The sequence below is a fragment of the Lemur catta genome, chromosome 1 (genome assembly GCF_020740605.2).
Source record: "Lemur catta isolate mLemCat1 chromosome 1, mLemCat1.pri, whole genome shotgun sequence".
NCBI lineage: Eukaryota > Metazoa > Chordata > Mammalia > Primates > Lemuridae > Lemur > Lemur catta.
This window is the reverse complement of record NC_059128.1, coordinates 111,746,037-111,816,749: the sequence shown is the minus strand read 5'-3', so window position 1 is coordinate 111,816,749 and position 70,713 is coordinate 111,746,037. Positions and strand designations below refer to the sequence as shown.

The following is a 70,713-nucleotide window of genomic DNA, read 5'->3' as shown; positions in this document are numbered from 1 at the left end:
ACCTCTAACCTCTAGTCCTGGCCCAGGACAGGGAGGGGAGACCCGTTTCTGAGGGCCTCAGCACAGTGGGGAACGTGTAACCAGGGTATGTGAAGAGAATGTGTTCAGTCTGGGAAGTTTGGGGACTCTAAGAACCACTGGAGACACCTAACTGACTCTGGAGGATGTGGGAGGGCTTCCTGGAGGAGGTGATGCCTGGAGAAGGAGTGAGAATTATTCTGGAGGACACAGAAACATGACACAATGTTCCGGACACAGTATCAGCACATGCAGAGATTGGGAGGGTGAAGAATGGGACGACTCATTGGAGAAGCTGAGAGTGATTCAGGAGCCACAGTCTGGGGCTGGAGTGTCAGCTGGGACCGGAACACACATGGACCTGAATGGTGGGGACAAGGGGATTGGATGAATGTGGGAAGAAGGTGAAAGTCCCAGGATTCAGCCCCAAGGCCAGGACTGCTCTCTGGCTTCCATTCTCTGCAGAGACAAGAGTTCAAGGTAACCTTGCCCACAGCTTGAGCCCTAGGGCGTGTTACCCTTTCTTTGTTGCTGTTAATTCGGGCTTTGCTTTTTTATTATTAAGCATGCAAAGAGGTAGGCAGAAAACAAGGAAACCCCACATGCCTTGTGCTCAGCTTTATCAAGGTTTGACGTCTTCACCCATTTCAGATCCTCTTAAAAGTAAATAAGTCATAACAAATAGAGTGGCGGTCCCATGTTCCCCTCCCTGCTCTCACTCCCCTCTTTCCTTCCCCAAGGTAACTGCCCTCCCAAACTTGGTGTTTGTCATATTTAAAAATATTTTAATCGTGCTCATCATACCCATAGATAATATATTGGGTTGTTTTGCGCATCTGGGAGCTTTGTAAAAATGTCACCACATGGTCTATATCCTTCTGCAACTTGTTTCTGTCCCCTCCACATTGCAATCACAAGATGTATCTATTCAACACTCATTCTTCATTTAAAGATAAAGATACACACAGGAAAGCAAATGCTTAACAAACAAAGAATAGAATAAAGTTTCCTCAATTCGAGATGGGGCAATTTCCAGGATCCTATAGAGATGTCTTAATTATTTGTAAAATATGAGAACTATTTTTGGCAAAATCAAGAACAATATGGCCGGGCGCGGTGGCTCATGCCTGTAATCCTAGCACTCTGGGAGGCCGAGGCGGGTGGATCGCTCGAGGTCAGGAGTTCGAGACCAGCCTGAGCAAGAGCGAGACCCCATCTCTACTAAAAATAGAAAGAAATTATCTGGCCAACTAAAAATATATATAGAAAAAACAAATAGCTGGGCATGGTGGCACATGCCTGTAGTCCCAGCTACTCGGGAGGCTGAGGCAGAAAGATTGCTTGAGCCCAGGAGTCTGAGGTTGCTGTGAGCTAGGCTGACGCCACGGCACTCACTCTAGCCTGGGCAACAAAGGAAGACTCTGTCTCAAAAAAAAAAAAAAAATCAAGAACAATATAAAAACACTGTGTAGAAGGTTGAATCATGTCCTCCCAAGAGACGCTGAAACCCTAACGTCTGGTACCTGTGACTGTGACTTTATTGGGAAGTGGGGTCTTTACAGACGTAACTAACTTATGACAAGGTCGTAAGAGTGGGCCCTACCAGGTGTTCCAGACCAGCCTGGGCAACAGGGCGAGAACTTGTCACAAAAAAAATAAAATAAAATAAAAGTAGAAGAATCATAGCAAGAGTATAGATGAAGCTCTTAAACTTAACTAGGATTTGAATAAAGACACAACATGGGCCAGGCGCGGTGGCTCACAGCTGTAATCCTAGCATTCTGGGAGGCCGAGGAGGGAGGATTGCTCAAGGTCAGGATTTCGAGACCAGCCTGAGCAAGAGCGAGACCCCGTCTCTACTAAAAAGAGAAAGAAGTTAGCTGGACAACTAAAAATATATAGAAAAAAAATTAGCCGGGCATGGTGGCGCATGCCTGTATTTCCAGCCACTCGGGAGGCTGAGGCAGGAGGATCGCTTGAGCCTAGGAGTTTGAGGTTGCTGTGAGCTAGGCTGACGCCACGGCACTCTAGCCCAGGCAACAGACTGAGACTCTGTCTCAAAAAAAAAAAAAAAAAAAAAAAAAAAGGTAAGAAACAACATGAGCTCACAAAAAGGGACACTCGGTATTTTAAAGAGGTCAACTCTTCCCAAGTTCATTTATAAACTCAATGCAGTAGCGCATTTCCATCATTATGTGGCGCCTCCCTCCCCATCCAGTCCGAATACAAGCTGTACCTTCTCCTGCCAGAAGCAGGGCTTGCTCACTGTCTACATGGTTTCTAGTTCTCCACCTCCTCTCAGTTCTTCAATGGGGTCGACCCAGATATCTGCTTAATACAACTTCCTCCTGGGGACCCCTCCCTGGAAGCAGCTGGACACGGCCTCCTCCACTGGCCTGCTGTCCCCTGCCGTGCTGTTCGGACAGAGAAGATCAATGAGGTGTTGTGCCGAATGGTCCTTGATTTCAGTTTTTCTTGTGTTTTCTCATGATTAGAGTGAATTTATCAGTTTGGGGAGAAGAATAGCACAAGGGCCGGGTGCCCTTCTAATCACATGCTATTGAGCGGGGTACACGACAGCCACATGACTGTCACTGGCAATGCTAACTGTGGCTAAGGTGGTCCCTGCCTAGATTCTCCACTACAGAGTTGCTATCCTTGCCTTTCCGTACTCTCTTCCATGCATCGTCAGCCCAGTTGATATTGCTCCCAAGGAGAAGAAAACGGATTCTTTGGGAAGAGGGGTGAAAAGTTATCTTTTGTTTCTTGAAACAGGGTCTCACTCTGTCGCCCAGGCTGGAGTGCAGTGGAGTGATCATAGCTCACTGCAGCCTCGAACTGCTGCCCTCAAGCGATCCTCCCGCCTTAGCCTCCTGAGTAGCTGGGCAGATGGGGCATGTCACCACACCATGGTGACTTGCTTTTTAGTGTTTAGAGATGGGGGGCCTCACTTTGTTGCCCAGGCTGGTCTCCAACTCCTGCCATCAAGTGATCCTCCTTCCTCAGCCTCCCAAGGTGCTGGGATTACAAGCGTGAGACATCACGCCCAGCCGCAAAGAAATCTTGGATATCACCATGCCTCACTGCCATCCAAGCTCGTGCCATTCCACAAGCTCAGCCCTGGCCAACAACATCATTTTTCATAAGATTTAATTTGGGGAGATGATTTGGAATCCTTCACTTATTGATTTCCTTCTATATTTATTAGTTTGAGTTATTATTCAGGAAGGACAGATTGATTTTTAAAACAGGCTTCAGTTTCTAGAGCAGTTCTAGGTTGACAGCAAAACAGAGTGGAGGGTACAGACCCATATACCTCCTGTGGCCACATACACACAGCCTCCCCCACTACCGACATCCCCCACCAGAGTGGCGCATATGTTACAGCTGATGAACTGCCACTGACACATCATTACCACCCAGTCTGTAGTCTACACCGCGGTTGACTCTGGGTGCTGTGCATTCTGTGGGTTTGGGCCCATGTACAATGACGTACATCTACCACTGTAGCAGCACACAAACAAGTTTCCTAACAATCCCCTGTGCTCTGCCTAGTCAATAGATTTTTAAAATTCTACTGAAGGGTTGCCAAATAGGTTTTAAAACAAACATGAAAAGTGGATTATTGGGAGTCTCATAAAGAGGTTACTACCACGGAGAGGGACCACTTGAGATCAGAGGTGTGGAGGGAGACAGCTTTAGTTTTCACTGCAGAGATTGGTATGTGTTGGTTCCATGTGTACAGATGACTTCTTCAAAAGGTAATTAAAACCTTTAGAGCTCGAGTCATTTCAAAGCAGCCTGTAAAAAAGAAATTGCACAAGAACAGGTGAGACCATTTTGGTAGAGATGAACCATGCCTGGCAGATGTGGAAATGTATGATGAGCTTAGCTGGGGTCTTCCCAGATGCAGAGCCTGAGGAAAGGGTTTGGATACAAGTAGTTCATCTGGGAGGAGACTCCAGGATGCACTAGCAGAGGAGGGGAGAGGGAAGAAGACCAGGGAGGGAAAGGAAGGAAGCCGGTACAGAGGTCTTGACAAGCATCTGACCCACGTGGGCAAGAGGGCTCGGTGCCGCTGGGAGCCTCTGGGAGACAATGTAGAACAAGCCTCCCAGTGACGCTGCCTATGAAGGTTGACCCTAAGTGAGATGGAATTTAGCACGCAAGCTGTTTATGAAGTGGCATCCTTGGGGTCAATGCTGGCAGAAGAGAGGTGAAGTCCATGGCGTCTTTTTTTACACCAAGCAATTCTCCAATTTTGACACTATTTTTTGGGAAAATCCTAGGACTATATGTACAACGTCCTCCCCCGCAAACTGAGAAGGTTCTGAAGGCTTGAGCAGTTACATGAATTAATTAGAGGTTACTTACAAGAATGCTTGCTCCTGGATGGCTCAGAAATTTCTTCCCCAAGAGCTTTGCTGCTTGCAAAATCCACATCTACCCACACTGTGGTGTTGCTTTAAATCCCTTCCTAGCTGAGTAATGCAAAATTTTTGCATGGTATCTTTGCCTGTTCACAGTGAAAGAAATCACGTGGGCACAGTGTCATCATCATACTGATGTCATGTTAATGACACTGCAATCTGTAAGCCAGCCACTTTAACGCAAGAAAGTGCTGATGTTCCCAAGAATGTGCTGGGCACCTTTCTGGGGTGCAGTAGTTATCTTGTCACATGCTTAATCTACTTTGCAACATTTTGCTGAGCGCTCCATGCTAGTCAGGCACAGCGTTGGCCTTTGCCTGCTGGGGAACTTGCATGTCCCCCTCACACTGGCTGTTTGGAGTTCGTACCAGAATCCCACAGGTTAAAGGGCTCCATCCCACAAGATGGAACCCGCTGAAGATGCCAGCTGCAAAGGGGTGCCCGGGCCACTTGCATTTCTACCTGGCTGATGAGAAATTGAGGGTTCCCAGAACCCCCACTCAGGTTCAGGAACTTGCTGGAATGACCCACGGAACTCAGGACAACACTTTGCTTGTATGTATCAATTTATTATGAAGGATACAACTCAGGAAGAGTCAAACAGAAGAGATGCAAGAACAGCAAAAAATAGATGTGTGGGGGGCTACTGAGAGGGCTCCATGCCATCTACAGGTGCCACTGGGTAACTGGGGCATTTAATAACCTGGCGCTTCCAGCCTGCAAGATGACTTCTTGCAACCAGCAAGTGCTCAGGCAAAGGCGTGCAGGGGTGGGAGGTGGAAGGTGAGCACAAGGAAGGTGTGCTCAGAGGGCGTGAAGCCCCGGGCACGTGGCAGCTACACATGGCCATTCAAATATTCTGATGTTGGGGAGAAGAGAGAGTAGATTGACGGAGCACACCACGCCCTGAATGCGCCCACACCAGGTCACTGCGAAAGCTCCCAGGAGGGGCAGGAACCACAACCTCGGAGGCAGGAGAACCGCCAGGCATCAGAGGAAGGACGGAAGGGGACCCAGGCCCACAGGGGATGAGGATTTTTTCAGGGCTTTGTTAAGGTCCGGGGTAGGGGAGGAGGAACCCTGCCTTACAAGTGGGGAACATTCTACTCTTCAGCAGACTGGGTTGGGGCAGCAGGGGCTGAGGAAGGAACCCGCCCTTCCTCCCTGGAGCAAGAGGCGGCAGACTTTTTGCAGATCCAGAATTTGGCAGTATCGCATCTGTGGTCGTTCCAGCCCTGGCTGAATATTTCCACACAGTCTTCCTCCCCGATGTTGTTGGGCTCCCCGCTGTTCCAATGCTTGGTGAAGCTGCAAAGCCCCTGCAGGACGTGAGTCTCTGCCCTCGCCCCACTACAGGAACCATGTTTCCACCTCCTGTGAACTTGATGCTTTAACACCTGCTTGCCCTACATCCGTATGCCTGACAGGCATTGCCCTGGACTACCCATAATATGCCTGAGACATTGTGCCTTGGCCTCCTGCCCCCCCTGTCGTACCCCTCTTTGGGAGGAGTCCTTGTCTAGGAGTTGGGGAGATTTGCAAACACACACCAACCGATCCAGAGCCCACAGCCCACCATCTCCCTTCCTGGGCTCTCCAATCCTGGCCCCTGTCCCCCTGTCCTTATCACCCCAGGGCCAGGTGCCAGACAGTTGGGGACACCCACTATGCCAGAGCCCAGGGAAACAACTCCAGCTAGCCAATCCTAAGGCTGCTCACCCTGCCTCACCCGTTCCTTCCCACAGACCCAGAACTCCTGGTCTGTCCCTCTGCCTCAGAAGTGACCTCAGGTGACCCAGCTGGTGTGATGTGAGCCCCACCTTTGGGACCTGTGAGTATGACAAGGTATCTTTACAATGGCAATTGTCTCCTGAGCCGTTGGCCTTACCATACCTCCAACTGCTATTCATACACTATATTTTAAAACACCTGCCCCGGCGACAAGCTCCTCCTTCAGCTCTGATGGTGGAACTTTAGGCACCGACATGAACGCTGCTATCTGAGCGTGAGTATGAGACCACCTTCCTCAGATCGGTCAGGATTGAGAAAATCCCACCCTCTAAGCCCCAGGGGGTCAGGGAGTGAGGCAGGATCCCCAGGGACAGCTCCCAGAGCCCCCACCCCACGGCATAGGTGTCCCCTTCTCCCGGGATCTACCTGGGCGGCAGAGGCGAACCATCCACCCACTGCCACGTCCCTTCATGAGTCAGGTCTGACATCCCAATCCAGGAGAAGCGGTTCCTCCCGGAACTCTGCAGCTGTAGGAAGTTCTGGGTTGGGGGGTACAGGAGGAGTCAGAGGGGAGCTCTGCTTCCCATTGCCAGGCTTAATGTCTTCCCATCTCTTGGCAGGAAGTTCTGCGTTCAGTCTGACCTTCAGCCTCTAGTATACTGGGTCATGAGCCCCCACATGTCTGAGTCCCTCTCACATGTGTGTCCCATGTACATGGGTTCTGACTTACAGACCTACATGCACTGCTGGTCTCTCCTCACAAACACGTGGAAATACTGTATTTTTTTGACTTTTGTGTGAATTCACTTATGCCTGGGTTTAATGTCCTAGAGACAGATCGTATCAGATCGGGACTGTTGGTCATGCAACAATTGTCTCTTTTCAGCTCCCAAGTGAGTGAAATCACATCAATAACTTGAAATCAGCCACAGTGGGAATATTTACACCAGGGAAACTGGCAAACCCTACACCTGACGACTTATTCCCCCAGAGAGCTGCTTGTCAGGCGTTTGCCAGCACACCACTGGGGCTTACGTACCTTCGCTGTGCTCCCCAAAGCGTTCACAGGTGTTCAGAAACCGTCTCTCCTTGCAAGGTGCTTGGGACCCCCTGTGTGTACCCTTCTCCTTCTGCGTTTCCAAGTGAACAAGCAGCCCCACTGCCAGACAGTCCCCTCTGAGCACCTGCAGCCAAGCTGGCCAGTGGCCACCTGCATGTCCCAGACCAGGACGAGGCCCCCATCAGGTGTACCTGCTCCTCCTCGCCTTTGATGACAACCAGCTGGGCCCCCACCTCCTGGCAGGCGGTGATGGAGTCGTGCCAGCTCCGTTGGGAGTTGGAGAAGAAGTAACAGTTTCCTTGGAAGAATGTCCAGTCCCAGGGACAGGGGCGACACAGGTGGTCTGTTGGGGCAGGTGGGCCAGGACTGGGACCCAGCTGTGCATGCCCAAAGTCCTGCACCTGCCCGCCCTTCAAGCCCTTGGGGGTGGGGGCCCTTCCCTGACTGTCCATGCTGGGTGGGACACTCCCCTCTCCACATCCTGAGACGCTCCCCATCCCCAGGAGAACCCAGGACTCCTGGCCCCATCTCCTCCAGACTGGGAGAACTGGGGGATTTATAGCTCAAGCCAGCAGCCAGGAGACTGGTTTAACTGAGTGCCTACTGTATATGTGTTCTCCTGTGAATAACAACAGCAATGATGCCCATTACCCTGTGTTCCCATTTCACAGATGTGGAAACTGAGGCTCAGAGAGGGTTGGTGACCCTAACAAAGTCAAAGCACGTGGAGGCCCGCTCAGGTCTAGGACCCCTGGTGACTTGTCACTCACCGACTGCATCCTTCAGCTGGGTCAGTTCCTGGTGGATCTTCTCCTGCCTGGACCTTTCTGGAAACTCACAGGGTCCAGCCTTCAGCCGGGTCAGTTCCTGGTAGATCGCCTCCTGCCTGGATTGCTCTTGCCCCAGGGAGCTGGGAAGCTTGGAGACTGTGCCAGGAAAAACGGAACTGCAATTATTAAACACCTACTGTGTGCCATGTCCTGCACTGGGCCTCCAGGGTCATGGATTCTGAGAGCCAAGGTCTTGGTTAATCCCCTTTGAAGATGAGGAAGACTGACACCCTGAGAGGGCAGCACAGAAGGGCAAGGGGAGCCAGGTCCTTCCTCCTTCTCCTCATTCTTCTCCTTCCTCTCTACCCCTCCCCTGCCCAGAGTAGCAGGGGCCGTGGGAGAGGCTCCTGGAAACGCCAAGAAACCCAATGGCTTCCAGCCCCACCTCCATCCTGGAACTGACCACACCTGCCTCTTTCCACAGCCAAAGAGCCAAGCCGGAGCCCCGGACCAAAGAGCATTCCTGACCTTGGATGACAATGGTCACCAGAAGCACAGCAAGGAGCATGAAGGCCAGAAACAGCAGCACCAGGGGGCCACGGCCCAGACACCCTGCGGGGGTGGGGGTAGGAGGCTTGGCCTAGCACACCAGTGTCCCCAACTCAGCCTGGCACAGAGACAGCCTGGCCCCAGCACCCACCTCCCCAGGGCCCAGGAATCCAGACCCCCATCCCCTGCTCCCTCAAGACCCTAGAGTCCCCGAGGCTCTCTCCATCTTCCCTGCCCCCTAACCCTTCTCTACCTGCAGAGCTTCTGCATCCAGGAGTCTGGTGTGATCCTAAGTCTCCTGCAAAAAATGCACTGCTGCTGCCTGTCAGCCGTTCCTCCTCTGAGTGGACAGACATCAACTCAGAGCCTGGGCAAGCTGAGGCCAGAGCTGGTCATCCCCTGGGCCCCCTCCCCTGCATCCCAGAGTCCCACCCCAGCCTCACCCAGGAGCCCCAGCTCTTTAGAGTCACTCATGTCAACTCACTGTCCTGCAACGTCCAGGTCTCCTGGGAACTACAGTTTTCATTCCCCACCCCAAGATCCTCACTCCTTAAATCTACTGTCACACAGGAAGAGGAACAGGAAAGTGGGTAGGGACATATCACCGGAAAGCCCAGTGGGAGTGGTCAGAGAATGGATGGGCCAGACCTCCCAGGAATTTCAGGGAGGTCGTGAGGGGTGGTCTGAGATTCACAGGGAAAAGGACTTGTCACCTCGTGACACGCCCGAGCTGTGTGACGCTGTCAGTGAAAAACAGTATCTTGTAATGGAAAGCTACATTGTTATGCCCTCCACCTGGGGCTGGGGAGGGCAGGCAGGGCCCCCCGTTTTTCTGGAAATATCAGCCCTCTGACCTCTAGTCTTTGCTTCCTTGTTCTGCCGATGTCTTCATTTATGGTGATTTCTGCTGACTTTCAGAGTTGAGGTGAATGATAGTTACTTGTTTATTTAATGCCCATTACAGTTGAGTACTTCCCTAACTGCTTCATACAGTCACTCATTTAATCTTCCTAACGTGTGGCAGGTCATACATCCTGCATTTTAAAGAAGCAGGAAACTGAGGCACTTTGAGTTTAGGTGACTGACTCAAGGTCACACAGCTAGTAATTGGTGGAGCTGGAATTTGAACCCAGACAGTGTGTCTCCACAGTCCACATGGTTAACCAAAGACAGTCAAATAATATCACAGAGGAAACAAAAAAAGATTCATAGCACGTTTATTCACAATCGTCCCAAACTGAAACAACTCATTTGGCCAATAGCAGTTGAATGAAAAAAAAAAATTGTGGCATATTGACAGTGGAATAGTATACAGCAATGAAAAAGCAAAGTACTGATACATGCAACAACATAGATGAATCTCACAAAAGAGTGAAAGGGCCCAGAGAGAATGAGTACATTCCAAAACATTTGATTTCATTTGAAATTCAAGAAAGGGCAGAAGTAATCTTGATGGGAACTGAAAATGGGGTTACCTGGAAGGAGCCGGTGGAGATTGACCAGGAGCAGGTAGAATGGATTCTTCTGTGTGATGAAAGGGTCCACATTTTGATCAGAGGGGTGCTTGCAGGCATGAATCTGTATGTCAAAATGTCTTGAGCTGCATATTGCAGACTGGTACATGGTATTGTGTGTTCTATCTCAATTTAAAAATGGACAATGCAGAGGCAGTATGTGATGGTTGAGTCGAGGCACACGGGACTTGTCTCCTCCTCAAAGGAAGTAGAGAGTAGAGGATCACACTTCATTTTGAGCATCTGAGAGAGAAAACTGGAATTCAGCAGAGAGGTGACAGGAAACACTTGAGGCATGGAAGGACATGGGCATGTCCCCCGTCCAGCAGTCGGGCCACAGTTCCCTTGCACCCATTGTGACCACCACCACTTGCTGCTGCCACCTGAGAATGCCACCCACAGACCTGGATATTGTCCTGCCCTATCCTCACCCTACCTCATCAGACGATCTGACAATGGACCCAGGACAACTGCCACCGGCACCCAAGCACACTGTCCAGAGACCTGGGTTCACCTCACCCACTGGCATCTGCACCCTCCTCCCAGAGGCTCAAGGACAGGTACACCTGGTCTGATATTGGTCCCACTGAGATCCAAGGACTGGCCCACCTGGTGCTCCTCTCCCCAGCAAAGCCTCACCACAGCCTCCACTAACAGCCCCAGCCTGAGGCACTGAGGAAATTACAGACACCACTGATGCGATTCACATCCAAAGAAATCATACAGACATTACACTACTGCACGCACCCAGAAGCAAAGCTAAAGTGCCCTTACCCGACCAACACCACAGATATGTCAACAGGGAAATCTCTTCCCCTATGAAAGCCATTGCCAAGTATAGGAAGAAGTGACAGTTACACCAGATGCACAGATATCAATATAGGGACACAAGAAACAGGAAAAAGCAAGGAAATATGAGATCTTCAAAAGAACAGAATCACTCTCTAGTAACAGAATCCAATAAAGTAGAAATGTATGAAATGCCTGAAAAGGTATTCAAAATAATGCTATTAAAGAAGTTCAGAGAGATACAAGAGAGCACAGATTGGCCAGCTGTGGTGGCTCACATCTGTAATCCCAGTACTCTGGGAACTTGAGGCGGGATGATTGCTTGAGGTCAGGAGTTAAAGTTAAGCCTGAGCAAGAGCAAAACCCTGTCTCTGCTAAAAATAGAAAGATTAGCCAGGTGAGGTGGCACATGCCTGTAGTCGCAGCTACTTGGGATGATGAGGCAGGAGTATCAGTTGAGTCCTGGAGTTTGAGGTTGCTGTGAATCATCATGATGCCACTGCACTCTACCTGGGGTGATGGAGCAAAACTCTGTCTCCAAAGAAACAGACAAACAAACAAAACAGAGTGAGCACAGATAAACAATACAAAAACCAGCTGCATGTGGTGACATGTGCCTGTAATCCTAGCTACATGGGAGGCTGAGATAGGAGGATCATCTGAGTCCAGGAGTTGCAGACTGGCCCAGGCACCATAAAGAGATTCTGTCTCTAAAACAAAACCAAAAACGCAAAGAAATCACAACAACAATTCATGATATGAATGAGAAACTCACTAAAGGGATAGATACCATAAAAAAGAACCAAACAGAAATCCTGGAACTGAAATATTCAATGAATGAATTAAAAAATACAATTGAGGGCTTCAATAACAGACTAGATGAAGCAGAAGAAAGAATTTCAGAACTTGAACATACGTTTTTTTGAAATAACTCAGTCTGACAGAAAAGAAAGAAAAAGCATTTGAAAAAAGCATGAAGGAAGCCCACTTGACATATGGGACACCATAACATGACCAAATATTTAAGCTGGGCAAACCCGTAGAGAAGGGAGGTATAATGGCATAGGAAACCTATTTAACAAGAGAATAACTGAAAGCTTCCCAAGCCTAGAAAGTGATTTAGACATCCAAACACCAGAAGCTGAGAGAATGCCAAATACATACAATCCAAGGTCTTACTCAACACACATTATAGTGAAACTGTCAAAAGTCAAAGACAAAGAATTCTAAAAACAGCAAGAGAGAAACATCTGGTCACATATAAGGGAACCCCCATCAGATTATGTTTCAAGTTCCTAGGCCAGTAAGATTTGCTGACCAGAACTTTGCAACTTTCTATTTCACTGAATCATCCATCCCTTTGGAGTTTTTTTAGAAACAGGAGAACCTCCTTGCAGCCACGAGGTAACTACAATGCCATACACCACCTGTTTGTTCAGAGAAGTCAAGATACATGGCACCCCGACACAGATTTGCCTGAGGATCCACTGAGCAATCTACTCCCCACATCTCGCCTGTGCACAAGACCAAACGAATGACCAATACTAACCCCTAGCTCATACTACTAAAATCTCCACCCTGGGAGAGCCTTATCCTCCATTTTCTGATCATGTCACGTATGTGGCAGTATGATTTCTCACTGCACTTGTGTGCTCTGCACTCTGCCGCAAACATGTAATGGTGCTCACTCACTGCACGCATTACTCATTTCACCTCTAGAAAATCCCCTGACCCTGTCAGTTGGGGAGGCAGATTTCAGGCAGTTCTTCCACATCCTGGTTGATGTCCTCTGCAGTAAGTCTCCTTTCTTCCTTGACAATCCTCATTGTGTCAGTAATGGGCTTTCTGTGCAGGGAGCCACTGAGCCTAGGGAAATGTCCTTTGTGGCTTTGTAAACAGTTCCTCCATGTCTTTGCATGGCTTGAGAGCTCATTTCTTTTCTTTTTCTTTTTCCTTTTCTTTTTCTTTTTCTGTCTCTCTCTCTCTCTTTCTCTCTTTCTTTTCTTTTTTCTCTTTGAGAGCTCATTTCTTGTAGTGTTGAATCATGTTCCACTGTCTGGATGTGCCACAGTTTATTTATCCACTGACCTACAGAAGGAAATGTTGGTTGCTTCCAAGTTTGGGCAGTTATGAATGAACCATGATGAGCATCCCCGGGCAGGTTTCTGTGTGGACGTACCTTTTCAGTTTTTTGGAGAATTTTAAACAGGGAGTTGAGAGGTGTCATGGAGGGTGGGGGCAGATATGCAATCTTTGTAATTTACACTGCATCTCTGAGATAACTTTGTCCTTTTCTTCCATTTCTTCCTGAGTTGTTTAAACTCTCTATTTTCCCCTATTTTCTATTCTGCTCCCTTCAGCACTTGGCTTTTTCAGTGTGTGGATTTTTGATTGAAGGTCATTTTTCATGTCCTCGAATGCTTGTTTGACTGTGTTTAATTTTTATGGGGGTGTTGACCTAACAATGTTCCTGGGCTTTACCAGCCTTTTGTGGCAGGCGGGGCAGGGGTGTGAGGGTCAGTACTTTTCCTCAGTTGATTTGCATGGATTTTCATTTACTGATTTTTTGCAACTACTCACTATGGATTCAGCACTTTTCTTTTGCTCATTTTTAGTTACTGGGTTGTTTGTACAAAAGACCCAGATTAACTGCACCCACTTCTGTCAATATAGCAACATCAACTTATTTTAGTGGAACCTTCTGTTTGTCTTGTTGACCATGGGAATGGATGGTGTGACCTCCAGTTTTGTGGCTCTCTTTTGTCTTGAAGGGCACTAAATATTCTGTATTTATTTCCAGTTCTGCTCTCTTTATTTTCACCTTTTTCCCCCCAGGAGCTATGCTTCTTTTTTTTTTCTTCATTTTTTTAGAGACAGGAGTTACTGTGTTGCCCAGGCTTGAGTGCGGTGGCATGATCATAGCTCACTGCAGCCTTGAACTCTTGGGCTCAAGCGATCCTCCTGCCTCATCCTCCTGCATACCTGGGACGACAGGTGCACACCACCACACCTGGGGAATTTTGTTATTTTTATTTTTGTAGATATGGGGTCTCACTCTCTTGCCCAGGCTGGTCTCAAACTCCTGGCCTCAAGCGATCCTCCTGCCTCAGTCTCCCAAGGGATTACAGGTCTGATGTCTGAGCCTGTCCCCCAGAAGCATTTTGAAGACTAACTCTTAGTTCTTGTAAGTTTCAGCATTGTCTGTCTTCGAGTTAAGCATGCATCTGCGTGGCTGTGCTTTCTCCTCTTGTTGTTTCGCGTTCCTTTAGGAGGAAATATCTGGAAGACAGACAGCTAAGTGGCTGAGTGAGCACCAATATCGTCACCATCATGGGACACTTTGACATTTTTCATGGATGTTATGATACAGATGGACAATTTGACTAGCATCAGACGACATGAGGAGTACTTTTAGCATTTTCTAGGCTTACAGGGAACTTGAGTTGACCTTATTTGCCAACCTGAGTACTGACCACAGGCAAACAAGTGAGGGGTCTTTGGTGGAGGGTGAGGTACAGGGCACCAGGGATTATGACATCAATAAACCCACTGGTGTCACAGAGTGCTAAGGAGACCAGGCACAGTGGCGCATGCCTGTAGTCCCAGCACTCTGGGAGGCCGAGGCAGGAGGATCGCTTGAGCCCAGGAGTTTGAGGTTGCTGTGAGCTAGGCTGATGCCACCACACTCTAGCCCAGGCGACAGACCAAGACTCTCTCTCAAAGAAAAAAAAAAGAGTGCTAAGGAAAAACAAAGTAATAGTTAATATTTTAGCTTTATTCACAGCAGCCGAAGGGAGGAAACCACCCAAGTGCCCATCAGCTGATGGATGGAAACATGAAACGCGGTGCCTCCATACAATGAGATGTTTATTATTCAGCCTCAGAAAGCACAGAAATCGGACACATGCTAGAGCATAGATGGACCTTGAAGACATCATGCTCAGTGAAACATGCCAGACAGAAGAAGTCACATATTCTGTGTATGTGAAATATCCAAAATGGACTATATGTGGAGACAAGCAGCAGAAGAGTGGTTGCCATGGATTGGGGGGACGGGAAGGAGCAGTGACTGCTGATGGGGGTGGGGTTTCTTTTTACCAGTGCTGGAATGTTCTGGAACTAGATAGTGGTGGTTGTTGCACAACCTTATGAATGTCCTGAATGCTACTGAATTATACACTTAAAATCGTGCAAATGGTAAATTTCATGTGTATTTTACCATAATTAGAAAGAAGTTAAGGCTGAGCACGGTGGCTCAGACCTGTAATCCCAGCACTCTGGCAGGCCAAGGCAGGAGGATCACTTGAATTCAAGAGTTCAAGACCAGCCTGAGCAAGGGTGAGACTCGGTCTCTACAAAAAATAGAAAAAAAAATCTGGGTGTGGTGGTGCACACCTGTAGTCCCTGCTACTCGGGAGGCTGAGGCAGGAGGATCACTTGAGCCCAAGAGTTTCAGGTTGCTGTGAGCTATTATGATGCCACTGCACTCTACTCAGGGTGACAGAGTGAGACTCTGTCTATAAATTAATAAATAAAGTGAGGCATAGCTCATTGAAAAAATTTTTTCATTTAATTTCCTTCTCGAGACTATAGGGGCCAAGTGTTCAAATGTATGGGCCACCCAGGTATTACTATAACTTGATCCCCAAGATTGACGAAGTCTGAATTTTTCTCAATTTGTGCATTTTAGCAAATTATAAAGTTAAATTAAAACCTATGTTGCAGAGGCACAAATGCTAATCCATGCACCTCTTTTAAAAATCTTTTTTTGCCTAAGTTGTTTAGTATAGAAATGTGAATATTGAATTTCCAATTGAATCAAATGATGGAACTTTGATTTGATTTGGTCATGTATGTTATATACATAATGTGTCTATCATATACTTATATTAAAATATTATGTATGGAAATATAATTTGTTTAATTGACAATTATCCCCTCCTGTCTAGGAGCTTATTCATAAATCAATAAATAGTCCAGGGCTAATAGTATGTTTGCTAAACCTTGGCGTTTGCTCAGTACTGGCCTCAAGCGATCCCTTAAGTTTCCCCTTCTCTTTTCTTTGGGTCTTGTAGCTGCCGAAGGCGAAAGTCTCTTGTTTTTCCCTTTTTTTCTCTTTCTTTCGCATTTTTTTTTTTTTTTTTTTTTAGGCTTTTAGCCACCAGAAGCTGAGGTTCTTAGTTTCGGTGCCTCCAAGCAGGAGCTTCTCTTTAGGACACTCCCCACCAAAGAAAATCAGTCCCTTCCCCTCCCTCCCTTTTGTTCCCTTTTAGGTAAAAATCTTTATTTGTATTTTATGTCTTTAGACACAGGGTCTCGCTCTGCCACCCGGCTGGAGTGCAGTGGTGTCACCTGAACTCCTGAGCTCAAGCTGATGCTCCCGACTCAGCCTCCTTTTAAGTACCTTTTAAGTAAAGTCTTGAGAATGGCTTGTATTTCTAGGTGGCTAAAAGCATAGACATTTTCCTTTCCCCTCTGTCTCTGGGTGTTCACCCGACAAGCTCCTGGTGGTATCGAAACCCCCCATCCCACAATTGCTTTCACTTTGTAAATGGTCACAGGGAAAAATTGGGAGGTGACCTCACCACATACCAGCCTCTCAGGCAGGGGCTTCCCTTTCCAGAGGGTCCCGATTGACCCCTGAGGGGCCACAGGGATGAGCAGTGACAGCAGCAAGGAATGCAGCAACAGAGAAGCCACCACACCTGCCTGGGGCCATGGAAGTCCCAGCAGGGACCACCCCATGGGGGGATCAGAGGACATGCCTGGCCTAGTGGCTCCCTCCTGTAATCCCGGCACTTTGGGAGGCCAGGACGGGAGGATCACTTGAGGCCAGACATTGGAAACAAGCCTGGGAAACATAGCAAGACCCATTTCTACCAAAAAAAAAAAAAAAATCAAAAATTAGCTGTGTGTCCTGGCGTGTTCCTGTAGTCCCAGCTACTCAGGAGGCTGGGGTGGGAGGATCGCTTGCACCCTGAAGCTGGAGGTTGCAGTGGGCTACGATGAAGCCACTGCACTCTGGCCTGGGTGACAGAGTGAGACTCTGCCTAAACACAAAACAAAAGAAAAAAAAGAAAGAAAGAAAGAAAAGAAAAGAAAAGAAAAATGACACAATTGGTAGAAGAAGAAGCCCAAAGATTGAGCATGTTTTTGAGATAGGCTGAATTTCTATTTAATTGTAGAAAAATAATGAGACATAGCCTTATGCCAATCCCAATGGTAGACATTACAAAGGTGGGTGGTATCAGGAGTTGGTGAGGATGTGGAGGGATGGGAATTCTTGTTCACCGCGGCTGGGAGTGTAAGTCAGTTCAGTCACGTTGGAAAGCAATCTGGAAGTACGTAGTGACCTTAAGATGGCATGTGCTGTCTGATATGTTGAGGACAGATACATTTTCCAGAAGGGTTTCCCCACGGGGCGTGTACAGAGATGTTGACCACAGTGCTCTTGATAGAAGCAGAGGTGGGGTAACCTGCATGCCCCTGAGTACGCATGACTTGGTGGGTGCGCACTATGGAATCAGTAGGAAGTTCACTGCACAGGTGGCAGCCTCTCCAGATCTTAGTAATCCGCAGTTGGGAGAAGTAGAAATGACTTGAGATTCAATTAAACACACACACACTCAACCGCACCAAGTCTGTCTAAACACAGGCCATGTATCAAACAGCACAGCGGGTGTCTGTGGTACAGGGGAAGAGATAGCGTTACCCATGGCAGGTTGGCCATGCTTAGAGGTCACTTTCCAGGAAACCAGGAGGGCCTGCTCCTCTTCCTGTAAGTCTCTTTGTGCTGAGACGTAAGACTCGTGCTGTCTTCATCATCAGAAAGTGAATTCGAGAAAACAGGAGCTGGAAGCTGACTTAGCAGCAGAACTTTACCACGGGGCAGAACTTTGTGGTGGGCACACCCTCCTTCTGGGCTTCCCAAGAGCAGCTCAGAGAGAGGAAATCCAAAATCCACAAGGGTTGCACAATCTCTGTCCATGGCCGCCATCGGAATGTGTTCTCAGGAAAGGATTTAGAAGGAGGAGAAAGAATGAATTCATTTGGGGGTCAGAGGAGGTTTTCTGGAGGAGGTAGCAGTGGAACTGTGCCTCCGAGGACACGTGCAGTGTTGACGGGAACAGGAAGGCACAGCAGACACAGGGCACAGCCAGGGCAAAGGCACAGTGGGCGGGAGAGTGGGTCTCCCCTGCGTAGAGCTGTGGCTGAAGCTGCCTTGGGGAGCCGGGCGGAGCTGTGCAGCTCAGCGACGAAGCCAGAGGCCGCCCATGCCCTGTGCTGTGCCCACAACTCGCTGCAGGGGAAGTGAAAGGAGAAGAGAGGTGCCAGGGTGGAGGGGGCAGCTGACCTCTAACTTCTAGTCCTGGCCCAGGACAGGGTGAGGAGACCCATTTCTGAGGGTCTCAGCACAGTGAGGAACGTGTAACCAGGGTATGTGAAGAGAATGTGTTCAGTCTGGGAAGTTTTGGGGACTCTAGGAACCACTGGGACACCTGACTTTCCCTGGAGGATCACGGAGGACTTCCTGGAGGAGGCGATGCCTACAGAAGGAGTCAGAATTATTCTGGAGGAGATGGAAACATGAAATAGTGTTCCCGACACGGTATCAGCACATGCAGGGATTGGGAGAACAGGACTTGTTGGAGAAGCTGAAAGTGATTCAGGGGCCACAGTGCAGGGCTCGGGTGTTGGCTGGGACTGGATCACACAAGGACCTGAATGGTGGGGACAAGGGGATTGGATGAATGTGGGAAGAAGGTGAAAGTCCCAGGATTCAGCCCCAAGGCTGGGACTGCTCTCTGGCTTCCATTCTCTGCAGAGACAAGAGTTCAAGGTAACCTTGCCCACAGCTTGAGCCCTAGGGCGTGTTACCCTTTCTTTGTTGCTGTTAATTCGGGCTTTGCTTTTTTATTATTAAGCATGCAAAGAGGTAGGCAGAAAACAAGGAAACCCCACATGCCTTGTGCTCAGCTTTATCAAGGTTTGACGTCTTCACCCATTTCAGATCCTCTTAAAAGTAAATAAGTCATAACAAATAGAGTGGCGGTCCCATGTTCCCCTCCCTGCTCTCACTCCCCTCTTTCCTTCCCCAAGGTAACTGCCCTCCCAAACTTGGTGTTTGTCATATTTAAAAATATTTTAATCGTGCTCATCATACCCATAGATAATATATTGGGTTGTTTTGCGCATCTGGGAGCTTTGTAAAAATGTCACCACGTGGTCTATATCCTTCCGCAACTTGTTTCTGTCCCCTCCACATTGCAATCACAAGATGTATCTATTCAACACTCATTCTTCATTTAAAAATAAAGATACACACAGGAAAGCAAATGCTTAACAAACAAAGAATAGAACAAAGTTTCCTAAATTCGAGACGGGGCAATTTCCAGGATCCTATAGAGATGTCTTAATTATTTGTAAAATATGAGAACCATTTTTGGCAAAATCAAGAACAATATAAAAACACTGTGTAGAAGGTTGAATCATGTCCTCCCAAGAGATGCTGAAACCCTAACGTCTGGTACCTGTGACTGTGACTTTATTGGGAAGTGGGGTCTTTACAGATGTAACTAACTTATGACAAGGTCGTAAGACTGGGCCCTTCCAGGTGTTCCAGACCAGCCTGGGGAATAGGGCCGGAACTTGTCTCAAAAAACAAAAAAAAAAGTACAAGAAGAATCATAGAAAGAGTATGGATAAAGCTCTTAAACTTAACTAAGATTAGAATAAGTAAAGACACAAAATGAGTTCACAAAAAGGACACTCCATATTTTAAAGAGGTTAACTCTTCCCAAGTTCATTTATAAACCCAATGCGGTAACGCATACCCATAATTTTATGGCACCTCAGCATCTAGTCCGAATACAAGTTGTAGGCTGGGCACGGTGGCTCATGCTTGTAATCCTAGCACTCTGGGAGGCCGAGGTGGGAGGCTCGCTTGAGGTCAGGAGTTTGAGACCAGCCTGAGCAAGAGCGAGACCCCGTCTCTAGTAAAAAAACAGAAACAAATTATCTGGACCACTAAAAATATATAGAAAAATAAGCTGGGCAGGGTGGTGCACACCTGTAGTCCCAGCTACTTGGGAGGCTGAAGCAGGAGGATCACTTGAGCCCCAGAGTTTGAGGTTGCTGTGAGCTAGGCTGATGCCATGGCACTCTAGCCCAGGCAACAGAGTGAGACTGTCTCAAAAAAAAACAAAAAAAAAAACTAAAAAAAACCCAAGCTGTACCTTCTCCTGCCAGAAGCAGGGCTTCCTCACTGTCTACACGGTTTCCAGTTCTCCACCTCCTCTCAGTTCCTCAATGGGGTCGACTCATATCTGCTTAATACAACTTCCTCCTGGGGACCCCTCCCTGGAAGCAGCTGGACACGGCCTCCTCCACTGGCCTGCTGTCCCCTGCCGTGCTGTTCGGACAGAGAAGATCAATGAGGTGTTGTGCCGAATGGTCCTTGATTTCAGTTTTTCTTGTGTTTTCTCATGATTAGAGTGAATTTATCAGTTTGGGGAGAAGAATAGCACAAGGGCCGGGTGCCCTTCTAATCACATGCTATTGAGCGGGGTACACGACAGCCACATGACTGTCACTGGCAATGCTAACTGTGGCTAAGGTGGTCCCTGCCTGGCTTCTCCACTACAGAGTTGCTATCCTTGCCTTTCCGTACTCTCTTCCATGCATCGTCAGCCCAGTTGATATTGCTCCCAAGGAGAAGAAAACGGATTCTTTGGGAAGAGGGGTGAAAAGTTATCTTTTGTTTCTTGAAACAGGGTCTCACTCTGTCGCCCAGGCTGGAGTGCAGTGGAGTGATCATAGCTCACTGCAGCCTCGAACTGCTGCCCTCAAGCGATCCTCCTACCTTAGCCTCCTGAGTAGCTGGGCAGATGGGGCATGTCACCACACCATGGTGACTTGCTTTTTAGTGTTTAGAGATGGGGGGCCTCACTTTGTTGTCCAGGCTGGTCTCCAACTCCTGCCATCAAGTGATCCTCCTTCCTCAGCCTCCCAAGGTGCTGGGATTACAAGCGTGAGACACCACGCCCAGCCTCAAAGAAATCTTGGATATCACCATGCCTCGCTGCCATCCAAGCTCGTGCCATTCCACAAGCTCAGCCCTAGCCAACAACATCATTTTTCATAAGATTTAATTTGGGGAGATGATTTGGAATTCTTCACTTATTGATTTCCTTCTATATTTATTAGTTTGAGTTATTATTCAGGAAGGACAGATTGATTTTTAAAACAGGCTTCAGTTTCTAGAGCAGTTCTAGGTTGACAGCAAAACAGAGTGGAGGGTACAGACCCATATACCTCCTGTGGCCACATACACACAGCCTCCCCCACTACCGACATCCCCCACCAGAGTGGCGCATATGTTACAGCTGATGAACTGCCACTGACACATCATTACCACCCAGTCTGTAGTCTACACCGCGGTTGACTCTGGGTGCTGTGCATTCTGTGGGTTTGGGCCCATGTACAATGACGTACATCCACCACTGTAGCAGCACACAGACAAGTTTCCTAACAATCCCCTGTGCTCTGCCTAGTCAATAGATTTTTAAAATTCTACTGAAGGGTTGCCAAATAGGTTTTAAAACAAACATGAAAAGTGGATTATTGGGAGTCTCATAAAGAGGTTACTACCACGGAGAGGGACCACTTGAGATCAGAGGTGTGGAGGGAGACAGCTTTAGTTTTCACTGCAGAGATTGCTATGTGTTGGTTCCATATGCACAGATGACTTCTTCAAAAGGTAATTAAAACCTTTAGAGCTTGAGTCATTTCAAAGCAACCTGTAAAAAAGAAATTGCACAAGAACAGGTGAGACCATTTTGGTAGAGATGAACCATGCATGGCACACATGAAAATGTATGATGAGCTTAGCTGGGGTCTTCCCAGATGCAGAGCCTGAGGAAAGGGTTTGGATACAAGTAGTTCATCTGGGAGGAGACTCCAGGATGCACTAGCAGAGGAGGGGAGAGGGAAGAGAGCCAGGAAGGGAAAGGAAGGAAGCCGGTACACAGGTCTTGACAAGCATCTGACTGAGGTGGGCAAGGGGGCTTGGTGCCGCTGGGAGCCTCTGGGAGACAATGTAGAACAAGCCTCCCAGTGACGCTGCCTATGAAGGTTGACTCTAAGTGAGATGGAATTTAGCACGCAAGCTGTTTATGAAACGGCATCCTTGGGGTCAACGCTGGTAGAAGAGAGGTGAAATCTGTGGGATCTTTTTTATTTTACACCAAACAATTCTCCAATTTTGACACCATTTTTTGGGAAAATCCCAGGACTATATGGACAAACTGCTCCCCCTCTAAACTGAGAGGGTTCTGAAAGCATGACCAGTTACATGAATTAATTAGAGGTTACTTACAAGGATGCTTGCTCCTGGATGGCTCAGAAATTTCTTCCCCAAGAGCTTTGCTGCTTGCAAAACCCACATCTACCCACACTGTGGTGTTGCTTTAAGTCCCTTCGCAGCTGAGTAATGCAGAGTTTTTACAAGGTATCTTTGCCTGTTCACGGTGAAAGAAATAATCTGGGCACAGTGTCATCATCATACTCACGTCATGTTAATGACAGTGCCATCTTCAAGCCAGTCACTTTAATGCAAGAAAGTGCTGATGTTCCCAAGAAAGCGCTGGGCACCTTTCTGGGGCCCAGTAGTTATCTTGTCACATGCTTAATCTACTTTGTAACATTTCGCTGAGCGCTCCATGCTACCCCAGCACAGGGTTGGTCTTTGCCTGCCGGGGAACTTGCATGTCCCCCTCACACTGGCTGTTTGGAGTTCGCACCCGAATCCCACAGGTTAAAGGGCTCCATCCCACAAGATGGAACCCGCTGCAGATGCCAGCTGCAAAGGGGTGCCCGGGCCACTTGCATTTCTACCTGGCTGATGAGAAATTGAGGATTCCCATAACTGCCTCTCAGGTTCAGGAACTTGCTAGAATGACCCACACAACTCAGGACAACACTTCGCTTGTACGTATCAATTATTATGAAAGACACAACGCAGGAAGAGTCAAACAGAAGAGATGCAAGAACAACAAAAAATAGATGTACGGGGGGGGGGGGGGCTACAGAGGCGGCTCCATGCCATCTACAGGTGCCACTGGGTAACTGGGGGATTTAATAACCTGGCGCTTCCAGCCTGCAAGATGACTTCTTGCAACCAGCAAGTGCTCAGACAAAGGCATGCAGGGATGGGAGGTGGAAGGTGAGCACAAGGAAGGTGTGCACGGAGGGCGTGAAGCCCCGGGCACGTGGCAGCTACACATGGCCATTCAAATATTCTGATGTTGGGGAGAAGAGAGAGTAGATTGACGGAGCACACCACGCCCTGAATGCGCCCACACCAGGTCACTGCGAAAGCTCCCAGGAGGGGCAGGAACCACAACCTCTGAGCCAGGAGAACCGCCAGGCATCAGAGGAAGGACGGAAGGGGACCCAGGCCCACGGGGGGGTGAGGAATCTCCCAGGGCGTTGTAAGGTCTGGAGACGGGGAGAAGGAACCCTGCCTTACAAGTGGGTAATGTTCTGCCATTCAGCAGACTGGGTTGGGGCAGCAGGGGCTGAGGAAGGAACCCGACCTTCCTCGCTGGAGCAGGAGGCTGCGGACGGTTTGCAGACCCATAGTCTGGCAACATCGCATTTCTGGTCATTCCAGCCACTGTCCATAGATTCCACACAGTCTTCGTTCTCGAAGTTGTCTGGCTGATTTTGGTGCCAATATTTGTTGAATCTGCAAAGCCCATGCAGCCCGTGAGTCTCTGCCCTCGCCCCACTACAGGAACCATGTTTCCACCTCCTGTGAACTTGATGCTTTAGCACCTGCCCTACATCCGTATGCCTGACAGGCATTGCCCTCGACAACCCATAATATGCCTGAGACAGGGTGCCCTGGCCTCCTGCCCCCTCCCCCTGTCATACCCCTCCTTGGGAGGAGTCCTTGTCCAGGAGTTGGGGGAGATTTGCAAACACACACCAACCAATCCAGAGCCCAAACCCCACCACCTCCCTTCCTGGGCTCTCCAATCCTGGCCCCTGGCCCCCTGTCCTTATCACTCCAGGGCCAGGTGCCAGACAGCTGGGGACACCCACTATGCCAGAGTCCGAGGAAACCACTCCAACTAGCCAATCCTAAGGCTGCTCACCCTACCTCACCCATTCCTTCCCACAGACCCCGCACTCCCCGCCTGTCCCTCTGCCTCAGAATCGACCCCTGGGCTTCCTCTGGTGACCAACCCTAGTGTGATGCAAGCTCTGCCTTTGGGACCTGTGAGTATGACAAGGTATTTTTACAATGGCAATCGTCTCCTGAGCCGTTGGCCTTACCATACCTCCAACTGCTATTCATACACTATATTTTAAAACACCTGCCCTGGCGACAAGCTCCTCCTTCAGCTCTGATGGTGGAACTTTAGGCACCGACATGAACGCTGCTATCTGAGCGTGAGTATGAGACCACCTTCCTCAGATCAGTCAGGATTGAGAAAATCCCACCCTCTAAGCCCCAGGGGGTCAGGGAGTGAGGCAGGATCCCCAGGGACAGCTCCCAGAGCCCCCACCCCACGGCATAGGTGTCCCCTTCTCCCGGGATCTACCTGGGCGGCAGAGGCGAACCATCCACCCACTGCCATGTGCCTTCATGAGTCAGGTCTGACATCCCAATCCAGGCTGCACGCTCACCTCCCCAACTCTGCAGCTGTAGGAAGTTCTGGGTTGGGGGGTACAAGAGGAGTCAGAGGGGAGCTCTGCTTCCCATTGGCCAGGCTCAGTGTCTTCCCATCTCTTGGCAGGAAGTTCTGCTTTCAGTCTAACCTTCAGCCTCTAGTATACCGGGTCGTGAGCCCCCAGATATCTGAGTCCCTCACATCTGTTTCCCATGCACATGGGTTCTGACTTACATACCTTCGTGCACCGCTGGCTTCTCGTCACAGACACACGGATATACTGTATTTTTTTGTCTTTTACACGAATTCACTTATGCCTAGGTTTTATGTCCTGGAGCCATTTCGTTCCAGTTGGGGATTGTGGGCCAAGCTCGTCTCTTCAGCTCCGCAGCGACTGAAATCACATCAATAACGGGAAATCAGCCACAGTGGGAATATTTACACCAGGGAAACTGGCAAACCCTACACCTAACGACTTATTCCCCCAGACAGCTGCTTGTCAGGCATTTGCCAGGACACCACTGGGGCTTACGTACGTTTGCTGTGCTCCCCAAAGCGTTCACAGGTGTTCAGAAACCGTCTCTCCGTGCAAGGTGCTTGGGACCCCCTATGTGTCCCCTTCTCCTTCTGCGTTTCCAAGTGAACAGGCAGCGCCACTGCCAGACAGTCCCCTCTGAGCACCTGCAGCCAAGCTGGCCAGTGGCCACCTGCATGTCCCAGACCAGGTCAGGCTCCCATCAGATGTACCTGCTCCTCCTCGCCTTTGATGACAACCAGCTGGGCCCCCATATCCTGGCAGGTGGTGATGGAGTCGTGCCAGCTCCGTTGGGAGTAGGAGAAGAAGTAACAGTTTCCTTGGAAGAATGTCCAGTCCCAGGGACAGGGGTGACACAGGCGGTCTGTTGGGGCAGGTGGGCCAGGGCTGGGACCCAGGTGTGCATGCCCAAAGTCCTGCACCTGCCCGCCCTTCAAGCCCTTGGGGGTCGGGGCCCTTCCCTGACTGTCCATGCTGGGTGGGACACTCCCCTCTCCACATCCTGAGACGCTCCCCATCCCCAGGAGAACCCAGGACTCCTGGCCCCATCTCCTCCCGACTGGGAGTAGTAGGGGCTTTACAGCTCAAGCCAGCAGCCAGGAGACTGGTTTAACTGAGAGCCCACTGTATACCTGCTCTCCTGCAAATACCAATTGCAATCATGCCCATTACCCTGTGTTCCCATTTCACAGATGTGGAAACTGAGGCTCAGAGATGGTTGATGATCCTAGCAAAGTCACAGTACATGGAGGCCCTGTCAGGCCCTAGGACCCCTGGTGACTTGTCACTCACCGACTGCAGCCTTCAGCTGGGTCATTTCCTGGTAGATCTTCTACTACCTGGACCTCTCTGCACACTCACCCACTGCAGCCCTCAGCTGGGTCAGTTCCTGGTAGATCACCTCCTGCCTGGTTTGCCCCTTCCCCAGGGAGCTGGGGAGCCTGGAGACTGTGCCAGGAAAAAAGGAACTGCAATTATTTAACACCTACTGTGTGCCATGCCCTATTCTGGGCCTCCAAGTCATCGATTCTGGGATCCAAGGTCTTGGTTAATCCCCTTTGAAGATGAGGAAGACTGACACCCTGAGAGGGCAGCACAGAAGGGCAAGGGGAGCCAGGTCCTTCCTCCTCCTCCTCTTTCTCCTTCCTCCTCCCCTCCCCTGCCCAGAGTGGGAGGGGCCATGGGAGAGACTCCTGGAATGCTCAGGGACCCAATGGCTTTCAGCCCCATTGCCCTTGTGAACTTGCCACCTCCCAAGGGCCAGGTCTACAAGTCCAAGACCCACAGAAGCTGCCCCTGACCTTGGACGAAGATGGTCACCAGGAGTCCAGTGAGGAGCACGAAGTAGAGGAGCAGCAGCACCAGGGGCTGCGGCTCAGACAACCTGCAGGGAGAAAAGGAGGCTTGGCCAAGCATGGCAGTGTCTCCATCTCAGCCTGGCCCTGAGACAGCCTGGCCCTATCCCCCACTCCCTCAGAACCCAGGACCCCAGACCCCATCCCCCACCTCCCCAGGACCCAGGACTCCATCCCCCACCTGCCAGGACCCTCGAGTCTGTGAGGCTCTGTCCATCCTCCCTGCTTCCCAAACATTCTCTACCTGCAGAGCTCTTCAGGCCACAGATGTGTCGGAATCCTAAGTCTCTTGCAAAAAGTCTGATGGAGCTGGTTCTCCGCTCTTTCTCCTCTGTATGAACAGACATCAACTCAGAGCCTGGGCAAGCTGAGGCCAGAGCTGGCCATCCCTTGGGCCCCCTCCCCTGCATCCCAGAGTCCTACCCCAGCCTCACCCAGGAGACCCAGCTCATAGGAGTCACTCATGTCCCACACTGCCCCTCAATGTTCAAGATTCCTGGGGACCATGGCTTTCATTCCCCACCACACAATCCATACACCTTAAATCTACTCTCATTGAGGAAGAGAAACAGGGAAGTGGTAAGTACATATCCCTGGCCCTGAGACAGCCTGGCCCCATCCCCCACTCCCCAGGACCCAAGACTGCAGCCCCCACATCCAAGGACCACAGACTCCAGCACCCACCCCCAGGACCCAGGACTCCAGACCCCATTCCCACCCCCCGGGACCCAGAATTTCCAGTCCCTGAAAAGTGGAAGGGATTGGAGAATGAGATGGGCCAGACCTCCCAGGAATTTCAGGGAGGCGGTGAGGGGTAGCCTGGGGTTGACAGGGAGAAGACTTGTCCACTCATGGCATGGTCGAGCTGTGGGATGCTGTCAGGGAAATCCAATAACCTGTAAAGAAAAGCTGCTTTGTTATGCCCCCTCCCCTTGGGGCTGGGGTGGCAGGCTCCTGTGCTAGGATTACAGGCGTGAGCCACTGCACCCTCCTTCTCCTGGAACCACCACCCCTCTGACCTTCGGGTTTTGCTTCCTTGGTCTGCTGAACCATTATTGCTTCTGCCTATTCTAGTGGGCACTTTTCTAACTGCTTTATAAACTCATTCACTTAATCTTCCTAACGTGCAGTAGGTCACACATACTGCATTTTAAAGAAGGGGGAAACTGAGGCACTTTGAGGTTAGGTCACTGGCCCAAGGTCACACAAATGGCAAGTGGTGGAGCTGGGATTTGAACCCTGGCAGTCCTCCTCCACAGTCTATGCTGTTAACCAAAGAGAGTCACATAGTATCAAGCAGGAAACAAAAAGATTAATAGCAACTTTATTTAGAACAGTCCCAAATTAGAATAACCCAGCAGGTGAATGAATAGGCATGCTGAGAGAGTGGAATACTATACAGCAAGGAGAAAGCAAAGTACTGATATGTGCAACAACATGGATGAACTTCGCAAGAGAGTGCAATAAGCGAGACACAATGAGTACATTCTGTAAGATTCAATTTTACATGAATTTCAAGAACTGACAAAACTAACCTTTGGAGCAGCCTCAGAATAGCAGTTATCTGGAAGGGGTGGTTGTTGATTGACAAGGGGTTTTCTGTGTGTTGGAAATATTCTACGTTTTGATCTGAGAGGTCTGCATTATACTGTATATATGTTATATCTCAATTTTTTTTTTGAGACAAGGTCTCACTGTGTTGCCCAGGCTAGAGTGCTGTTGCATCATTATAGTTCATGGCAACCTCTAACTCCTGGGCTCAAGCAATCCTCCTGCCTCAGCCTTCTAAGTAGGTGGGACTACAGGTGTGTGCCACCATACTTAGCTAATTTTTCTATGTTTTATCAAGATTGGGGGGAGGTCTCACTATGTTGCCCAAACTGATCTTGAATGCCTGGCCTGAAGTGATTCTCTAGCCTTGGCCTCCCAAAGTGCTGAGATTACAGCTGTGAGACATGGTACCTGGCCCCAAACCTGGTATTAAAATGCACAAAAGTACAACAACAATAGAAAAACAAATAACCTGATTTGGCCAGGCAGGGTGGCTCACACCTGTAACCCCAACACTTTGGGAGGCCAAGGCAGGAGCTCACTTGAGGCCAGGAGTTCAAGACTAGCCTGGGCAACATAGCAAGACCCCATCTCTAAAAAAAATAATAAACAAATAAAAAATTGTTAAAAACCCCTATTTAAAAATGGACAAGGCTGGGCGTGGTGGCTCACGCCTGTAATCCCAGCACTCTGGGAGGCCAAGGCGGGTGGATTGCTTGAGGTCAGGAGTTCGAGACCATCCTGAGCAAGAGCAAGACCCCGTCTCTACTAAAAAAATAGAAAGAAATGATCTGGCCAACTAAAAATATACATAGAAAAAATTAGCCGGGCATGGTGGCGCATGCCTGTAGTCCCAGCTACCCGGGAGGCTGAGGCAGTAGGATCCCTTAAGCCCAGGAGTTTGAGGTTGCTGTGAGCTAGGCTGACGCCACGGCACTCACTCTAGCCCGAGCAACAAAGCGAGACTCTGTCTCAAAAAAAAATAAATAAATAAAAATGGACAAAGGAGTGGAACAGACATTTCTTCAAAGAAGATATACAAGTGGCCAACAAGCACATGAAAAGATGCTCAATATCACCAGTCATTAAGGAAATGCAAATCAAAACCACAATAAGATGCCACCTCACACCCATTAAGATGACTACTATAAAAAATAATAAGATAACAAGTGATGGCAACGATGTGGAGAAATTGGAATGCTTATGCACTGTTGGTGAGAATGTAAAATGGTGCAGTTGCTATGGAAAACATCATGGCAGTTTTTTTTTAATTAAAAATAAAACTACCATATGGTCTAACAATTGCACTTCTGGTTATACCCAAAAGAAATGAAAGCAAGAACTCAAAGAGATATTTGCACACTCATATTCATAGCAGCATGATTGCAAAAGGTTGATGCAACCCAAGTGTCCACTGACAGAAGAATGGATCAACGAAACATGGTCTATCCACACAGTGGAATATTATTTAGCCTTTAAGAAGGAAGGAAATTCTGACACATGCCACAGCACACAGATGAACCTTGAGGGTATTATACTAAGTGAAATAAACCAGTCACAAAAAGACATGAACTGTGTGATTCCACTCATATGAGGTGTTCGTAGAGTAATCAAATTCATATATAGAGAAAATAAAGCAGACATATTTCACATATCAAGGCCCACATACAACAGGATCTAATTCACACACACACACACTCTCATACGTATACACACACATTCCTCACAATAGAATACACAATTTTTTCAAGTGCCCCTGGAACATTCAGCAAGGTAGATCATTCCTGGGCCATGAGACAACCTCAACAAACTTAAATGAATTGAAATCATATACAGCATGTTCTCTGATCATAATGGAATCAGACCAGAACTTGATAACAGAGACACAACAGAAAAATCTCTAACACTTGGATATTAGACAACATACTTCTAATTAATCCATGGGTCAAAGAAGAAGTCCAAAAGAAAATTTTTAAAAATATTGAATTGAATGAAAATAAAGAAATAAACATGTCAAAATAGGGAGGATACAGCTAAAGTGGTTGTAAGAGGCAAATTCATAGTGCTAAATGCTTGCGTTAGAAAACAGGAAAGATCTCAAATCAATAATCTAAGTTTCTTCCTCAAGAAACTAGAAAAAGAAGAGTAAAATAAACCCAAAGCAAGCATAAGGAAGGAAATAATAAAGATAAGAGCAAAGAGCCATCAATGAAGTTGAAAGCAGGAAAGCAATAGAAAAAATCAATGGCACTAAAAGCTGACACTTTACAAAATCAATAAAACTGATAAAACTTTTGTGACACTAACAAAAACAATAAGAAAGAAGACAAAATCACCAATCTCAGGAATGAAACAGGATGCTATTACAGAGCCAGTAGGCATGAAAAAGATAATAATGGAATACTATGAACAACTCTATAGTGGTTGTTCATTTGTAAATTAACAGTTATCATATTGTCAATTTGACAATTTAGAAGGAATAAGCCAATTCCTTGAAAAGCACAAACTGGGGCCAGGCGTGGTGGCTCACACCTGTAGTCCTAGCACTCTGTGAGGCTAAGGTGGGAGGATCACTTGAGGTCAGGGGTTCGTTCGAGACCAGCCTGAACAAGAGCGAGACCCCATCTTTACTAAAAATAGAAAGAAATTATCTGGACAACTAAAAATATATAGAAAAAATTAGCCGGGCATGGTGGTACATGCCTGTAGTTCCAGCTACTCGGGTGGCTGAGGCAGGAGGATCGCTTAAGCTCAGGAGTTTGAGGTTGCTGTGAGCTGAGCTGATGCCACGGCACTCTACTACCCCGGGGAAAAAGAGTGAGACTCTGTCTCCAAAAAAAAAAAAGAAAAGAAAAGAAAGAAAGAAAGAAAGAAAGAAAGAAAGAAGAGAAAAGCCAATGAAATAGATGCTCCTATAACCATTATACATAGTCCGATCACCATCAAAGAAATTTGAATTTGTTATTTAAAAGCTCCTGTAAAAGAAATCTCCAAGTCCAAACGGTTTCACTGGAGAATTCTACCCAACACTCAAAGAAGGATTCACACCGTGTTTATGCAATCTCTTCCAGGAAATAGAACAGGAGGGAATATTTCCCAAGGTATGAGGCCAGTATTATCCTGGAACAAAAACTAAGCAAGAACAGGACAAAAGAGAAAACCACAGAGCAATATCTCTCCTGAACCTAGATGCAAAAATCCTTAACAGAATATTAGCAGAATCCAGCAATGTAGGAAATCTTATAATTCTATGTTGCCTCATCATCCATTATGAATATAAGTTTGACTCATACCGAGAGCAGGACTGGGTCACCCTTGAAACAGTTCCCAGTTCTGCACTTCCTTCCACTTCCTCATCCAGGCATCTGCCTTGTACAACCACCTCCTAGCGACCACCTCCCTGTGGGACAGCTAGATGCAGCCCTGCTGTCCCCACACCCAGCATGAACTGTGCAGATGTGCCAGAGCCACCAACTCTCAGTCACAGCCTGGCCCCATGGAACTCATGCCTGCTTTCTCTAAACCCACCAATTAGAACTCCCCAGGAAAAATCTGTTTGGGTAACCCTTGGATCCCAACGGATCCCTCTCTCCCTGCCTTGGGCTCTGTGGCCTGTGTGTGTGTGTGTGTGTGTGTGTGTGAGTGTGTGTGTGTGTTTTTCCTCTGGGCCTGCCGTGTACCACCCAGGACCTGTAAGTAATAAGATCTTTATTTCCATCTTATGTCTCCCCTAACATCGAAGGGGTGCCCTCTATCTTAAAGACACTAAATTAAAAGAATTGGTGTACTCGGCAGGATGGAGAGTGCCTCCCAGGATTAGCACAAGATGTTGTCAAGCCTTATTAATATCGTGAGCGCTGTGGGCAACTGCACTGGTGAAGCTGTGCTGTGTGCCGCAGGTCAACTGCACTTAATGTGCCCCCTAAGCGGTCTACCCCACCCACAGGGGAATTCTGGGTCCGGGTGGAGGGTTAGTGTGTCTCCAGAACCCTGACTGGGAAGGCGGGCTCCGGCCCTCCTAAGAGCGAGGTGTGACATTCTCGACCCCTCTTTCCTCTTCTCCTTGGAGCACTGTGTATGGACTTTTTCTTTTGCCTACCAGGCCTTGAACCAAGGTGAGCTTCCCAGGGCACAGAACAATGCTCCCATTAGCAAAGCAAGTGGGTGACAGTGTGTCAGAGAAGCTGCCATTGTCCTGACCGGGTGTCACCTATTGTCACATTGCAAAGTCTCCTGGGCAGGCTGCTCGCACTTATTATTATTATTATTGGACACAAGGTCTCACTCTGTTGCCCAGGCTGGACTGCAGTGGCACAACCATAGCTCATTACAGCCTCCAACTCCTGAGCTCAAGCGATCCTCCACCGCAGCCTCCTGAGTACCTGGGACTACAGGAACACGCCAGGATGCCTGGCTAATTTTTAAAAAAATTTTTGTAGAAATGGGGTCTTGTTATGTTGCCCAGTCTGGACCCCAATGTCTGGTCTCAAGTGATCCTCCAGTCTTGGCCTCCCAAAGTGCTGGGATTACAGGTAGGAGCCACCAGGCCAGGCATCTCCCCTGTGCACCCCATGGGGTGGTCCCTGCCTGGACTTCCATGGCCCCAGGCAGGTCTGGTGGCTTCTCTGTTGCTGCATTCCTTGCTGCTGTCACTGCTCATCCCTGTGGCCCCTCAGAGGTCAATTGGGACCCTCTGGAAAGGGAAGCCCCTGCCTCAGAGGTCGGTACACGGTGAGGTCACCTCCCAATGTTTTCCCTGTGACCATTTGCAAAGTGAAAGCAACAGGGGTCAGGGGGTGGAGCTTGTCGGGTGAACACCCAGAGACAGAGGGGAAAGGAAAAAAATGTATACATTTTTAGCCACCTAGAGATACAAGCCATTCTCAAGACTTTACTTAAAAGGTACTTAAAAGGAGGCTGAGTCGGGAGCATCAGCTTGAGCTCAGGAGTTTCAGGTGACACTGAGCTGTGCCTGCACCACTCTGCACTCCAGCCGGGTGGCAGAGCGAGACCCTGTGTCTAAAGACATAAAATAAAAATAAAGGTTTTTACTTAAAAGGGAACAAAAGGGAGGGAGGGGAAGGGGCGCATTTTCTTGTGGTGGGGACTGTCCTAAAGAGAAGCTCCTGCTTCCAGGCACCGAAACTAAGAACCTCAGCTTCTGGTGGCTAAAAGCCTAAAAATAGAAAAAAAAGAAAGATAAAAATTTAAAAAAAGAAAAAAACAAGAGCCCTCTGCCTTAGGCAGCTACAAGACCCCAAGAAAAGAAAAGGGGAAACTTAAGGGATCGCTTGAGGCCAGTACTGAGCAAACGCCAAGGTTTAGCAAACATACTATCAGCCCTGGACTATTTATTGATTTATGAATAAGCTCCTAGACAGGAGGGGATAATTGTCAATTAAATAAATTATATTTACATACATAATATTTTAGTACAAATATATGATAGACACATTATGTATGTAATATACATGACCAAATCAAATCAAAGTTCCATCATTTGATTCAATTGGAAATTCAATATTCACATTTCTATACTAAACAACTTAGGCAACAAAAAGATTTTTAAAAGAGGTGCATGGATTAGCATTTGTGCCTCTGCAACATGGTTTCTAATTTGCTAAAATGCACAAATTGAGAAAAATTCACAGACTTCATCAATCTTGGGGCTCAAGTTATAGTAATGCCTGGGTGGCCCACACATTTGAACGCTTTGCCCCTATAGTCTTGAGAAGGAAATTAAAATTTTTTTTCAATGAGTTATGCCTCACTTTATTTATTTATTTATTTATAGACAGAGACTCACTCTGTCACCCTGAGTAGAGTGCAGTGACATCATCATAGCTCACAGCAACCTCAAACTCCTGGGCTCAAGCGATCCTCCTCCCTCAGCCTCCCAAGTAGCTGGGACTACAGGTACACGCCACCACACCCAGCTAATTTTTCCTATTTTTCATAGAGGCTAATTTTTTCTATTTTTGGTAAAGACGGGGCTCTCGCTCTTGCTAAGGCTGGCTCCTTCTGAGTTCAGAGGTCACTTTGAGTATATGGCCCTTTCATGAAACAATGACAAAACTACAGAGATGGACAACAAATAAGTGGTTTTCAGAGGTTATGGATGGCATCTGTACCTTGAACTAGTAAATGGTGGTAGTTTCACAAATGTAGACACGTGACAAACTGACAGAGACCTGTGCACCTGTCTTGTACCCACGCCAGTTTGCTAGAGTTTACAGTGTTCTAAAGTTATGAAAGATGTCCCCATCGGAGGAAGCTTGGGGAAGGGTACTCAGGAGATGTCTGTCCTATCTTTGCAATTTCCTGCGAATCTGTGATTATTTCAAAATGAAAAGTTAAGAAAAACATTTAAGAATGCAAGAAGAGTTATTTTTAAGATTCTGAAGACCATTTTCACTTTTGTACATTCTTCGTACTTGTATGCATGTTTTTAACATATTTTCAGTCATAATCTTGTATCCTGTTTTTTAAAATCTAGTTTAATTTTTTAAATTGACAACTAACAATTGTCCATATTCATGGGATACATAGTGATGTTTTGATACATAAAATGTACAGTGATCGGACCAGGGTAATTAGCATATCCAGCATTTCAAACATTTATTACTTCTTTCTTTTGAAGACATCCAATATCCTCCTTCTAGCTATTCAAAACTATGTAATATATCATTCTTAACAATAGTTGTCCCACAGTGGCATAGGACACTAGAACTTCTTCCTCCTATCTAGTTGTAATGTTGCATCCTCTAACAAATCAAGAAGGGTAATTTTTTAAATTTTGATTTGTTCATTTATTTATGTATTTTTATTTCAGAATATTACGGGGGTACAAATGTTTAGATACTCATCAAACTCAGTAAAATATTTCATGTCTGAACTAAATTTTGCACTTACCCCCAAAAAGTTATGCCATGAAACTGTCATTCTTTTAAAAATGCCACTGTTTTGAATTTTAAACATAAATTAAAAACTTTAAGTGGTCACAAAGGATAATAGGATTACAGTAACTCATATTCTGCTATTTTCACCTTTATAATCACAAGGTTCCCATTATTTGGTTCAAATATGCCCTTTAAGTAGGAGACTCTGTAGCACCACAGGGGTTAGAAATCCAAACTGTGCCCTAAGCAAACACCAACAGTTCCACACCTGTACAAAGTCACACTGAAAACTGTTGTAGATCAACAGCCTACTCATCAGGGAAACACAAATCAAAATCCCAAAGAGATAGTGGGATGAACTGCTATAAAAAACAGGAAATAACAAGTGTGGGTGAGGCTGTGGAGATACCAGAACCCTTGTGCATTGCTAGCGGGAATTTATTAATAAAATGGTGCAGCCACTGTGGAAAATAGTGTGGTGCTTCCTCAAAAACTTAAACATAAAAATTACTACATGACTCAGCGATTCTGCTCCTAGGTATATACTCAAAAAACTTGAAAATAGGGACTCAAACAGATACCTGCACACCCACGTTCATAGTAACATCATTCACAGGCATCAAAAGGTGGAAAAAAACCCAGATGTTCGTGGATGGATGGATGGATAAACACAATGTGGTCCATCCACACACTGGAATATTATGCAGCCTTCAAAAGGAGGGAAATTCTGACACAGGCTACAACACGGATGAACCTTGGGGACATGATGTTCAGTCCCCAGGACTGAGAGAAGCCAGACCCGGAAGGACAAATCCCATGTAATTCCTCTCATAGCGGGTCCCTACAGTTGTCAGATCCACAGAGATGGAAAGTGGAATGGTGGGTGCCAGGGGCCGGGCAGGGGGTTGGGAGTTAGTGGTTCACAGGGACAGAGCTTCAGTTTGGGAAAGTGAGAAAGTTCTGGAGATGGATGTCAGTGATGGTTGCACAGCACTGAATGTGCTTATGCCACTGAACTCTACCTACTTAAAAATGGTTAAAATGTTGAAATTTGTCATAATAAGAAATCCAGAGAACGTATCCTTTTTTTCTGATAAGTAGATTTAACTTCTTATTCAACCCCCATTTCCTCCCAATGGCCTAACACTTCATCACAATTCAACGCATATTCAAGCCAGAACATGGGATGGGGCTGAGACCATGGGAGAGAGAAACGGGCAGCCACGTCATCCTTAGGAACATTGATGAACTGCCAAGGGTCAAGCTAAAATAGGACTTGGAGTTACCTGAGCCAAGTAATCCTGTTTATTTGCTTACACCAGTTTGAGTATACATCCCTCACAGCCGAAACAGCAAAGGTAATCATGGACCCTAAAAATGCAGAAAATTCAAAATCCCTGCTTTTAGAAAGGGGATGAGAGGCATGTGCCCCAAATACCCCCAAAAATGACAGACTGGGTGGTTGTCACATTGGGAATTTATTTTTCACTGTTCTGGAGGCTTGAAGTCCAAGGTTGAGGTTCCTGATGAGGACTCTCTTCCAGGCTGACAGACTGCCACCTTCTTGCTGTGTTCTCATGAGACACAGAGAGAAAGAGAGAGAGAGATCTGATCTCTTTCTCTTCTTGCAAGGGCACTAACCCCATCGTGGGCGCCTCACCTCATGACCTCATCTGAACCCAGTTACATCCCAAAGGTGCCACCTCCAAATACCATCCCCTTGGGGCTTCAACATATAAATTTTAGGGACACAAACATTCAGTCTGTCAGAGCATGTTAATGATGGCCATGGTGTGCTTTATTGGGAATAAATTGTAAAGCCCTGTAAGTCGGCTTCTCTGCCCAGGAAATGTAGACATTTCTACCTGATGCTGACAGGAAAGGATGAAGGAAGGGTTGTCCTCGAGAGAAGCTTCCCAAGGCAACAGGCTAGCAGGTGGTGTCTTACAATGGACAAATGGAGAAGAGTTTCCGGTCCTGTTACTGAGAATCATGGCCCTGTTTCAAGACACCATGTCACCTCTGTAGCCATGAATGTGGACAAGAGAATGACCTCCCAGTCTTTCCACAATTGTCAGGAACTTGTCATTGGGAGGATGCTGAGAGATAGATCCAACCTCAGCATAGGTCCAGATGGGCTGACCAGAATGGACAGGACATAGTGAAATGTTAACTTTGTTTTGTGGTTTTTGTTTTGAGACAAGGTCTCACTCCGTCGCCCTGGCTAAAGTGCAGTGTTGTCACTGTAGTTCATTGTAACCCCAAACTCCTGGGCTCAAGTGATCCTCCTGCTTCAGCCTCCCAAGTAGCGGGACTACAGGTGTGCACCACCACACCCAGCTATATTTTTTCTATTTTTTGTAGAGAGGGGGTCTCACCCTCGCTCAGGCTGGCACCACTGTGCCTGGTCTCCTTAGCACTCTGTGACACCAGTTGGGTTTATTGATGTCATAATCCCTGGTGCCCTGTACCTCACCCTCCACCAAAGACCCCTCACTTCTTTGGCTGTGGTCAGTACTCAGGTTGGCAAATAAGGTCAAGTTCCCTGTAATCCTAGAAAATGCTAAAAGTACTGCTTGTGTCGTCTGATGCTAGTCAGATTGTCCATCTGTATCATAACATCCATGAAAAATGTGAAAGTGTCCCACAGTGGCAAGGATGTTGGTGCCCGTTCAGCCACTTAGCTGTCTGTCTTTCAGATATTTCCTCCCAAAGGAACGCGGAACAACAAGAGGAGAAAGCACATTCACACAGATCCATGTTTAACTCGAAGACAGACAATGGTGTAACTTACAAGACCTAAGAGTTACTCTTCAAAATGCTCCTGGGCGACAGGCTTGGAAGATCACAGCTGTAATCTCAGCACTGTGGGAGACTGAGGCAGGAGGATCCCTTGAGGCCAGGAGTTTGAGACCAGCCTGGGCAACAGAGTGAGACCCCATGTCTACAAAAATAAAAATAACAAAATTCCCCAGGTGTGGTGGTGTGCACCTGTCGTCCCAGGTATGCAGGAGGCTGAGGCAGGAGGATCACTTGAGCCCAAGAGTTCAAGGCTGCAGTGAGCTATGATCATGCCACTGCACTCAAGCCTGGGTGACACAGTGACACCTGTCTCTAAAAAAGGAAGAAAAAAAAAAGAAGCATACCTCTTGGGGGGAAAAGTGACTATAAAGAGAGCAGAGCTGGAAGTAAATACAGAATATTTAACGCCCTTCAAGACAAAAGATAGCCACAAAACTGGAGGTCACACCATCCATTCCCATGGCCAACAAGACAAACAGAAGGTTCCACTAAAATAAGTTGATGTTGCTATATTGACAGAAGTGGGTGCAGTTAATCCAGATCTTTTGTACAAACAACCCAGTCACTAAAAATGAACAAAAGAAAAGTGCTGAATCCATAGTGAGCGGTTGCAAAAGTTCAGTAAATGAAAATCCATGCAAATCAACTGAGGAAAATATACACCCCCACACCCCTGCCCCACCTGCCACAAAAGGCTGCTGAAGCCCAGGAACATTCTTAGGTCAACACCCCCATAAAAATTAAACACAGTCAAACAAGCATTTGAGGACATGAAAAATGACCTTCAATTAAAAATCCGCACACTAAAAAAGTCAAGTGCTGAAGGGAGCAGAATAGAAAATAGAGGAAAATAGAGAGTTTAAACAACTCAGGAAGAAGTGGAAGACAAGGAAAAAATTATCTCAGAGATGCAGTGTAAATTACAAAGATTCTATATCCTCTGCCCCCTCTCTTCCATGACACTCCTAAACTCCCTGTTTAAAATTCTCCAAAAAACTGAAAAGGTACGTCCTCACAGAAACCTACCTGGGGATGTTCATCGTATTCATTCGTAACTGCTGAACCTTGGAAGCAACCAATATTTCCCTCTGTAGGTCAGTGGATAAATAAACTGTGGCACATCCAGACAATGGAACATTATTCAACACTACAAGAAATGAGCTCTCAAAAAAAAAAAAAGAAAAGAAAAGAAGAGAGAGAGAGAGAGAGAGAGAGAGAGAGAGAGAGAGAAAGAGAAAGAGAAAAGGAAAAAGAAAAAGAAAAGAAATGAGCTCTCAAGCCATGCAAAGACATGGAGGAACTGTTTACAAAGCCACAAAGGACATTTCCCTAGGCTCAGTGGCTCCCTGCACAGAAAGCCCATTACTGACACAATGAGGATTGTCAAGGAAGAAAGGAGACTTACTGCAGAGGACATCAACCAGATGTGGAAGAACTGCCTCAAATCTGCCTCCCCAACTGACAGGGTCAGGGGATTTTTTAGAGGTGAAATGAGTAATGCATGCAGTGAGTGAGCACCATTACATGTTTGCGGCAGAGTGCAAAGCACGCAAGTGCAGTGAGAAATCATACTGCCACATACATCGCATGATCAGAAAATGGAGGATAAGGCTCTCCCAGGGTGGAGATTTTAGTAGTATGAGCTAGGGGTTAGTATTGGTCATTCGTTTGGTCTTGTGCACAGGCGACGTGGGGAGTAGGTTGCGATCCTCAGGCAAATCTGTGCCAAGGTGCCACTTATCTTGATTTTTCTGAACAAACAGGTGGTGTATGGCATTGTAGTTACCTCGTGGCTGCAAGGAGGTTCTCCTGTTTCTAAAAAAACTCCAAAGGGATGGATGATTCAGTGAAATAGAAAGTTGCAAAGTTCTGGTCACCAAATCTTACTGGCCTAGGAACTTGAACATAATCTGATGGGGGTTCCCTTATATGTGACCAGATGTTTCTCTCTTGCTGTTTTTAGAATTCTTTGTCTTTGACTTTTGACAGTTTCACTATAATGTGTGTTGAGTAAGACCTTGGGTTGGATGTATTTGGAATTCTCTCAGCTTCTGGTGTTTGGATGTCTAAATCACTTTCTAGGCTTGGGAAGCTTTCAGTTATTCTTTTGTTAAATAGGTTTTCTATGCCATTATACCTCCCTTCTCTACGGGTTTGCCCAGCTTAAATATTTGGTCACGTTATGGTGTCCCATATGTCAAGTGGGCTTCCTTCATGCTTTTTTCAAATGCTTTTTCTTTCTTTCTTTTCTGTCAGACTGAGTTATTTCAAAAACCATATGTTCAAGTTCTGAAATTCTTCTCCTGCTTCATATAGTCTATTATTGAAGCCCTCAATTGTACTTTTTATTCATTCATTGAATCCTTCCGTTCCAGGATCTGTTTGGTTCTTTTTTACGGTCTATGCCTTTGGTGAGTTTCTCATTCATATCGTGAATTGTTGAACGATTTCTGTGAGTTTTTGGTTTTGTTTTTGAGACAGAATCTCTTTATGTTGCCCGGGCTAGTCTGCAACTCCTGGGCTCAAGTGATCCTCCTGTCTCTGCCTCCCATGTAGCTCGGATTACAGGCACATGTCACCATATCCACATAGTTTTAGTATTGTTTATCTGTGTTCACTCTGTTTTGCTTGTTTGTCTCTTTGTTTGTCTGGAGACACAGTTTTGCTCCATCACCCCGGGCTCGAGTGCAGTGGCATCTTCATAGCTCACTGCAACCTCAAATTGCAAGGCTCAACTCATATTCCTGCCTCATCGTCCCAAGTAGCTGGGACTACAGGCATGGGCCACCTCACCTGGCTAACTTTTCTATTTTTAGTACAGATGGGGTCTCGCTCTTCCTCAGGCTCAACTTTAACTCCTGACCTCAAGCAATCATCCCACCTCAAACTCCTAGAGTATTGGATTACAGATGTGAGCCACCACAGCTGGCCAATCTGTGCTCTCTTGTTTCTCCCTGAACTTCTTTAATATCATTACTTTGAATACTTTTTCTGGCATTTCACACATTTCTACTTTTTTGGAATCTGTTACTAGAGAATTATTCTGTTCCTTTGAAGATGTCATATTTCCTTGCTTTTTCCTGTTTCTTGTGTCCCTATATTGATATCTGTGCATCTGGTGTAACTGTCACTTCTTCCAATATTTGCCAATGGCTTTCATAGGGGAAGAGATTTCCCTGTTGACATATCGGTGGTGTTGGTCGGGTAAGGGCACCTCAGTTTTGCTTCTGGGTGCGTGCACTAGTGTAATGTCTGTATGATTTCTTTGGACGTGAATCACATCAGTGGTGTCTGTAATTTCCTCAGTGCCTTAGGCTGGGGCTGTTAGTGGAGGCTGTGGTGAGGCTTTGCTGGGGAGAGGAGCACCAAGTGGGCCAGTCCTTGGATCTCAGTGGCACCAATATCAGACCAGGTGTACCTGTCCTTGAGCCTCTGGGAGGAAGGTGCAGATGCCAGTGGGTGAGGTGAACCCAGGTCTCTGGACAGTGTGCTTGGGTGCCGGTGGCAGTTGTCCTGGATCCGTTTTCAAATCGTCTGATGAGGCAGGGTGAGCATAGGGCAGGACAATATCCAGGTCTGTGGGTGGTATTCTCAGGTGGCAGCAGCAAGTGGTGGTGGTCACAATGGGTGCAAGGGAACTGTGGCCCGACTGCTGGACGGGGGACATGCCCATGAAGTGTTTCCTATCACCTCTCTGCTGAATTCCAGTTTTCTCTCTCAGATGCTCAAAATGAAGTGTGATCCTCTACTCTCTACTTCCTTTGAGGAGGAGACAAGTCCTGCATGCCTCGACTCAACCATCACATACTGCCTCTGCATTGTCCATTTTTAAATTGAGATAGAACACACAATACCATGCACCAGTCTGCAATATGCAGCTCAAGACATTTTGACATACAGATTCATGCCTGCAAGCACCCCTCTGGTCAAAATGTGGAACATTTCATCACACAGAAGAATCCATTCTACCTGCTCCTGGTCAATCTCCACCGGCTCCTTCCAGGTAACCCCATTTTCAGTTCCCATCAAGATTAGTTCTGCCCTTTCTTGAAAATCAAATGAAATCAAATCTTATGCAATGTACTCATTCTCTGTGGGTCCTTTCACTCTTTTGTGAGATTCATCCATGTTGTTTCATGTATCAGTACTTTGCTTTTCATTGCTGTATACTATTCCGTGCTATCAATATGCCACAGTGTTTTTTTTTCATTCAACTGCTGTTGGCGACATGAGTTGTTCCAGTTTGGGACTATTCTGAATAAGAGTGCTATGAATCTTTTTCTGTTTCCTCTGTGATACTATTTGACTGTCTTTGGTTAACCGTGTGGACTGTGGAGACACACTGTCTGCGTTCCAGTCCCTGCTCCACCACTTACTAGCTGTGTGACCTTGGGCCAGTCACCCAACCTCAAAGTGCCTCAGTTTCCCGCTTCTCTAAAATACAGGATGTATGACCTGCCACACGTTAGGAAGATTAAATGAATGACTGTATGAAGCAATTAGGGAAGTACTCAACTGTAATGGGCATTAAATAAACAAGTAACTATCATTCAGCCCCAACTCCCAAGTCAGCAGAAATCACCATAAATGAAGACGTCGGCAGAACAAGGCAGCAAAGACTAGAGGTCAGAGGGCTGGTACTTCCGGAAAAACTAGGGGCGCTGCCTGCCCTCCCCAGCCCCAGGTGGAGGGCATAACAATGTAGCTTTCTGTTACAAGATACTGGACTTCACTGACAGCGTCACACAGCTTGGCCACGTCATGAGTGGAAAAGTGCTTCTCCCGGTGAACCCCAGACCACCCCTCACGCCCTCCCTGAAATTCCTGGGAGGTCTGGCCCATCCATTCTCTGACCACTCCCACTGGCCTTTCCGGTGATATGTCCCTACCCACTTTCCTGTTCCTCTTCCTGTGTGACAGTAGATTTAAGGAGTTAGGATCTTGGGGTGGGGAATGAAAACTGTAGTTCCCAGGAGACCTGGACGTTGCAGGACAGTGAGTTGACATGAGTGACTCTAAAGAGCTGGGGCTCCTGGGTGAGGCTGGGGTGGGACTCTGGGATGCAGGGGAGGGGGCCCAGGGGATGGCCAGCTCTGGCCTCAGCTTGCCCAGGCTCTGAGTTGATGTCTGTCCACTCAGAGGAGGAACGGCTGACAGGCAGCAGCAGTGCATTTTTTGCCAGAGTCTTAGGATCACACCAGACTCCTGGATGCAGAAGCTCTGCAGGTAGAGAAGGGTTAGGGGGCAGGGAAGATGGAGAGAGCCCCGGGGACTCTAGGGTCTTGAGGGAGCAGGGGATGGGGGTCTGGATTCCTGGGTCCTGGGGAGGTGGGTGCTGGGGCCAGGCTGTCTCTGTGCCAGGCTGAGTTGGGGACACTGGTGTGCTAGGCCAAACCTCCTACCCCCACCCCCGCAGGGTGTCTGGGCCGCGGCCCCCTGGTGCTGCTGTTTCTGGCCTTCATGCTCCTTGCTGTGCTTCTGGTGACCATCATCATCCAAGGTCAGGAAGGGTTTTTGGTCCGGGTCTCAGGCCTGGGCCTTTGGCTGTGGAAAGAGGCAGGTGTGGTCAGTTCCAGGATGGAGGTGGGGCTGAAAGCCATCAGGTCCCTTAGGGTTTCCAAGAGTCTCTCCCATGGCCCCTCCCACTCTGGGCAAGGGAAAGGAGGGAGGGAGTAAGAGGAAGGACCTGGCTCCCCTTGCCCTTCTGTGCTGCCCTCTCAGGGTGTCAGTCTTCCTCATTTTCAAAGGGGGAGCCAAGACCTTGGCTCTCAGAATCCATGACCCTGGGGGCCCAGAGCAGGGCATGGCACACAGTGGGTGTTTAATAATTGCAGTTCCGTTTTTCCTGGCACAGTCTCCAAGCTTCCCAGCTCCCTGGGGCAGGAGCAGTCCAGGCAGGAGGCGATCTACCAGAAACTGACCCAGCTGAAGGCTGGACACTGTGAGTTTCCAGAAACGTCCAAGCAGGAGAAGATCCACCAGGAACTGACCCAGCTGAAGGCTGCAGTTGGTGAGTGACAAGTCACCAGGGGTCCTAGGCCTGATGGAGCCCCCATGTGCTAAAACTTTGCTAGGGTCATCAATCCTCTCTGAGCCTCAGTTTCCACATCTGTGAAATGGGAACACAGGGTAATGGGCATGATTGCAGTTGGTATTTGCAGGAGAGCAGGTATACAGTGGGCTCTCAGTTAAGCCAGTCTCCTGGCTGCTGGCTTGAGCTGTAAAGCCCCTACTACTCCCAGTCTGGAGGAGATGGGGCCAGGAGTCCTGAGTTCTCCTGGGGATGCGGAGGGTCTCAGGCTGTGGAGAGGGGAGTGTCCCACCCAGCATGGACAGTCAGGGAAGGGCCCCGACCCCCAAGGGCTTGAAGGGCGGGCAGGTGCAGGACTTTGGGCATGCACATCTGGGTCCCAGCCCTGGCCCACCTGCCCCAACAGACCACCTGTGTCGCCCCTGTCCCTGGGAATGGACATTCTTCCAAGGAAACTGTTACTTCTTCTCCAACTCCCAACGGAGCTGGCATAACTCCCTCACTGCCTGCCAGGACGTGGGGGCTCAGCTGGTCGTCATCAAAGGCGAGGAGGAGCAGGTACACCTGATGGGGGCCTCGTCCTGGTCTGGGGCATGCAGGTGGCCACTGGCCAGCTTGGCTGCAGGTGCTCAGAGAGGACCGTCTGGCAGTGGGGCTGCTTGTTCACTTGGAAAGGCAGAAGGAGGAGGGTACACACAGGGGGTCCGAAGCACTTTGCAACGAGAGATGGATTTTGAACACCTATGAATCCTTTGGGGAGCACAGCAAAGGTATGTAAGCCCCAGTAGTGTCCTGGCAAACGCCTGACAAGCAGCTGTCTGGGGGACTAAGTCGTCAGGTGTAGGGTTTGCCAATTACCGTGGTGTAAATATTCCCACTATAGCTGATTTCAAGCTATTGATGTGATTTCACTCATTGAAAAGAGACAATTGTTCCATAATCAACAATCCCCATCTGGTAAGATCTGTCTCCAGGACATTAAACCCCATCATGAGTGAATTCATGAAAAACACAGAAAAATACAGTATTTCCAAGTGTTTGTGAGGAGAGACCAACAGTGCATGTAGGTCTGTAAGTCAGAACCCATGTACATGGGACACACATGTGAGAGGGATTCAGACATGGGGCTCAGACAGGGGCTCATGACCCAGTATACTAGAGGCTGAAGGTTAGACTGAAAGCAGAACCTCCTGCCAAGAGATGGGAAGACACTGAGTCTGGCCAATGGGAAGCAGAGCTCCCCTCTGACTCCTCCTGTACCCCCCAACCCAGAACTTCCTACAGCTGAAGAGTTGGGGAGGTGAGCGTGCAGCCTGGATTGGGATGTCAGACCTGACTCATGAAGACACGTGGCAGTGGGTGGATGGTTCGCCTCTGCCGCCCAGGTAGATCCCGGGAGAAGGGGACACCTATGCCGTGGGGTGGGGGCTCTGGGAGCTGTCCCTGGGGATCCTGCCTCACTCCCTGACCCCCTGGGGCTTAGAGGGTGGGATTTTCTCAACTCCTGACTGATCTGAGGAAGGTGGTCTCATACTCATGCTCAGATAGCAGCGTTCATGTCGGTGCCTAAAGTTCCACCATCAGAGCTGAAGGAGGAGCTTGTCGCCGGGGCAGGTGTTTTAAAATATAGTGTATGAATAGCAGTTGGAGGTATGGTAAGGCCAACGGCTCAGGAGACGATTGCCATTGTAAAAATACCTTGTCATACTCACAGGTCCCAAAGGCAGAGCTTGCATCACACTAGGGTTGGTCACCAGAGGAAGCCCAGGGGTCGATTCTGAGGCAGAGGGACAGATGGGGAGTGTGGGGTCTGTGGGAAGGAATGGGTGAGGTAGGGTGAGCAGCCTTAGGATTGGCTAGTTGGAGTGGTTTCCTCGGACTCTGGCATAGTGGGTGTCCCCAACTGTCTGGCACCTGGCCCTGGGGTGATAAGGACAGGGGGCCAGGGGCCAGGATTGGAGAGCCCAGGAAGGGAGGTGGTGGGGTTTGGGCTCTGGATTGGTTGGTGTGTGTTTGTAAATCTCCCCCAACTCCTGGACAAGGACTCCTCCCAAGGAGGGGTATGATGGGGCGGGGGCAGGCAGTAGGCCAGGGCACCGTGTCTCAGGCATATTATGGGTTGTCCAGGACAATGCCTGTCAGGCATACGGATGTAGGGCAGGTGCTAAAGCATCAAGTTCACAGGAGGTGGAAACATGGTTCCTGTAGTGGGGCGAGGGCAGAGACTCATGGGCTGCATGGGCTTTGCAGATTCAACAAATATTGGCACCAAAATCAGCCAGACAACTTTGAGAACGAAGACTGTGTGGAATCTACGGACAGTGGCTGGAATGACCAGAAATGCGATGTTGCCAGACTCTGGATCTGCAAAAAGTCTGCAGCCTCCTGCTCTAGCGAGGAAGGTCGGGTTCCTTCCTCAGCCCCTGCTGCCCCAACCCTGTCTGCTGAATGGCAGAACATTACCAACTTGTAAGGCAGGGTTCCTTCTCCCCGTCTCCAGACCTTACAACGCCCTGGGAGATTCCTCACCCCCCCGTGGGCCTGGGTCCCCTTCCGTCCTTCCTCTGATGCCTGACCTTTCTCCTGGCTCAGAGGTTGTGGTTCCTGCCCCTCCTGGGAGCTTTTGCAGTGACCTGGTGTGGGCGCATTCAGGGCGTGGTGTGCTCTGTCAATCTACTCTCTCTTCTCGCCAACATCAGAATATTTGAATGGCCATGTGTAGCTGCCACGTGCCCGGGGCTTCACGCCCTCTGAGCACACCTTCCTTGTGCTCACCTTCCACCTCCCACCCCTGCACGCCTTTGCCTGAGCACTTGCTGGTTGCAAGAAGTCATCTTGCAGGCTGGAAGCGCCAGGTTATTAAATCCCCCAGTTACCCAGTGGCACCTGTAGATGGCATGGAGCCGCCTCTGTAGCCCCCCCCCCCCCCGTACATCTATTTTTTGTTGTTCTTGCATCTCTTCTGTTTGACTCTTCCTGAGTTGTGTCTTTCATAATAAATTGATACATACAAGCAAAGTGTTGTCCTGAGTTCCGTGGGTTATTCTAGCAAGTTCCTGAACCTGAGAGGCAGTTGTGGGACTCCTCAATTTCTCATCAGCCACATAGAAATGCAAGTGGCCCGGGCACCCCTTTGCAGCTGGCATCTGCAGCGGGTTCCATCTTGTGGGATAGAGCCCTTTAACCTGTGGGATTCGGGTGCGAACTCCAAACAGCCAGTGTGAGGGGGACATGCAAGTTCCCCGGCAGGCAAAGACCAACCCTGTGCTGGGGTAGCATGGAGCGCTCAGCGAAATGTTACAAAGTAGATTAAGCATGTGACAAGATAACTACTGGGCCCCAGAAAGGTGCCCAGCGCTTTCTTGGGAACATCAGCACTTTCTTGCATTAAAGTGACTGGCTTGAAGATGGCACTGTCATTAACATGACGTGAGTATGATGATGACACTGTGCCCAGATTATTTCTTTCACCGTGAACAGGCAAAGATACCTTGTAAAAACTTTGCATTACTCAGCTGCGAAGGGACTTAAAGCAACACCACAGTGTGGGTAGATGTGGGTTTTGCAAGCAGCAAAGCTCTTGGGGAAGAAATCTCTGAGCTGCCCAGGAACAAGCATCCTTGTAAGTAACCTCTAATAAATTCACGTAACTGCTCAAGCCTTCGGAACCCTCTCAGTTTAGAGGGGGAGCAGTTTGTCCATACAGTCCTAGGATTTTCCCAAAAAATAGTGTCAATTTGGAGAACTGTTTGGTGTAAAAGAAAAGATCCCACAGATTTCACCCCTCTTCTACCAGCATTGACCCCAAGGATGCCGCTTCATAAACAGCTTGCATGCTAAATTCCATCTCACTTAGGGTCAACCTTCATAGGCAGCGTCACTGGGAGGCTTGTTCGACATTGTCTCCCAGAGGCTCCCAGCGGCACCAAGCCCCCTTGCCCACCTCAGTCAGATGCTTGTCAAGACCTGTGTACCGGCTTCCTTCCTTTCCCTCCCTGGTCTTCTTCCCTCTCACCTCCTCTGCTAGTGCGTCCTGGAGTCTCCTCCCAGATGGACTTGTATCCAAACCCTTTCCTCAGGCTCTGCAACTGGGAAGACCACAGCTAAGCTCATCATACATTTTCATGTCTGCCAGGCATGGTTCATCTCTACCAAAATGGTCTCATCTGTTCTTCTGCAATTTCTTTTTTACAGGTTGCTTTGAAATGACTCAAGCTCTAAAGGTTTTAATTACCTTTTGAAGAAGTCATCTGTACACATGGAACCAACACATAGCAATCTCTGCAGTGAAAACTAAAGCTGTCTCCCTCCACACCTCTGATCTCAAGTGGTCCCTCTCCGTGGTAGTAACTTCTTTATGAGACTCCCAATAATCCACTTTTCAAGTATGTTTTAAAACCTATTTGGCAATCCTTCAGTAGAATTTTAAAAATCTGTTGACTAGGCAGAGCACAGGGGATTGTTAGGAAACTTGTCTGTGTGCTGCTACAGTGGTGGATGTACGTCATTGTACATGGGCCCAAACCCACAGAATGCACAGCACCCAGAGTCAACCGCGGTGTAGACTACAGACTGGGTGGTAATGATGTGTCAGTGGCAGTTCATCAGCTGTAACATATGCGCCACTCTGGTGGGAGATGTCAGTAGTGGGGGAGGCTGTGTGTACGTGGCCACAGGAGGTATATGGGTCTGTACCCTCCACTCTGTTTTGCTGTCAACCTAGAACTGCTCTAGAAACTGAAGCCTGTTTTAAAAATCAATCTGTCCTTCCTGAATAATAACTCAAATTAATAAATATAGAAGGAAATCAATAAGTGAAGGATTCCAAATCATCTCCCCAAATTAAATCTTATGAAAAATGATGTTGTTGGCTAGGGCTGAGCTTGTGGAATGGCATGAGCTTGGATGGCAGCAAGACATGGTGATATCCAAGATTTCTTTGAGGCTGGGTGTGGTGTCTCACACTTGTAATCCCAGCACCTTGGGAGGCTGAGGAAGGAGGATCACTTGATGGCAGGAGTTGGAGACCAGCCTGGGCAACAAAGTGAGGCCCCCCATCTCTAAACACTGAAAAGCAAATCACCATGGTGTGGTGACACGCCCCGTCTGCCCAGCTACTCAGGAGGCTAAGGCGGGAGGATCGCTTGAGGGCAGCAGTTCGAGGCTGCAGTGAGCTATGATCACTCCACTGCACTCCAGCCTGGGCGACAGAGTGAGACCCTGTTTCAAAAAACAAAAGATAACTTTTCACCCCTCTTCCCAAAGAATCCGTTTTCTTCTCCTTGGGAGCAATATCAACCCGGCTGACGATGCATGGAAGAGAGTACGGAAAGGGAAAGATAGCGACTCTGTAGTGGAGAAGCCAGGCAGGGACCACCTTAGCCACAGTTAGCATTGCCAGTGACAAGTCATGTGGCTGTCGTGTACCCCGCTCAATAGCATGTGATTAGAAGGGCACCCGGCCCTTGTGCTATTCTTCTCCCCAAACTGATAAATTCACTCTAATCATGAGAAAACATGAGAAAAACCGAAATCAAGGACCATTCAACACAGCACCTCATTGATCTCTGTCGAAGCAGCACGGCAGGGGACAGCAGGCCAGTGGAGGAGGCCATGACCAGCTGCTTCCAGGGAGGGGTCCCCAGGAGGAAGTTGTATTAAGCAGATATGAGTCGACCCCATTGAGGAACTGAGAGGAGGTGGAGAACTGGAAACCGTGTAGACAGTGAGCAAGCCCTGCTTCTGGCAGGAGAGGGTACAGCTTGTTTTTTTGTTGTTGTTGTTGTTGTTGGGTTTTTTTTGAGACAGAGTCTCACTCTGTTGCCCGGACTAGAGTGCCATGGCATCAGCCTAGCTCACAGCCACCTCAAACTCCGGGGCTCAAGTGATCCTCCTGCCTCAGCCTTCCAAGTAGCTGGGACTACAGGTGTGCACTACCCCGCCCAGCTAATTTTTTCTATATATTTTTAGTTGTCCAGATAATTTCTTTCTGTGTTTTTACTAGAGACGGGGTCTCGCTCTTGCTCAGGCTGGTCTCGAACTCCTGATCTCAAGTGATTCTCCCGCCTTGGCCTCCCAGAGTGCTAGGATTACAGGCGTGAGCCATCACGCCTGGCCTACAAAACTTGTATTCAGACTGAATGCTGAGAAACCAAAAAATTATGGGAATGCGCTACGGCATCGGGTTTATCAATGAACTTGGGAAGAGTTAACCTCTTTGAAATACGGAATGTCCTTTTTGTGAACTCATGGTGTGTCTTTACTTACTCTAATCTTAGTTAAGTTAAGAGCTTCATCCATACTCTTGCTATCTTTCTTCTTCTACTTTTTTTTTTTTTTTTTTTTTTGTGACAAGTTCTCGCCCTGTTGCCCAGGCTGGTCTGGAACACCTGGTAGGCCCCAGTCTTACGACCTTGTCAAAAGTTAGTTACATCTGTAAAGACTATTCCCAATAAAGTCACAGTCACAGGTACCAGACGTTAGGATTTCAGCATCACTTGGAGGACATGATTCAACCTTCTACACAGTGGACATTTTTATTTTGTTCTTGATTTTGCCAAAAATGGTTCTCATATTTTACAAATAATTAAGACATCTCTATAGGATCCTGGAAATTGCCCCATCTCGAATTGAGGAAACTTTATTCTATTCTTTGTTTGTTAAGCATTTGCTTTCCTGTGTGTATCTTTATTTTTAAATGAAGAATGAGTGTTGAATAGATACATCTTGTGATTGCAATGTCGAGGGGCCAGAAACAAGTTGTGGAAGGATATAGACCACGTGGTGACATTTTTACAAAGCTCCCAGATGCACAAAATAGCCCGATATATTGTATATGGGTATGACGAGCACAATTAAAATATTTTTAAATATGACAAACACCAAGTTTGGGAGGGCTGTTGACTTGGAGAAGCAAAGGGGAGAGTGAGAGCAGGGAGGGGAACATGGGACCGCCACTCTATTTGTTATGACTTATTTACTTTTAAGAGGATCTGAAATGGGTGAAGAGGTCAAACCTTCATAAGGTGAGCACAAGACATGTGGGGTTTCCTTGTTTTCTGCCTACCTCTTTGCATGCTTAATAATAAAAAAGCAAAGCCCAAATTAACAACAACAAAGAAAGTGTAACATGCCCTTGGCCTCGAGCTGGGGGCCCTGGTTGAAGCCCTCATTTCTGCAGAGAATGGAAGCCGCAGAGCAGTCCTGGTCTTCAAACTGAATCCTGGGACTTTCACCTTCTTCCCGCATTCGTCCAAACCCTGTGTCCCCACCATTCAGGTCCCTGTGTGATCCAGTCCCACCTGACATCCCAGCCCCGGACTATGGCCCCTGAATCACTCTCAGCTTCTCCAACAAGTCCTGTTCTTCACCCTCCCAATCTCTGCATGTGCTGATACCATGTCAGGAGCATTGTTTCATGTTTCCGTGTCCTCCAGAATAATTCTGACTCCTTCTGTAGGCATCACCAGCTCGAAGAAGCCCTCCCAGATCTTCCAGAGTTAGTCAGGTGTCCCAGTGGTTCCTAGAGTCCCCAAACTTCCCAGACTGAACACATTCTCTTCAAACACCCTGGTTACACGTTCCCCACTGTGCTGAGGCTCTCAGAAATGGGTCTCCCCTCCCTGTCCTGGGCCAGGACTAGAGGTTAGAGGTCAGCTGCCCCCTCCACCCTGGCACCTCTCTTCTCCTTTCACTTCCCCTGCAGCGAGTTGTGGGCACAGCACAGGGCATGGGCGGCCTCTGGCTTCGTCGCTGAGCTGCACAGCTCCGCCCGGCTCCCCAAGGCAGCTTCAGCCACAGCTCTACGCAGGGGAGACCCACTCTCCTGCCCACTGTGCCTTTGCCCTGGCTGTGCCCTGTGTCTGCTGTGCCTTCCTGTTCCCGTCAACACTGCACGTGTCCTCGGAGGCACAGTTCCACTGCTACCTCCTCCAGAAAACCTCCCCTGACCCCAAATGAATTCATTCTTTCTCCTTCTAAATCCTTTCCTGAGAACACATTCCGATGGCGGCCATGGACAGAGATTGTGCAACCCTTGTGGATTTTGGATTTCCTCTCTCTGAGCTGCTCTTGGGAAGCCCAGAAGGAGGGTGTGCCCACCACAAAGTTCTGCCCCGTGGTAAAGTTCTGCTGCTAAGTCAGCTTCCAGCTCCTGTTTTCTCGAATTCACTTTCTGATGATGAAGACAGCACGAGTCTTACATCTCAGCACAAAGAGACTTACAGGAAGAGGAGCAGGCCCTCCTGGTTTCCTGGAAAGTGACCTCTAAGCATGGCCAACCTGCCATGGGTAACGCTATCTCTTCCCCTGTACCACAGACACCCGCTGCGCTGTTTGATACATGGTCTGTGTTTAGACAGACTTGGTGCGGTTGAGTGTGTGTGTGTTTAATTGAATCTCAAGTCATTTCTACTTCTCCCAACTGCGGGTTACTAAGATCTGGAGAGGCTGCCACCTGTGCAGTGAACTTCCTACTGATTCCATAGTGCGCACCCACCAAGTCATGCGTACTCAGGGGCATGCAGGTTACCCCACCTCTGCTTCTATCAGCAACACTGTGGTCAACATCCCTGTACACGCACCTTGGGGAAACCCTTCTGGAAAATGTATCTGTTCTCAACATATCAGACAGCACATGCCATCTTAATGTCACTACATACTTCCAGATTGCTTTCCAACGTGACTGAACTGACTTACACTCCCAGCCGTGGTGAACAAGAATTCCCATCTCTCCACATCCTCACCAACACCTAATACCACCCACCTTTGTAATGTCTACCATTGGGATTGGCATAAGGCTATGTCTCATTATTTTTCTACAATTAAGTAGAAATTAAGGTCATCTCAAAAACATGCTCAATCTTTAAGACTTCTTCTACCAATTGTGTCATTTTTCTTTTCTTGTTTCTTTTTTCTTTTTGTTTTGTGTTTAGGCAGAGTCTCACTCTGTCACCCAGGCTAGAGTGCAGTGGCTTCATCGTAGCCCACTGCAACCTCCAGCTTCAGGGCGCAAGCCATCCTCCCACCCCAGCCTCCTGAGTAGCTGGGACTACAGGAACACGCCAGGACGCACAGCTAATTTTTAATTTTTTTTTTTTTTTTTTTTTTGTAAAAATGGGTCTTGCTATGTTTCCCAGGCTTGTTTCCAATGTCTGGCCTCAAGTGATCCTCCTGTCTTGGCCTCCCAAAGTGCCAGGATTACAGGAGGGAGCCACTAGGCCAGGCATGTCCTCTGATCCCCCCATGGGGTGGTCCCTGCTGGGACTTCCATGGCCCCAGGCAGGTGTGGTGGGTTCTCTGTTGCTGCATTCCTTGCTGCTGTCACTGCTCATCCCTGTGGCCCCTCAGGGGTCAATCGGGACCCTCTGGAAAGGGAAGCCCCTGCCTGAGAGGCTGGTACACGGTGAGGTCACCTCCCAATTTTTCCCTGTGACCATTTGCAAAGTGAAAGCAACTGTGGGACGGGGGGTTTCGATACCACCAGGAGCTTGTCGGGTGAACACCCAGAGACAGAGGGGAAAGGAAAATGTCTATACTTTTAGCCACCTAGAAATACAAGCCATTCTCAAGACTTTACTTACAAGGTACTTAAAAGGAGGTTGAGTCGGGAGCATCAGCTTGAGCTCAGGAGTTCAGGTGACACTGAGCTGTGCCTGCACCACTGCACTCCAGCCGGGTGGCAGAGCGAGACCCTGTGTCTAAAGACATAAAATACAAATAAAGGTTTTTACTTAAAAGGGAACAAAAGGGAGGGAGGGGAAGGGGCGCATTTTCTTGTGGTGGGGACTGTCCCAGAGAGAAGCTTCTGCTTAGAGGCACCAAAACTAAGAACCTCAGCTTCTGGTGGCTAAAAGCCAAAAAAAAAAAAAAAAAAAACAAAACAAAACAAAAGAAAAGAAAAAAAGGGAAAAGCAAGAGACCTCCGCCTTCTGCAGCTACAAGACCCAAAGAAAAGAGAAAGGGAAACTTAAGGGATTGCTTGAGGCCAGTACTGAGCAAACGCCAAGGTTTAGCAAACATACTATCAGCCCTGGACTATTTATTGATTTATGAATAAGCTCCTAGACAGGAGGGGATAATTGTCAATTACATAAATTATATTTACATACATAATATTTTAGTACAAATATATGATAGACACATTATGTATGTAATATACATGACCAAATCAAATCAAATTTCAATCATTTGATTCAATTGGAAATTCAATATTCACATTTCTATACTAAACAACTTAGGCAACAAAAAGATTTTTAAAAGAGGTGCATGGATTAGCATTTGTGCCTCTGCAACGTGGTTTCTAATTTGCTAAAATGCACAAATTGAGAAGAATTCACAGACCTCATCAATCTTGGGGCTCAAGTTATAGTAATGCCTGGGTGGCCCACACATTTGAACGCTTTGCCCCTATAGTCTTGAGAAGGAAATTAAATGAAAATTTTTTTTCAATGAGTTATGCCTCACTTTATTTATTTATTTATTTATAGACAGAGACTCACTCTGTCACCCTGAGTAGAGTGTAGTGACATCATCATAGCTCACAGCAACCTCAAACTCCTGGGCTCAAGCGATCCTCCTCCCTCAGCCTCCCAAGTAGCTGGGACTATAGGTACACGCCACCACACCCAGCTAATTTTTCCTATTTTTCATAGAGGCTAATTTTTTCTATTTTTGGTAAAGACAGGGCTCTCGCTCTTGCTAAGGCTGGCTCCTTCTGAGTTCAGAGGTCACTTTGCGTACATGGCCCTTTCATGAAACAATGACAAAACTACAGAGATGGACAACAAATAAGTGGTTTTCAGAGGTTATGGATGGCATCTGTACCTTGAACTAGTAAATGGTGGTAGTTTCACAAATGTAGACACGTGACAAACTGACAGAGACCTGTGCACCTGTCTTGTACCCACGCCAGTTTGCTAGAGTTTACAGTGTTCTAAAGTTATGAAAGATGTCCCCATCGGAGGAAGCTTGGGGAAGGGTACTCAGGAGATGTCTGTCCTATCTTTGCAATTTCCTGCGAATCTGTGATTATTTCAAAATGAAAAGTTAAGAAAAACATTTAAGAATGCAAGAAGAGTTATTTTTAAGATTCTGAAGACCATTTTCACTTTTGTACATTCTTCGTACTTGTATGCATGTTTTTAACATATTTTCAGTCATAATCTTGTATCCTGTTTTTTAAAATCTAGTTTAATTTTTTAAATTGACAACTAACAATTGTCCATATTCATGGGATACATAGTGATGTTTTGATACATAAAATGTACAGTGATCGGACCAGGGTAATTAGCATATCCAGCATTTCAAACATTTATTACTTCTTTCTTTTGAAGACATCCAATATCCTCCTTCTAGCTATTCAAAACTATGTAATATATCATTCTTAACAATAGTTGTCCCACAGTGGCATAGGACACTAGAACTTCTTCCTCCTGTCTAGTTGTAATGTTGCATCCTCTAACAAATCAAGAAGGGTAATTTTTTAAATTTTGATTTGTTCATTTATTTATGTATTTTTATTTCAGAATATTACGGGGGTACAAATGTTTAGATACTCATCAAACTCAGTAAAATATTTCATGTCTGAACTAAATTTTGCACTTACCCCCAAAAAGTTATGCCATGAAACTGTCATTCTTTTAAAAATGCCACTGTTTTGAATTTTAAACATAAATTAAAAACTTTAAGTGGTCACAAAGGATAATAGGATTACAGTAACTCATATTCTGCTATTTTCACCTTTATAATCACAAGGTTCCCATTATTTGGTTCAAATATGCCCTTTAAGTAGGAGACTCTGTAGCACCACAGGGGTTAGAAATCCAAACTGTGCCCTAAGCAAACACCAACAGTTCCACACCTGTACAAAGTCACACTGAAAACTGTTGTAGATCAACAGCCTACTCATCAGGGAAACACAAATCAAAATCCCAAAGAGATAGTGGGATGAACTGCTATAAAAAACAGGAAATAACAAGTGTGGGTGAGGCTGTGGAGATACCAGAACCCTTGTGCATTGCTAGTGGGAATTTATTAATAAAATGGTGCAGCCACTGTGGAAAATAGTGTGGTGCTTCCTCAAAAACTTAAACATAAAAATTACTACATGACCCAGCGATTCTGCTCCTAGGTATATATTCAAAAAACTTGAAAATAGGGACTCAAACAGATACCTGCACACCCACGTTCATAGTAGCATCATTCACAGGCATCAAAAGGTGGAAAAAACCCAGATGTTCGTGGATGGATGGATGGATAAACACAATGTGGTCCATCCACATACTCGAATATTATGCAGCCTTCAAAAGGAGGGAAATTCTGACACAGGCTACAACACGGATGAACCTTGGGGACATGATGTTCAGTCCCCAAGGCTGAGAGAAGCCAGACCCCGAAGGACAAATCCCATGTAATTCCTCTCATAGCGGGTCCCTACAGTTGTCAGATCCACAGAGATGGAAAGTGGAATGGTGGGTGCCAGGGGCTGGGCAGGGGGTTGGGAGTTAGTGGTTCACGGGGACAGAGCTTCAGTTTGGGAAAGTGAGAAAGTTCTGGAGATGGATGTTAGTGATGGTTGCACAGCACTGAATGTGCTTATGCCACTGAACTTTACCTACTTAAAAATGGTTAAAATGTTGAAATTTGTCATAATAAGAAATCCAGAGAACGTATCCTTTTTTTCTGATAAGTAGATTTAACTTCTTATTCAACCCCCATTTCCTCCCAATGGCCTAACACTTCATCACAATTCAACGCATATTCAAGCCAGAACATGGGATGGGGCTGAGACCATGGGAGAGAGAAACGGGCAGCCACGTCGTCCTTAGGAACATTGATGAACTGCCAAGGGTCAAGCTAAAATAGAACTTGGAGTTACCTGAGCCAAGTAATCCTGTTTATTTGCTTACACCAGTTTGAGTATACATCCCTCACAGCCGAAACAGCAAAGGTAATCATGGACCCTAAAAATGCAGAAAATTCAAAATCCCTGCTTTTAGAAAAGGGATGAGAGGCATGTGCCTCAATATCCCCAAAAATGACAGACTGGGTGGTTTTCACATTGGGAATTTATTTTTCACTGTTCTGGAGGCTCGAAGTCCAAGGTTGAGGTTCCTGATGAGGACTCTCTTCCAGGCTGACAGACTGCCACCTTCTTGCTGTGTTCTCATGAGACACAGAGAGAAAGAGAGAGATCTGATCTCTTTCTCTTCTTGCAAGGGCACTAACCCCATCGTGGGCGCCTCACCTCATGACCTCATCTGAACCCAGTTACATCCCAAAGGTGCCACCTCCAAATACCATCCCCATTGGGGCTTCAACATATGAATTTTAGGGACACAAACATTCAGTCTGTCAGAGCATGTTAATGATGGCCATGGTGTGCTTTATTGGGAATAAATTGTAAAGCCCTGTAAGTCGGCTTCTCTGCCCAGGAAATGTAGACATTTCTACCTGATGCTGACAGGAAAGGATGAAGGAAGGGTTGTCCTCGAGAGAAGCTTCCCAAGGCAACAGGCTAGCAGGTGGTGTCTTACAGTGGACAAATGGAGAAGAGTTTCCAGTCCTGTTACTGAGAATCATGGCCCTGTTTCAAGACACCATGTCACCCCTGTAGCCATGAATGTGGACAAGAGAATGACCTCCCAGTCTTTCCACAATTGTCAGGAACTTGTCATTGGGAGGATGCTGAGAGATAGATCCAACCTCAGCATAGGTCCAGATGGGCTGACCACAATGGACAGGACATAGTGAAATATTACGTTGGTTTTTTTTTTTGTTTCTTTTTTTTTTTTTGAGACAAGGTCTCACTCTGTCACCCTGGCTAAAGTGCAGTGTTGTCACTGTAGCTCACTGAAACCCCAAACTCCTGGGCTCAAGTGATCCTCCTGCTTCACCCTCCCGAGTAGCTGGGACTACAGGTGTGCACCACCACACCCAGCTATTTTTTTTTTTTTCTATTTTTTGTAGAGACAGGGTCTCACCCTCGCTCAGGCTGGTCTCAAACTCCTGAATTTAAGTGATCCTCTCACCTCAGCCTGCCAGAGTGCTGTGATTACAGGTGTGAGCCACCGTGCTCAGCCTTAACTTCTTTCTAATTGTGGTAAAATACACATGAAATTTACCATTTGCATGATTTTTAAGTGTATAATTCAGTAGCATTCAGGACATTCACAAGGTTGTGCAACAACCACCACTATCTAGTTCCAGAACATTCCAGCACTGGTAAAAAGAAACACCATCCCCATGAGCAGTTATTGCTCCTTCCCGTCCCCCCAACCCATGGCAACCACTCTTCTGCTTCTTGTCTCCACATATGGCCCAATTTGGATATATCTCATACACAGAATATGTGACTTCTTGTGTCTGGCATGTTCCACTGAGCATGATGTCTTCAAGGTCCATCTATGCTCTAGCATGTGTCCGATTTCCGTGCTTTCTGAGGCTGAATAATAAACATTTCATTGTATGGAGGCACCGCGTTTCATGTTTCCATCCATCAGCTGAGGGGCACTTGGGTGGTTTCCTCTCTTTGGCTGCTGTGAATAAAGCTACAATATTAACTATTACTTTGTTTTGTTTTTCCTTAGCACTCTTTTTTTTTTCTTTGAGAGAGAGTCTTGCTCTGTTGCCTGGGCTAGAGTGCCATGGCGTCAGCGTAACTCACAGCAACCTCAAACTCCTGGGCGCAAGCATTTTGAAGACTACCTCTTAGTTCTCGTAAGTTTCAGCATTGTCTGTCTTCGAGTTAAGCATGCATCTGCGTGGCTGTGCTTTCTCCTCTTGTTGTTTCGCGTTCTTTTGGGAGAAAATATCTGGAAGTCAGACAGCTAAGTGGCTGAGTGAGCACCAAACATCCTCACCATCCTGAGACATTTTGACATTTTTCATTGATGTTATGATACAGATGGACAATTTGACTAGCATCAGACAACACAAGCAGTACTTTTAGTATTTTCTAGCTTACAGGGAACATGAGTTGACCTTATTTCCAACCTGAATACTGACCACAGGCAAACAAGTGAGGTGTCGTTGGTGGAGGGTGAGGTACAAGGCACCAGGGATTGTGACATCAATAAACCCACTGGTGTCACAAGAGTGCTAAGGAGACCAGGCACGGGGGCTCGTGCCTGTAATCCCAGCACTGTGGGAGACTGAGGCAGGAGGATCCCTTGAGGCCAGGAGTTTGAGACCAGCCTAGGCAACATAGTGAGACCCCATGTCTACAAAAATAAAAATAACAAAATTCCCTAGGTGTGGTGGTGTGCACCTATCATCCCAGGTATGCAGGAGGCTGAGGCAGGAGGATCAATAGAGCCCAGGAGTTCAGGGCTGCAGTGAGCTATGATCACGCCACCACACTCAAGCCTGGGGGACACAGTCACATCTGTCTCTAAAAAATGAAGAAAAAAAAGAAGCATAGCTCCTTGGGGGGAAAATGAAAAGAAAAGAGCAGAGCTTGAAGTAAATAAAGAATATTTAGGGCCCTTCAAGACAAAAGAGAACCCCAAAACTGGAGGTCACACCATGCATTCCCATGGCCACAAGACAAACAGAAGGTTCCACTAAAATAAGTTGATGTTGCTATATTGACAGAAGTGGGTGCAGTTAATCCAGGTCTTTTGTACAAACAACCCAGTAACTAAAAATGAACAAAAGAAAAGTGCTGAATCCATAGTGAGCAGTTATAAAAATTCAGTAAAGGAAAATCCATGCAAATCAACTGAGGAAAAGTACTCACCCCCACACCCCTGCCCTGTCTGCCACAAAAGGCTGCTGAAGCCCAGGAACGTTGTTAGGTCAACACCCCCTTAAAAATTAAACACAGTCAAACAAGCATTTGAGGATATGAAAAATGACCTTCAATCAAAAATCCACACACTAAAAAGCTAAGTGCTGAAGGGAGAAGATAAGAAAAATAGGGGGAAATAGAGAGTTTAAACAACTCAGGAAGAAATGGAAGACAAGGACAAAATTATCTCAGACATGCAGTATAAATTGCGAAGGTTCCATATCCCCCCTTCCACTCCCTGTTTAAAATTCTCCAAGAAACTGAAAACATATGTTCACACAGAAACCTGCCCATGGATGTTCAAGCTAGTTTATTCATAACTACCCAAACTTGGAAGCAACCAAGATGTCCTCCTGTAGGTGAATTGATAAATAAACTGTGGCACATCCAGACAGTGGAACATTATTCATCACTAAAAAGAAATGAGCTCTCAAGGAAAAAAAAAAAGAAAGAAAGAAAAAAAGAAAAGAAATGAGCTCTCAAGCCATGGAAAGACATGGAAGAACTGTTAAGAAACCCACAAAGGGTGTTTCCCTAGGGTCAGTTGCTCGCCACACAGAAAACCAGTTACTGAGACAATGAGGATTGCCAAGGAAGAAAGGAGACTTACTGCAGAGGACATCAACCAGATGTGGAAGAACTGCCTCAAATCTGCCTCCCCAACCGACAGGGTCAGGGGATTTTCTAGAGGTGAAATGAATAATGCGTGCAGTGAGTGAGCACCATTACATGTTTGTGGCAGAGTGCAGAGCACGCAAGTGCAGTGAGAAATCATACTGCCACATACATCGCATGATCAAAAAATGGAGGATAAGCCTCTCCCAGAGTGGAGATTTTAGTAGTATGAGCTAGGGGTTAGTATTTGTCATTCATTTGGTCTTGTGACAATGTGAGATGTGGGGAGTATGTTGCTCAATTTTGAGGTGCCACTTATCTTGATTTCTCTGAACAAACAGGTGGTGTATGGCATTGTAGTTATCTGGTGGCTGCAAGGAGGTCCAGCTGCTTCTAAAAAAACTCCAAAGGGATGGATGATTCAGTGAAATAGAAAGTTGCAAAGTTCTGGTCACCAAATCTTACTGGCCTAGGAACTTGAAACATATTCTGATGGGGGTTCCCTTATATGTGACCAGATGTTTCTCTCTTGCTGTTTTTAGAATTCGGTCTTTGTCTTTGACTTTTGACAGTTTCACTATAATGTGCGTTGAGTAAGACCTTGGGTTGGATGTATTTGGAATTCTCTCAGCTTCTGGTGTTTGGATGTCTAAATCACTTTCTAGGCTTGGGAAGCTTTCAGTTATTCTTTTGTTAAATAGGTTTTCTATGCCATTATACCTCCCTTCTCTATGGGTTTGCCCAGCTTAAATATTTGGTCACGTTATGGTGTCCCATATGTCAAGTGGGCTTCCTTCATGCTTTTCTCAAATGCTTTTTCTTTCTTTCTTTTCTGTCAGACTGAGTTATTTCAAAAAACATATGTTCAAGTTCTGAAATTGTTTCTCCTGCTTTATCTAGTCTATTAGTGAAGCCCTCAATTGTATTTTTTATTTCATTCATTGAATTCTTCTGTTCCAGGATCTGTTTGCTTCTTTTTTATGGTCTATCCCTTTGGTGAGTTTCTCATTCATATTGTGAATTGTTGTTGTGATTTCTGTGAGTTTTTGAGACAGAATCTCTTTATTTTGCCCGGGCTAGTCTGGAACTCCTGGGCTCAAGTGATCCTCCCGTCTCAGCCTCCTGTAGGTAGGATTACAGGCACATGTCACCATATCCACGTAGTTTTTGTATTGTTTATCTGTGCTCACTCTGTTTTGTTTGTTTGTCTGTTTGTTTGTCTGGAGACAGAGTTTTGCTCCATCACCCCAGGTGGAGTGCAGTGGCATAATGATAACTCACACCAACCTCAAACTCCTGGACTCAACTGATACTCCTGCCTCATCGTCCCACGTAGCCGGGACTACAGGCATGTGCCTCCTCACCTGGCTAATCTTTCTATTTTTAGCAGACACAGGGTTTTGCTCTTGCTCAGGCTCGACTTTAACTCCTGACCTCAAGCAATCATCCCACCTCAAACTCCTAGAGTACTGGGATTACAGATGTGAGCCACCACAGCTGGCCAATCTGTGCTCTCTTGTATCTCTCTGAACTTCTTTAATATCATTATTTTGAATACTTTTTTCTGGCATTTCATACATTTCTACTTTATTGGAATCTGTTACTAGAGAATTATTCTGTTCCTTTGATGATGTCATATTTCCTTGCTTTTTCCTGTTTCTTGTATTTGCCAGTGGCTTTCATAGGGGAAGACATTTCCCTGTTGACATATCTGTGGTGTTGGTCGGGTAAGGGCACTTTAGCTTTGCTTCTGGGTGCGTGCAGTAGTGTAATGTCTGTATGATTTCTTTGGATGTGAATCGCATCAGTGGTGTCTGTAATTTCCTCAGTGCCTTAGGCTGGGGCTGTTAGTGGAGGCTGTGGTGAGGCTTTGCTGGGGAGAGGAGCACCAAGTGGGCCAGTCCTTGGATCTCAGTGGGATCAATATCAGACCAGGTGTACCTGTCCTTGAGCCTCTGGGAAGAAGGTGCAGATGCCAGTGGGTGAGGTGAACCCAGGTCTCTGGACAGTGTGCTTGGGTGCCGGTGGCAGTTGTTCTGGGCCCATTGTCAGACTGTCTGATGAGGCAGGGTGAGGATAGGGCAGGACAATATCCAGGTCTATGGGTGGCATTCTCAGGTGGCAGCAGCAGTGGTGGTGGTCACAATGGGTGCAAGGCAACTGTGGCCTGACTGCTGGACGGGGGACATGCCCATGTCCTTCCATGCCTCAAGTGTTTCCTATCACCTCTCTGCTGAATTCCAGTTTTCTCTCTCAGATGCTCAAAATGAAGTGTGATCCTCTACTCTCTACTTTCTTTGAGGAGGGGACAAGTCCCGCGTGCCTCGACTCAACCATCACATACTGCCTCTGCATTGTCCATTTTTAAATTGAGATAGAACACACTTGCAATACCATGCACCAGTCTGCAATATGCAGCTCAAGACATTTTGACATACAGATTCATGCCTGCAAGCACCCCTCTGATCAAAATGTGGAACGTTTCATCACACAGATGAATCCATTCTACCTGCTCCTGGTCAATCTCCACCGGCTCCTTCCAGGTAACCCCATTTTCAGTTCCCATCAAGATTAGTTCTGCCATTTCTTGAAAATCAAATAAAATCAAATCTTATGCAATGTACTCATTCTCTCTGGGTCCTTTCACTCTTTTGTGAGATTCATCCATGTTGTTTCATGTATCAGTACTTGCTTCTTCATTGCTGTATACTATTCCGTGCTATCAATATGCCACAGTGTTTTTTTTCATTCAACTGCTGTTGGCCACATGAGTTGTCCCAGTTTGGGACTATTCTGAGTAAAGGTGCTATGAATCTTTTTCTGTTTCCTCTGTGATACTATTTGATTGTCTTTGGTTAACCGTGTGGACTGTGGAGATACACCGTCTGCGTTCCAGTCCCAGCTCCACCACTTGCTAGCTGTGTGACCTTGTGCCAGTCACCTAACCTGAAAGTGCCTCAGTTTCCCGCTTCTTTAAAATGGAGGATGTATGACCTGCCACACGTTAGGAAGATTAAATGAATGACTGTATAAAGCAGTTACCAAAGTGCTCAACTGTAATGGGCATTAAATAAACAAGTAACTATCATTCAGCCCCAACTCCGAAAGTCAGCAGAAATCACCATAAATGAAGACATCGGCAGAACAAGGAAGCAAAGACTAGAGGTTAGATGGCCGGTAGTTCCAGGAAATGTGGAGGCGCTGTCTGCCCTCCCCAGCCCCAGGTGGAGGGCATAACAATGTAGGTTTCTGTTACAAGATACTGTTTTTTACTGACAGCGTCACACAGCTCAGGCGTGTCCTGAGGTGACAAGTCCTTCTACATGTGAACCCCAGACCACCCCTCACGACCTCCCTGAAATTCCTGGGAGGTCTGGCCCATCCATTCTCTGACCACTCCCACTGGCCTTTCCGGTGATATGTCCCTACCCACTTTCCTGTTCCTCTTCCTGTGTGACAGTAGATTTAAGGAGTGAGGATCTTGGGGTGGGGAATGAAAACCGTGGTTCCCAGGAGACCTGGACGTTGCAGGACAGTGAGTTGACATGAGTGACTCTAAAGAGCTGGGTCTCCTGGGTGAGGCTGGGGTGGGACTCTGGGATGCAGGGGAGGGGGCCCAGGGGATGACCAGCTCTGGCCTCAGCTTGCCCAGGCTCTGAGTTGATGTCTGTCCACTCAGAGGAGGAACGGCTGACAGGCAGCAGCAGTGCATTTTTTGCAGGAGACTTAGGATCACACCAGACTCCTGGATGCAGAAGCTCTGCAGGTAGAGAAGGGTTAGGGGGCAGGGAAGATGGAGAGAGCCTCGGGGACTCTAGGGTCTTGAGGGAGCAGGGGATGGGGGTCTGGATTCCTGGGTCCTGGGGAGGTGGGTGCTGGGGCCAGGCTGTCTCTGTGCCAGGCTGAGTTGGGGACACTGGTGTGCTAGGCCAAGCCTCCTACCCCCACCCTCTGCAGGGTGTCTGGGCCGTGGCCCCCTGATGCTGCTGTTTCTGGCCTTCATGCTCCTTGCCGTGCTTCTGGTGACCATCGTCATCCAAGGTCAGTTATGCTCTTTGGTCCAGGTCCCAGGCTTGGCTCTTTGGCTGTGGAAAGAGGCAGGTGTGGTCAGTTCCAGGATGGAGGTGGGGCTGGAAGCCATTGGGTTTCTTGGAGGTTCCAGGAGTCTCTCCCATGGCCCCTGCTACTCTGGGCAGGGGAGGGGTAGAGAGGAAGGAGAAGAATGAGGAGAAGGAGGAAGGACCTGGCTCCCCTTGCCCTTCTGTGCTGCCCTCTCAGGGTGTCAGTCTTCCTCATCTTCAAAGGGGATTAACTAAGGCCTTGATTCTCAGAATCCATGACCCTGTGGGCCCAGTGCAGGGCATGGCACACAGTAGGTGTTTAATAATTGCAGTTCCGTTTTTCCTGGCACAGTCTCCAAGCTTCCCAGCTCCCTGGGGCAGGAGCAGTCCAGACAGGAGGCGATGTATCAGGAGCTGACCCAGCTGAAGGCTGCAGTTGGTGAGTGGCCAGTCACCAGGGGTCCTACGGCCTGATGGGGCCTCCACGTGCTTTGACTTTGTTAGGGTCACCAACACTCTCTGAGCCTCAGTTTCCACATCTGTGAAATGGGAACACAGGGTAATGGGCATGATTGCAGTTGGTATTTGCAGGAGAGCAGGTATACAGTTGGCTATCAGTTAAGGCAGTCTCCTGGCTGCTGGCTTGAGCTGTAAAGCCCCTACTACTCCCAGTCTGGAGGAGATGGGGCCAGGAGTCCTGGGTTCTCCTGGGGATGGGGAGCATCTCAGGATGTGGAGAGGGGAGTGTCCCACCCAGCATGGACAGTCAGGGAAGGGCCCCGACCCCCAAGGGCTTGAAGGGCGGGCAGGTGCAGGACTTTGGGTATGCACAGCTGGGTCCCAGCCCTGGCCCACCCACCCCAACAGACCACCTGTGTCGCCCCTGTCCCTCGGAATGGACATTCTTCCAAGGAAACTGTTACTTCTTCTCCTACTCCCAACAGGACTGGCACGACTCCATCACCGCCTGCCAGGATGTGGGGGCTCAGCTGGTCGTCATCAAAGGCGAGGAGGAGCAGGTACACCTGATGGGGGCCTCATTCTGGTCTGGGGCATGCAGGTGGCCACTGGCCAGCTTGGCTGCAGGTGCTCAGAGGGGACTGTCTGGCAGTGGGGCTGCTTGTTCACTTGGAAACGCAGAAGGAGAAGGGGACACACAGGGGGGGCTCAAGCACCTTGCAAGGAGAGACGGTTTCTGAACACCTGTGAACGCTTTGGGGAGCACAGCGAAGGTACGTAAGCCCCAGTGGTGTGCTGGCAAACGCCTGACAAGCAGCTGTCTGGGGGAATAAGTCGTCAGGTGTAGGGTTTGCCAGTTTCCCTGGTGTAAATATTCCCACTGTGGCTGATTTCAAGTTATTGATGTGATTTCACTCACTTGGGAGCTGAAAAGAGACAATTGTTGCATGACCAACAATCACGATTTGGTACAATCTGTCTCCAGCACATTAAACCCAGGCATAAGTGAATTCATGCAAAAGACAAAAATATACAGTATTTCCAAGTGTTTGTGAGGAGAGACCAGCAGTGCAGGTAGGTCTGTAAGTCAGAACCCATGTACGTGGGACACACATGTGAGACGGACTCAGACATGTGGAGGCTCATGACCCAGTATACTAGAGGCTTAAGGTTAGACTGAAAGCAGAACTTCCTGCCAGGAGATGGGAAGACACTGAGCCTGGCCAATGGGAAGCAGAGCTCCCCTCTGACTCCTCCTGTACCCCCCAACACAGAACTTCCTACAGCTGCAGAGTTCCGGGAGGAACCGCTTCTCCTGGATTGGGATGTCAGACCTGACTCATGAAGGCACGTGGCAGTGGGTGGATGGTTCGCCTCTGCCGCCCAGGTAGATCCCGGGAGAAGGGGACACCTATGCCGTGGGGTGGGGGCTCTGGGAGCTGTCCTTGGGGATGCTGCCCCACTCCCTGACCCCGTGGGGCTTAGAGGGTGGGATTTTCTCAATCCTGACTGATCTGAGGAAGGTGGTCTCATACTCACGCTCAGATAGCAGCGTTCATGTCGGTGCCTAAAGTTCCACCATCAGAGCTGAAGGAGGAGCTTGTCACCGGGGCAGGTGTTTTAAAATATAGTGTATGAATAGCAGTTGGAGGTATGGTAAGGCCAACGGCTCAGGAGACAATTGCCATTGTAAAAATACCTTGTCATACTCACAGGTCCCAAAGGCGGGACTCACATCACACTAGGGTGGGTCTCCTGGGGTCGCTTCTGAGGCAGAGGGACAGACGGGGAGTGCAGGGTCTGTGGGAAGGAATGGAGTCGTTTCCAAGGGCTCTGGCATAGTGGGTGTCCCCAGCTGTCTGGCACCTGGCCATTGGGTGATAAGGACAGGGGGACAGGGGCCAGGATTGGAGAGCCCAGGAAGGGAGGTGGTGGGGTGTGGGCTCTGGATCGGTTGGTGTGTGTTTGTAAGTCTCCCCCAACTCCGGGACAAGGACGCCTCCCAAGGAGGGGTATGACAGGGGGCGCAGGAGGCCAAGGCACGGTGTCTCAGGCATATTATGAGTAGTCCAGGGCAATGCCTGCCAGGCATACGGATGTAGGGCAGGTGCTAAAGCATCAAGTTCACTGGAGGTGGAAACATGATTCCTGTAGTGGGGCGAGGGCAGAGACTCATGTCCTGCAGGGGCTTTGCAGCTTCACCAAGCATTGGAACAGCGGGGAGCCCAACAACATTGGGGAGGAAGACTGTGTGGAAATATTCAGCCAGGGCTGGAACGACCACAGATGCGATACTGCCAAATTCTGGATCTGCAAAAAGTCTGCCGCCTCCTGCTCCAGGGAGGAAGGGTGGGTTCCTTCCTCATCCCCTGCTGCCCCAACCCAGTCTGCTGAAGAGTAGAATGTTCCCAACTTAAGGCAGGGTTCCTTCTCCCCGTCCCCAGACCTTACAACGCCCTGGGAGAATCCTGATGCCCCGTGGGCCTGGGTCCCCTTCCGTCCTTCCTCTGATGCCTGACCTTTCTCCTGGCTCAGAGGTTGTGGTTCCTGCCCCTCCTGGGAGCTTTCGCAGTGACCTGGTGTGGGCGCATTCAGGGCGTGGTGTGCTCCGTCAATCTACTCTCTCTTCTCCCCAACATCAGAATATTTGAATGGCCATGTGTAGCTGCCACGTGCCCGGGGCTTCACGCCCTCCGTGCACACCTTCCTTGTGCTCACCTTCCACCTCCCACCCCTGCACGCCTTTGCCTGAGCACTTGCTGGTTGCAAGAAGTCATCTTGCAGGCTGGAAGCGCCAGGTTATTAAATGCCCCAGTTACCCAGTGGCACCTGTAGATGGCATGGAGCCCCCCAACACCCCCGCACACACATACAACTATTTTTTTTGTTATTCTTGCATCTCCTCTGTTTGACTGTTTTGAGGTGCATCCTTTATAATAAATTGATACATACAAGCAAAGTGTTGTCCTGAGTTCCGTGGGTTATTCTAGCAAGTTCCTAAACCTGAGAGGCAGTTGTGGGAACCCTCAATTTCTCATCAGCCAGGTAGAAATGCAAGTGGCCCTGGCACCCCTTTGCAGCTGGCATCTTCAGCGGGTTCCATCTTGTGGGATAGAGCCCTTTAACCTGTGGATTCGGGTGCGAACTCCAAACAGCCAGTGTGAGGGGGACATGCAAGTTCCCCAGCAGGCAAAGGCTAACCCTGTGCCGGGCTAGCATGGAGCGCTCAGTGAAATGTTGTAAAGTAGATTAAGCAGGAACCAAAATAACTACTGGGCCCTGGAAAGGTGCCCAGCGCTTTCTTGGGAACATCAGCACTTTCTTGCTTTAAAGTGGCTGGCTTAGAGATTGTAGCGTCATTAACATGACGTAAGTAAGATGATGACACTGTGCCCACGTGATTTCTTTCACCGTGAACAGGCAAAGATAAAATGGTAAATTTTATGTTATGTATACTTTACCACAATAAAAAAAACTATCAAAAAATCTCTTTGCGATTTTTATTCGGGCGGCATTTGTTTTAATTTAGGATCTTTAGGACGGAGAGCACCCCTTCAGTGGTTAGAAGAGACAGAAGATGGAAATGAAGGTTTTATTACTTACACATCCTGGGCGGTACATGCCATGTCCAGAGGCCACACAGGGACCTCAGGGAGCACTTGAGGGGGCAGGGGAGAAGGAGAGAGAGGGACCTGTGAACCAGTGCCTTTACTGAGGTCCATGGCTTTACCCAAAGAGATGTCCTGCGGGGGAGATTTAATCGGTGGGTTTAACACAAGCCGGCACGGGTTCCAGGAGTCACGCTGTGACTGAGAGGTGGTCAGTGGGAAACATCTCTGTCGGAGCAGCACGGCAGGGGACAGCAGGCCAGTGGAGGAGGCCGTGTCCAGCTGCTTCCAGGGAGGGGTCCCCCGGAGGAAGTTGTATTAAGCAGATATCTGGGTCGACCCCACTGAGGAACTGAGAGGAGGTGGAGAACTGGAAACCGTGTAGACAGTGAGCAAGCCCTGCTTCTGGCAGGAGAAGGTACAGCTTGTATTCAGATTGGATGCTGAGGCGCCATAAAATTATGGGAATGCACTATGGCTTTGGGTTTATAAATGAACTTGGGAAGAGTTCTCTTTGAAATACAGAGTGTCCTTTTTGTCAACTCATGTTGTGTCTTTACTTATTTGAATCTTAGTTTAGTTTGACAGCTTCAACCACATTCATAAATGATTATTCTTTTTTTTTTTTTTTTTAAGATGGAGTCTTGCTCTGTCACCCAGGCTGGAGTGCAGTGGTGTCATCATAGCTCACTGCAGCCTCAAACTCCTGGGTTCAAGTGATCCTCCTGCCTCAGCCTCCCAAGTAGCTGGGACTACACAATACCACATCTGGCTAATTTTTTTATCTTTTGTAGAGACGGGGTCTCACAATGTTGCCCAGGCTGGTCTGGAATGCCTGGTAGGCTCCACTCTTACGACCTTGTCATAATTTAGTTACATCTGTAAAGACCCTATTCCCAATGAAGTCACAGTCACAGGTACCAGAGGTTAGGGTTTCAGCATCTCTTGGGAAGACACAGTTCAACCTTCTACACAGTGGAAATCTTTATTTAGTTCTTGATTTTGCCAAAAATGGATCTCATATTTTACAAATAATTAAGACATCTCTATAGGATCCTGGAAATTGCCCCATCTCGAATTGAGGAAACTTTATTCTATTCTTTGTTTGTTAAGCATTTGCTTTCCTGTGTGTATCTTTATTTTTAAATGAAGAATGAGTGTTGAATAGATACATCTTGTGATTGCAATGTCGAGGGGCCAGAAACAAGTTGCGGAAGGATATAGACCACGTGGTGACATTTTTACAAAGCTCCCAGATGCACAAAACAACCCAATATATTATCTATGGGTATGACGAGCACGATTAAAATATTTTTAAATATGACAAACACCAAGTTTGGGAAGGCAGTTACCTTGGGGAAGGAAAGAGGGGAGTGAGAGCAGGGAGGGGAACATGGGACCGCCACTCTATTTGTTATGACTTATTTACTTTTAAGAGGATCTGAAATGGGTGAAGACGTCAAACCTTGGTAAAGCTGAGCACAAGGCATGTGGGGTTTCCTTGTTTTCTGCCTACCTCTTTGCATGCTTAATAATAAAAAAGCAAAGCCCAAATTAACAGCAACAGAGAAAGCGTGACATGCCCTAGGGCTCAATCTGTGGGCCCTGGTTGAACCCTTGTCTCTGCAGAGAATGGAAGCCACAGAGCGGTCCTGGCCTTGGGGCTGAATCCTGGGACTTTCACCTTCTTCCCACATTCATCCAATCCCCTTGTCCCCACCATTCAGGTCCATGTGTGATCCGGTCCCAGCTGACACTCCAGCCCCAGACTGTGGCTCCTGATTCACTCTCAGCTTCTCCAACAAGTCCTGTTCTCTCAATCTCTGCATGTGCTCATACCGTGTAGGGAACATTGTTTCATGTTTCTGTCTCTTCCAGAATAATTCTCACTCCTTCTACAGGCACCACCTCCTCCAGGAAGCCCTCCCAGATCCTCCAGAGTCAGTTAGGTGTCTCCAGTGGTTCTTAGAGTCCCCGAACTTCCCAGACTGAACACATTCTCTTCAAACACCCTGGTTACACGTTCCTCACTGTGCTGAGACCCTCAGAAATGGGTCTCCTCACCCTGTCCTGGGCCAGGACTAGAAGTTAGAGGTCAGCTGCCCCTCCACCCTGGCACCTCTCTTCTCCTTTCACTTCCCCTGCAGCGAGTTGTGGGCACAGCACAGGGCATGGGCGGCCTCTGGCTTCGTCGCTGAGCTGCACAGCTCCGCCCGGCTCCCCAAGGCAGCTTCAGCCACAGCTCTACGCAGGGGAGACCCACTCTCCCGCCCACTGTGCCTTTGCCCTGGCTCTGCCCTGTGTCTGCTGTGCCTTCCTGTTCCCGTCAACACTGCACGTGTCCTTGGAGGCACAGTTCCACTGCTACCTCCTCCAGAAAACCTCCTCTGACCCCCAAATGAATTCATTCTTTCTCCTCCTAAATCCTTTCCTGAGAACACGTTCCGACGGTAACCATGGACAGAGA

At 47.8% G+C, this 70,713-nt stretch overlaps 2 protein-coding genes across 5 annotated transcripts; one reads left to right on the top strand and one right to left on the bottom strand.

The window, feature by feature from the left end:
• Positions 1–5,001: 5,001 nt before the first annotated feature.
• On the bottom strand, positions 5,002–9,108 carry LOC123635417 (CD209 antigen-like protein 2). Of its 4 annotated transcripts, none has more exons than XM_045547562.1 (7): positions 9,002–9,108; positions 8,812–8,898; positions 8,538–8,621; positions 8,010–8,165; positions 7,431–7,582; positions 6,606–6,718; positions 5,002–5,767 (listed from the first exon to the last, which is right to left on the bottom strand). In XM_045547562.1, the coding sequence occupies exons 1-7, from the start codon at positions 9,030–9,032 to the stop codon at positions 5,500–5,502; spliced, it is 891 nt and encodes a 296-aa protein (XP_045403518.1). In that variant the 5' UTR covers positions 9,033–9,108; the 3' UTR covers positions 5,002–5,499. The 4 variants fall into 4 exon arrangements, with proteins under 4 accessions (XP_045403518.1, XP_045403535.1, XP_045403526.1 ...); XM_045547579.1 differs by having other exon boundaries at positions 5,002–5,756; XM_045547570.1 differs by having other exon boundaries at positions 8,812–8,856.
• Positions 9,109–42,607: 33,499 nt separating this feature from the next.
• Positions 42,608–67,758, top strand: LOC123636708. The gene is made up of 16 exons (XM_045549275.1): positions 42,608–42,718; positions 42,822–42,908; positions 43,099–43,182; positions 43,537–43,692; positions 44,120–44,271; positions 44,986–45,098; positions 45,964–46,182; positions 60,063–60,174; positions 62,559–62,661; positions 63,579–63,653; positions 63,798–63,884; positions 64,076–64,159; positions 64,532–64,618; positions 65,047–65,198; positions 65,913–66,025; positions 66,835–67,758. Exons 1-16 carry the CDS (start codon positions 42,688–42,690, stop codon positions 67,037–67,039), a joined length of 1,860 nt encoding a protein of 619 aa, XP_045405231.1. The 5' UTR covers positions 42,608–42,687; the 3' UTR covers positions 67,040–67,758.
• The last annotated feature ends 2,955 nt before the right edge of the window (positions 67,759–70,713 follow it).

What these genes read in the sequence shown, in the direction of transcription:
- LOC123635417 (XM_045547562.1), bottom strand. Translation starts at nt 9,032, where the DNA reads ATGAGTGACTCTAAAGAGCTGGGGCTCCTGG. An exon ending in GGTGACCATTGTCATCCAAG is followed by an intron (nt 8,166 to 8,537) that starts GTCAGGAATGCT and finishes TTCCTGGCACAG; the next exon opens with TCTCCAAGCTTCCCAGCTCC. An exon ending in CCAGCTGAAGGATGCAGTCG is followed by an intron (nt 7,583 to 8,009) that starts GTGAGTGACAAG and finishes CTGCCCCAACAG; the next exon opens with ACCACCTGTGTCGCCCCTGT.
- LOC123636708 (XM_045549275.1), top strand. Translation starts at nt 42,688, where the DNA reads ATGAGTGACTCTAAAGAGCTGGGGCTCCTGG. An exon ending in GGTTCGCCTCTGCCGCCCAG is followed by an intron (nt 45,099 to 45,963) that starts GTAGATCCCGGG and finishes TGGGCTTTGCAG; the next exon opens with ATTCAACAAATATTGGCACC. An exon ending in TCAAAGGCGAGGAGGAGCAG is followed by an intron (nt 65,199 to 65,912) that starts GTACACCTGATG and finishes CCCCCAACACAG; the next exon opens with AACTTCCTACAGCTGCAGAG.